General features: G+C 44.4%; 1 protein-coding gene across 1 annotated transcript; it reads right to left on the bottom strand.

Annotated features, from left to right (window-relative positions):
• Positions 1–13,417: 13,417 nt before the first annotated feature.
• Positions 13,418–70,536, bottom strand: LOC114790236 (zinc finger protein GLI2-like). The gene is made up of 14 exons (XM_028980117.1): positions 70,135–70,536; positions 59,083–59,206; positions 36,386–36,491; positions 30,654–30,847; positions 28,246–28,428; positions 24,326–24,527; positions 23,883–24,075; positions 23,010–23,120; positions 21,936–22,076; positions 20,681–20,830; positions 19,751–19,915; positions 18,718–18,999; positions 16,853–17,189; positions 13,418–16,758 (listed from the first exon to the last, which is right to left on the bottom strand). Exons 2-14 carry the CDS (start codon positions 59,189–59,191, stop codon positions 14,576–14,578), a joined length of 4,356 nt encoding a protein of 1,451 aa, XP_028835950.1. The 5' UTR covers positions 59,192–59,206; positions 70,135–70,536; the 3' UTR covers positions 13,418–14,575.
• Between the last annotated feature and the right edge of the window lie 1,553 nt (positions 70,537–72,089).

The raw sequence follows: 72,089 nt of genomic DNA, 5'->3' as shown, positions 1-72,089 counted from the left end.
GAACTGGCTTCGTCGTGTGAACGTTGTACCTGCGAGCAGTGGCAGCCATCGAGGTACCACCGAGGCTTGGTTTATAAACGCTTCAAATCTTCGTTTTTTGATTACATAACGCATGCAATGTAATTCCAATAGGTGTGATGAAGCCTACATGATAAATCTCTCCCTTTTCTTCTCTAAATCGTTTTAAGTCACATTAAGTCGCATTTGATATGTGTCTAGCTGGAAAAGAACCATTAATTATTAGTCTTTGCATATGCAAGCATTTAAATTTTTTTAGAGATTTTCATCTAAATGAAATTTAATACTTTTAATCAACGATTCTAAAACATTATTAAAATATAGATAATATTATTAGAATTATTGATTGTTATAATTGATGTCCCTAATTACGTTAACTACAATTTGAGCCTTTTTGCACTTTTATAGATTATATTGAACGCTTGCAAACATTCAAACATTAGTTACGATGTGTCTTTACCTATTTGTGGAGTGGCTTTTTCCTCATTTTGTTCTTCTAAATGACCACCTCATGAAAACTAAATTCTCACCCTGTTATTATAAATCAGGAACATTGTGTCCGTGATCACAGACTCATTAGACACCCAGATCTCTCCCTTTGGTGGCCATGTCCCGTCCCTGTCACACAACCACGCTCTGTCTCTTCATCAGTATTCACATCCTGTTGAAGATTAATTTTACTAAAGCCCCATTGGTTTCCCAACCAGCTCCCCCTCATTTTAAATATCTTTTTAGCGCGTGATTAGCACATACTTCCCCAACCTGGCCAGGAGTGGCGGCTGGGTCGCGAGGTCACCTGAATGAAAGAAAACAACTTCATTGTGGGCTGACTGGCCCATAAATCATCGCCCATTTTCTATAAATCACGGCAGATGGCAGGGAGCGAGCGAAGGCTCATGGGAGCCGGCTTGCCCCTGTGCATGATGGGAAGGGTGGAACTGCAGCAGGGGCTGGCAGACTAAGAGGTCAGTGGCGGGTGGAAGATGGTGCGGTGGGAGGCACACTGGAAAGGTAAGGGGCCGGGCAGCAGCGCCACTGGAGCTGCCTGAACCAGGATGATGAGATGCAGACCTGGGGGTCTGCAGAACACCACCTTGGCAGCCTGCTACCTATTTAACAACTCTAATCTGCCTGTTTAATATGTATGCGCTTGTTCCCTCATCGGCCCATGTGACTGCTGTCAAACTGACATTAAACGTCTTCTCTTCTGGGAGGTTGGTCCATGAATTTCTTCGTTCCCGTTCATCCATTTTGATTATGAGGATACAATTGACTTGGTTGTGCAATATGAATCCTTGATATTCCAACATTACATTTGAAATTATTACATTATACATTATACATTAATTTGATGAACATGATGAACATCAGAACAGGCCCGAGGTTTCAAAAGTAAAAATTTTTCTGTACATCACTGCAGTTTGTTCCTTCTACTCTGGCCGTTTTAAGTGGAATTTCTTATGTGTTGGACTCAAAGGCCAAGACAGAAGATCTTTTCTGATCTTCACATGGAATCTGATATTCAGCTGTATCTTTGAAGAAGGTACTGTGGTCACCTCTGGTGTTGAGTCCTGCCAGTGACCATGTCTGAATGTCTTTTGCTATTGGAGAACAGTGGTGCTTGTACAGAGATGATGACACAGAGATACCAGTTGAGCTTGATCATTCAGTGCTCTTTTCTTTTTATTTTACATAATTTGTGGTGTGGCCTTCTGTTGCTGTAACAAGAATTATTTAAGCAAACAAATAAATGTTAAAATACATATGAATTTGATGCAGTTTGTACTGATAATGCATCATTCCTTGAATTTGTCTCCTTTAATTTATTATGCCAATCCATAATTATTATTTTTGTTATTACGCTATTACTAATACAAAAAAAATGAACTATGTATTATAAATAAGGCATGGTGTTGTGGAATTTAAAAAAAAAAAAAAAAAAAAAAAAAAAAAATATATATATATATATATATACACACACACACACACACACACACACACACACACACACACACACACACACACACACACACATATATATATATATATATATATATATATATATATATATATATATATATATATATATATATATATATATATATATATATATGGTTTTTGGATGCTTAAAATTCTCTATAAAAACAGCCTGTTTATTCTGGAATGAGATTAGTGTTGGATCTGTTCAATCTACCATTCAGACACCACATCCAAAACAACAGCATGCCGGTTTTATCTGTTTATTGACCTTGTCTTTATATCGACTGGCAAAGCTTTAGTTGTGGGACATTCATATATTAAAGAAAACAGTGAGCGCACCACTTATTTATGTCTCTCAGACATAAATCCGATTTATGGCCTTTCTGGTTTATATCATTGTTTTTTTTTTTATCGTAGATGCTTTTTGGGTTCCAATCTTTAGACAATGTTTCCCTAAATAACATCACAGACTGTTTTAAGCATAGAATGTTTTCCCTCAAAATTCCCGTATATCTTGCTGAGGGTCTACCTTCTGATTCATTGTGGTAAGGATATATTTGGTAAATTCATTAATTAATCTTAGATGAAGTGAAAGTTACTCTAGTGAGGAGGGGGATTGTTCTCAAAAGCAAACTGAAGTGGTACCGATTAACCAGTTGAGCAGGAATGTTTTTTTTTTATTTCAACATGCGAGGGGCATGTTCGCAGACACCGATAGAGGGCGCTTCAGTGCTGTTTAGTTGAGCACTTCTTCCTCACACGAGGTCTGCTCAAAACCCTGGTGAAAACCTGTTGCTTGTTCATACTTCATTATTCAAAGTGGTTATCTGGTGTATGAGAGTGTAATATAACTACTAAATCATTTAGTTGTCGATATTTAAATGATAATAGAATGTTTCTTTTAACTGATGTGGCATTATAAACCATACCTAAACCTTCAGAAAGATATAGCTTTATATATTCCCCTCAAGATTATGCTTTGAAGGCAACAAATCTCACCAAAATGTGTTTTAGGTTAGAGCTCAATTGTATTTGGGCCACACATTGTCTCCAGCGCTCTGTTCTTAATTGATGTCTCTGTTTTAGAGCCCACTGTGGGTTGGGACCCGATGCTAAGCTGTGATTAGGTTTTTTTGTTTAACTGCAAAATAAAAGATGCTTTCCTCAGAGGGTAGGGATTTATGGGCCTGTCTGAGCAGTGGGCCCTTGCCTTCTCGGATCCGCTCTCACTCCACTGACCTCTGGCCTCTGGGTCATCAGAGAAATGTGAACTGTTCTGATTGGCTGCTTCTGAGCCACTCTGATTACTCCCCTCTTCATCAAGCCGAGTATTTAAAATGTGGCTTGCGTTAAAAATGGCAACTTCTAATTATTTGAGTTTTATTGTTTGTTTCCCATTTTGGCTGGAGGTGAGTGGTTTGTACAAATGTCTGGTTTATCTGCATTATGAATAAAATATGTGACAAGTTCTAACATAAATTGCAGAACTACAAATTTGACAAAAAATATTATTAGTTTTAAATAATCTTATTGAAATTTTGCCTTGGGTACTACTAGAAGCATTAAAAAATTATTAAGATTAAGAAGTTTTTCTGTGTTAACATTTAAATCACACAGAAATTCCTATTTGATTTTTTACACGGGGCAGCTGTAAAGCATTTGAAATGTGTGTATATATTTGTGTGCATATATACACAGTGGCATTTAGCTGTATTCTCCATCTGCTGTGTTCCTCTGGTAGATTACACTTAAAAGTAGAGGAGCCCCATTAGCCCTCTCTCCATCCAGCTGGCTCCGCAGCCTGGCCTTGCTTTCCCCTGAGACCTGCTCAGACATTCCACTAAAAAAAACGACAACTCAGGCAAACGTTTCACTGTTTTGGCCTGTCCAATGAACATGGTCTTCTTCGTGGTTTCAGGACTTTGCGGTGTATATGCACGCGCGGGTTTTGTGCCATGTTGAGTTATATGCGTGCGAGCAGGCATTAATGCCACAGGGTGATAACGGATCCTTGAGAGATGTGAGGTTGTCAGAATAGCCAGGCCCTTCTGTCAAAGAAACGAGGACAGTATAATCTGCAATTATTCCCTGTTTTTCATATGGCCCAGTGTAGCCCTCACCTTTGACCCTGCATGCATGCCTGTACCTGCTGAGGAATGCTAATGTTGGATAGCGATGATGGAGAAAATGGCCCAGTGGTAACATTAAAGTTGAGCAGATAGGAGAGGTTCGCTAATCTGCCCTGGTGTGGTATGCTGGTGGACTGCACGACTGCTATCTGCATTACAGTGAATAGTGACCCTTAAGCGATGGAGGCGGTGGGATGGAGATTCTCTTGAGGCCAAGGGCACTTTGCGCATTTCAAGGTTGACTCCTCCTTAGCAGACTGAGCGAAAGGGGTGCACTGTCAGTCCCCCAAAAGCTCAGCATTAATGCAAATTATAGTCTGATAATTTAATAACTTTCCCGGGCTTCATGTGTCCTTTTTATTACAATTATCATCAGGCAGGGGGTTGCGTTCCATCATCAGAAAATAAACACCATCTATCATCCGTGTAATGATTAGCTGCTGACAGGCGGGGCCCTGCTTTGCATAAATGGGGCCTAATGCAGGCCCCGGACGAGGGGTGCCTGTGAGCGGAGTCTATTTTTCATAGGCAGAGATTAGATGTTGTCTGCCGAGTGTTCTGTGGGGTTATTACTGTGCTGATAATCAGCATGAGGGAGTTTTTAAAAGCCTTTCTTCAGGCACGGAGCGGGGCCAGCATGGTCTGGAGCCAGGGAGGAGAGCCGCTGTAATGCATTGCGTCACCATGGCCTTCTCCGCACAGAAATCCTGCATCTGCAGCCAAAGCATGTGCCCAGGTCCTGTAAAGTCCTTCCAGAGAGTCTCTGGAGAGCCAAAAGCAGGCCTGGTGAATCTCGTTACAGCGCAATGGGCCTTAATTACTGTGGAAAATACTGTTAGATTTCCCACCTCTACACAAAATGGTCTTGTTAAGAAGCTGCTATAATTTATAAACCGCGCGTTGCTGTTCTATAATAAAATAAAAATGATGAGGAGGAAAAAGAAAAAAAAAATTGCGGTCCCACATAACAGAGTCCCTTTTTTTCTGGAGAAACCAAGAAAATCATTAAAGTTTGTTGCCCTTCATTAAAACTAATAGGGTGATTTCACAGCCATGTCCTTACTGTGCTTGATTCTGACCCCAATTGGGCTGATTCCTCTGAAGAGTCATTTTTTACCCTAGGATGGCATGAGAGGCATGAAGGCGAAGCACATTGTCTGGGAAAGGAGCAGACACAAAACTCTTTTGTTTTGGGGGCTCTGTACAGTTCTTGTTTTGAGATGCCGGATGGAGATGAGAACTCCTCCTGGTACACATGCTGAGGAATCTTCAAACCGGCACTCTCTGAGATGTAAGGATATATTATTTATGTTCAAACTACCGTTACGTTGTTGACCTTTGCTGCTGTAGAGATCAAAGTGTGATGGAGCCCCTGTGTTTTGAGTTTAAGCTCTGCAAGTGAGGGCTCCAGAGCATTGTGGGTGTTTGTTCAGCACCATAAGTGAGCCCGTTCGGCAAAGCTTCTCTTGACAGGCCTGTGGCTAAAACATCAACTGCATTCCACAAACCTCTTCTTCTAGCATTTGATATATTTACTTTCATGACTTAAGACATTTATGTTATGAAAAGATGATGTGGGCTGAGATGCTGAATGTGGTTTAAAAAACTATTTCACTACATTGTTCAACAGGTGCAAGAAAGTCTGCACTCAAAACTATGCAGGCATACAAAAGAAATTATGCATAATTAATTAAATTCATGCCATTAAATGCGATCTACAACACCTTTGTTTATAACACTAGACACTGCCCAGGGATTGTCCAGAAAGCACTGAAACAGAAGAATGCATGGATGGTTTTGATAACACAGGCCCTGTTAATTCCTGCTCATTGTTCAGAGTGAGAACATAGAAGCTGGCAGCATTTAGGTATTTTATGGTAGTCTTGTATCCCGATTCTAACTTATTCAGAAAGGCGTCTTAAGATAGTGTACCTTTGTCCTTGTCCACAAAAGTGCCAATGCTTTTAAAAAACAAACCAGGAAAGCAATAAAATGTGCTAATCAGCAATTCAGCTGCATTTTATTTAACCAGAGCATCCGAAATATGGTAAAAACATATACAGGGTATTTAATAAAGACTTTTGCATAATTGCATAAAATGAAACAGTCTTTCTCATTTGGATAATTGTAAGGATGGAGCTGCGGTTCCCCGACTGCTACTGGTTATAAGGAGTTGTTCGTTTTCAGTGTGGCCTGATGATCCTGTAGCCAGTTGATGGTGTTTTAATGAGTGTCTGTCTGTGCCTTGGAGAGCAGAGACCCACCGTACCACAGAGCAGCAAGGTGGCTTTCCTGACCTCCCATTGCTGCTGGTGCTAGCCTGACTTCATGACTCTTACACACACCTCTTCTTGCAGACTTCCAGTTCTCTTGATCGCTCCATATCTCCTTCATTCCCTCCTTCCCAGACCTCCAATTATTACGAGGCCATTCAGCTGCTTCACGGAACATCTGATGTCTCAGACATCTCCATTAGAAGAGCAGTGGAAATCTGAACGCTTTTTTCCCACTTACCATCCTGCTTGGAGAGGGTACAAGACGTGTTTTGCCACCTAAAATGTGTGGGCCTAACACCTTTTGAAGTGCTAAAAGCTGAGGTTGTGCTCTGAGGTTTCAATGCACTGCGCTAAATTAGACCAAATGGATGACCACTCACTTTCATCTTCTCAGTCAGGGGAGGTAACACTGGAGTGCCTAGTGTGAGTGAGATCAAGGTTAATGTCTCTGCTGGTTTGTTTGTCTGTCCGTGCTAAAGAGGGACAGGCTACTGGGACACGGAATATTGTATACAGACTGGATGTTGGTTCAGCTTTGGTACTGTATTCATTCATGGATCAAGAGCTTTGATTTCGCTGGCTGTCATTGCTTTAGAACTCTTAAAGATCCTCTCTGCAGCACCTCAAAGCCAACAAATGGCTTGCCATTGTTTCATAATTTGCATTGTATTAACCATACAATTAATCATAATATAAAGTCTTTTTCTGATTGTGTGTATTATATAAATAAGGCTACACAGCTTATGCCTTTTACTGCTCTATATGTAACAAAATCATGAATTTAATATTACACCTATAAACATGTACTTTATTAAAGGTAATAATGGCATATCACTTCTGGATTCATCTGAATCTGAGTCCCTAATAACAGATGGTGTGTTATTGAAAAACAGATGCTATTTTGCATAGAAATACACCATGAATATTTATGTTTAATTATGTCATGACACTGACAGACCTACACGCGTTAAAATGCCTCTCACAAGCTGCGAAACTACAGCAGAATCTTCTGCCTACAGTTGGCAATGACATGACAATGACAACGAGTTTCGTCGCTCCGCTTCTGTAATCACTCGTAGCAAGCGGCGCCTGAATGTTTTCGGATTTTCAGATGTTTCGCAGTGTTTGGCTGCTATAGACCTTTATTTTTTATGCTTTATCTGTAAAACAGGCGCTCTAATTCAGTGCAGAGAAGCTGGTGAAGGCGTTGTTTGTAAAGTCTCAAAAAAACCACTGGGCTCAAGCTGTTCTTCTAAAACAAGCCCCCGACACCCCCTCCTGTCCTGTTGTGACAGTGAGCACCCCGACCCAGGTGAGGCTCCCTGTTTTGCCCGTGCGGGGCCGCACATAGGACTGATGCGCTGCAGCTGATGTCTCTGCTTGTTCGGGCGCATGTGTACTTCCTGCATGGGGGTGAGCAACAGCAGTGGATAGATAGGGGCTGTCATCACCAGCAGAGCTCTGGAGGCCTCACAGCTGGGAAGGGTTTGTCCGCAGCTGGACTGCATTTCTCCTCAACCCAGACCTCGCTGGATCATTTTGATTTAACATTCCTCATAAAGGGAGAGAATTGTGAGGACGCATATCCGAAACACAAAATTACACTCTGTAATTCCGTCTCCCACTTACTCTCTAGGAGACATATACAGAAACATGCATATCATTTTGCAGTGATCATTTTTCTGCTCTTGTTTTTAGCCCATATTGGAGGCATCATTCCTCACTCTTGAACCGGTCGAGGAAACAGCCTCTACCGAGTGCCTGGCCACTCTGACAGTCAGAAATTATACAGGAAGGCACATTAATATTCACCAGCCACACACACCTGGCCTTTGACGTTCACGGCGTACGTGGTCCCATCTCCGACTGGCTGGTGTGGTGGCACAAATATAATGAGGAGGAGGGCAGGAGTCAGAGTGACATCGGCATGAGTTATCAATCCATCTTGGAAAACCCTCCCACCCCACCTAACTACGTACATCTTCATCCCCAGTTGAAATATCACCAAGCATCTGTCTGCTGGGGTTCCAGGCATATCACATTGATTACATCATAAAGGAATTCATAAATTTATGAGCACAAATATAAAGGCACATTTTCCCAAGGTATGGTGAAAAGAGATTTGCGAATCTGTTTTGTGTCAACCCTTTCATGCATAATTCGATGTAAACATCGATGTAAGATAGAAATGAAATATTTGTACTTGGACAATGATTTAAATCAGTTTTAGAAGCAGTTAAATTTCAATATCTTTAAACCTACCATAAACCACATTGTCTGGTGGAGTCAGTCATGCAAAACAACGATAGTGGTGAAATGCACTGCTGTTCGCAAAGTTTTTAATAAAGCTGATGAAGTACTGATGAATTTTGAGCCTTTGTTCAACAGCAGATTTAGAAAGTGTTCAGATTCAATTAGTAGGTCATGTTAATGTAATCATTTTAATAGGACAACAGTGTCAGCCAGATGATGAAGTTTGCTTTGTGATGGGATGGCCCAGGTTCCCAAGCACTCATGTTCTAAGTGACAGTTCACCAAAGCAGACCTGATGAAGATTCAGAGGGGCTCTTGTAGCTTTGGTTTCTTTTGTAGTCCACTGCTCCGCTCAGAGTTTGGGGGTGTGTGGAGAGGAGGTGGTGGGAGGGTTGGTGCTTTCATCCTAAATCCCCTTGGCATGTCAGTATATCATCAGTCTCACCTCCAGCACGTCCTCACCTCCCCCGTCTCCCACCCACTGGCGGACCCCCACGCATCACTCCCTGCGACTGGGCAAAGATCTGAGGGCCTCCCCTCCCAACTCCATTCCTGGGTGCGGTGAACCCGGTTTGGGGCGGCCATGCGTCGACTTCCAGTGTGAGAGTCATTAGCATAAACCCGCCCGAGGTGGAGAGCTCTCTTCAAGTGCCTTTGCGTTTTTTTTGCCCCCCCCCTCTCTCTACTCCCAATTAATGAAATATAGTACAATACCAAATTCCTACTCTCCAAAGTAGCATCAGAGCACGTTTAGAGTTGTCTGTTGTGGCACTCAAGAGAAGAGGGTGATAAGTGGTCAGACAGAGGAGTGGCTTCATCTGGAGCTGCCGTCGCTCTCCCTCAGTGGCATCATCACCCCGAGCTGCTGCCAGAGCTCACAGTGCTTTATTAGGAAATGATTCTGTTTGAAATGGAATCATGTGCGACCTCTCAGTTGGAACAGCATGGCATAAAAAAAAATTAATCTGTGGGTTTTATAATGGTGCAGTGTGATGACGAGAGAGCTTGGTGACTGACGAGCTCAAATTGATTCATAAATTAACTTTGTCAGTCAGTAGCAAGAGGCCAGTGGAATTCCAAGGAATTTACATGATATTCTTTTAATAAAAATGAATGACCTATCAAGAATTTCCGAGCATTATCCATCAACATAGACATTGCTGGCAAAAATAGGCCTGGGGGAAGATTTGGCCTTGTTAACATGTGACATATGGAATAATGCCTAGCATACAGCTGAAACTGTAAGTTGTAGTTGTGAGTTTTAAAAGCAGAACAGGGGACTACAGTAAAAGAGGACAGGGTGGCTGTACCTTAACATATTTCTTATATCTCAGATATCTCTGTAATTACATTCATACATGAACTACAGATATTGCTAATAGCATAAATGTAACAGTCAGACAGCCCTTTTGTCATACTATACAAATATTTTTTTTCAGACATTCAATATACCTTTTATTCCTGCTGTAGCAATGTGACTTTTAAAAAAACAGTTTTATAAGCAACCACACTTTTTGGTTTAATTTGTCTCTCAGCAGCAGCAAATTACTTTGAAAATTTGCTGGTAAGAATTTGCTTTTCATGGATTTTAAATATATATAGAATTTTTGGCTATCAGTCAAGATGGTCAGTGTTTCCCAGTTTGAAATTATTTGATTGAGATTTTTTTTCTTCAGGATAACACGAAGATTTGTTTTTATTTTTGCACATGATAAATAATGACACAAAATATCTACCCAAAAGTCCTATTTTTTCAAAATTTAGCAAATGATTAAAAAAATGGTTATGGAATGCCTTGATGCCAAATGCCAAAATATATTTTAGGAAATACCAAATACCAGTACAAATTTGAATGGCCAGACATGAAAACATTAGATATGTATAGAAACATTAAACACCCATCTCTAAAATAATCATTGTCTATTTGTTATAACTGTACATTACGTGCTTATAATTGAATAGACATAGAATAGACATAGAATAGACTGCATGCTATGCTGTGGGTCTGTCTTTGTGTGTGCAGTGTTACGATTTCCTAGCCCCTATGTGTTAATTAGGAGGTGACTCTGCTGCCTGTCTGCTTGCCTGGATGTGTACTTGGTTAATTGATTGGGCAGCATGGTGTACTCACATCCAATCTGACTTGCTTGCCGTCGCCAATCAGTCACCCTCTTGTTCAGGAGGACAGCAGCACTACATTAAAGCATTATTAGCACATTGCTCTCCTGGGCATCAACACACTGCTCTATTATCGTGTTCTACTGGATTTAGTCCCTGCTACACCACTTGGGCTGTCCCCTGTTATGGATACAGCTCTATTTAAAGAAAAGCTCTGCTATCGTGACAAATTGTGACAACAGTGCCGCAAGTATTGTGTACTACAAACAGAGGAAGTATACAAAGACATATACCTTTTACACAAAGTTATTCAAAGTGATGTCTGAATACTGAACACATTGCCATAAATGTACATAAAAGAAGCAGTGTATTTTGCAATGAGTGGTGAATCAATCAATCAATAAACTATCAGTATCCATGATTTTATATTGATATGAATCTATTCTAAAGTTATTCTAATGTTGTCACGACTACGGACTTACGAGGGAAGGAAGCGCAGAGGTTTGACATTCTGGGAAGGGGGTTTTATTAATACAAACAATAAAGAAATACAAATAAACAGCGGCGCGGTGGCCGAAAACAGTTTAACGTAAATAAAGAACTTAAACAAACCCGTAGGCGTGTGGCGATTGCCAGAACTGAAATTACGAAAACCTACGCGGTTACAATATCAAGTTCACGAAAATGCCAGCGACCCCGAACGGGCGAAAACTTCCGGCATTTATGGGCCGTCAGGATTGCATTCCGGTGTGGAGCCCAGCTGCAGGCAATCCTGACAAATGTGTTACAAATGTCTGCTATTCTGTTACATCCTAACCTTGCTTGTGTAATGAACATTTTCTCTGGTACAGTTTGTACATCTATAGTATAAATACAAGTAACCCCTCCAATGTGAGCATTTTAAAAAATAATTGTATGTGTGAAGGAGACATTTTTTTCATTCTTTGCTCCTGTCTTTTGTACACTATGCGGAGCGTTGGAGCTTGTCTGAGGAAAAGTACTTGCAGGACAACCAGTTGAGCGACACCACTGAAGTGCTGAGTGCCAGATTGTGGACCGGGCAGCAGCTGACTGTCCAGCTGTGTTAATGCTGATGGCCAAGGGCAGCTGTGTGTGGTGGGGTGTTGGAGTGATGAAAACCTCGTCACTCATAAACGACCCGAGTAAATCACCAGCCCTCAGGGGCGCCAGAGAATGTGGAACATGCCGTTAAACGCATACATCCAAAGCCCTCTTTAATTCTCAACAGGGACGGCTCAAAGTCTGTAGTGCCCCGTGCTTCGTAGAACCCTGATGGTAAAACAATTAGCCATAACTTTCTTTAACTAATCACATTACATGCATTCTCCAGTTCGTATGTAGACCACTAAATTATCTCCTCAATCAAGAAGATTGTAGGAAGTAGGAATGACAGGGAAGCATGGTGAAGACAAGTCATTTTCCAGTTCTGGTGCAGTTACTGTGTTTTTGCGCATTTCAAGAATGTTCTGTTACATCACCAGTCTCCAAAAAAAAAAAAATGTTCATCTGATTATTGATATATAATGTTTGTCAGAGCTTTTGGTCAGCCAGAATATGAGAGTCTGAATTCTCAGGCAGTACTTGCACGTCTCCTGAAGATCTAAAGGTGAGACTACCATCTCAAAGCAGGGTCATCAAGAATAAAGGAACCATTGATCTTGTGCTGTGAGTCTCACACTTCTGACACAGGGCCCTAAATTTTACTTTATAGCCCTTGTGTAAGCCCTTGCACTTTTATAAACAGCACATTTGATTTTCAAAAGCTCCCACCAATATATAGTTTTTGCAGATTTGGTTGTCAATTTCCCACTGTGTAATCATTGTGTAATAAAGGTATTGCAAATTTCAGAACAGCTTAACTCTCGTTTCAATCTCCAGCTCTGTTCGCAGTGATCTCCTTTTTCCCCCTTTACCCCGAGGCTATTTTCCCTTCTTAGTTTCTCTGAGAGAATAAGAAATGCCAGCAATCAAAAAGTCTAGATCAAACGTATCCTCTACAGAATTCCCTGTCAGGATAAAATCATTTGTTCCTCCTGCTTACACTGTCTGCCATTTCCCTGGACCTCTTCCTGTCCATCTGCAGTGTTTAATACACTCTCTCTAGCCTATTCCTCTGGGCCCAACTGCCACTGCTCATTTTGGAGAACACACTGGCTTTAGAAAGTGTGCATCTCACATAGTTTCCTTTTTCTGTTTTTCTTTCTTTGGAAGGAAGACATAGCGTTCTATCCATGCCAGATCTTTAAAGGACATGGAAAGACTGCATTTATGGAGCAACTGTTTAACCGATTTAAAAAGATTCTTAATAGTCCTTTATAGAAACATGAGCATGGTCATTTTACTTAGGAAAGAATATGTACTTATCAGGAAGGGATTGCACTGTTGAATTGTTTAGTTTACTTTTAGGAGCTGAATATAAAGGTAACCATTAATATTACTGCAGGGGCTGTAATAATCTCTCTGTGACAGATTAGTTGTTTGTTTTATAGTGTGAGCATGAGCAGTGCCCCATCCAGAAAACTGGCATTGGCTGTTTCTGTGAGGCATATATGGAAAAAAGTTTTCAGATCATAAATGTAATATCCAGGGCCCCATAAAATAAGTAACAAAATAACACATTAGTTTAGTAAAAAAACAACAACAATCTTGTATTTTATAAAATGTACAAAAGGTATATACATATCCTGCCCTTTTAGGGAGCATGGTAGTGTAAAAAAAGACAGATTTTAATTTATGTAATGGCATCAAATCGTTTGGACTGAGTCCATCATCCTGGAAAGAGGAAGTCCACTTTGAGCAAGTCTGTCTTTATTCCAAGATTTTGCATATTCCTTTTGAAATGAGACTTTCAGTCCCAGTTCATTGCCACTGCAGTGGGGTTGTCATTGTTCATCTCTGAAGTGTACCTCAAAGTCCCACACTGATGCCTGCAGAAGCCACTCGGGGAGAATCAAGAATGATTTTCCCTGCAGGTTTCACGTTACGAATTTGATCAAAGAGCATTTACAGAGATAGCTGCAGGTATTCTCCTGCTAACATTTAAAAGATTGAAACCACAATCATATAATTTACATAATTTACAAATATTTAACAGCAAATGTTTAATAAAGCAAGGGAAAACAACAAAAATTTCAACCCTAATCAGTAAAGATGCTTGTGGTGTAATGCTTGTTTGTCACACATGTATTCGCTCATGCATATGCTACAGCATAGCAAGGCACTTTTCAAGGCAACCTTTTTTACTCCACTGCTTAAAAAGGGCAGCATTTCAAATATTGACCTACAACTTATATATTCTTTAGGATCCTATTTGTTATATTTATATGCTTGTCTAAGGCAAAATGTGACTTTGTTACAGAAAGAAACTACTACTTCCTACAAATTCCTAGCTAACACAATACAAAAAAATATATATATTCTACACATTTAGGAAGCTGTGGACAAAGGTTTACGGAATAGTTTTTCCATGATGATCTGTTTAGGGTGCTGCTTCCTAAAGCAAAAGAATCATACATACAATAAAAAAAAGCTATAGTCACACAGCTGCAGTCACACCTGTGGTCAAGCAAATGTGATTTTGACAACTCAGTAACTACCCGTGTCACCTGACTAGTCAGAGTGTGCAGAGGTCAGAGTGCATGGGTGACGGTGACAGGCCGCACCATGTCAGTCATTCCTTCCCGCCTCCATCTCTGTGCGAATTTTGTGTCTGTTTCTGTCCGTGTGGTTCTGTTTCCAAAGCTCTTGTATAGAAGTGTGTGTGCGTGTGTGTGTTGTGCATTAAGACATCATGTTGAGGAACTTGCTCTCTTCAGCCAGGGCAGTCAACATGGAGCTCATGTCACCAATTGCCATGTTACCAATTCCTGCAGGAACTGATGGCAGAGTCACCGAGTTGCGGGGCGTGGTGAGGCGCGAGGAATTCTGAGACAGGCTCTGCAGGATGTTGGGGCTAATGGTTCCAGACATGAGGCTGGAATGATCACCGTCATCCAGCATAGTGTCAAAGTCTATTTGAGGCTGCTCTGTTTCGCTGGATAAGTCCACTGTGCTTGAAACTTGATTTGTTCCTGGAGAGGCCATGTTGTTTGTTGTGACGCTCTGAGACTGAAACATGTGAATCTGGCCCATGTAGAACATATTGTTATCTGCACTGGTTGCATTGTGGCTTGTTGTGACTGGCTTCTTAGGACTGGCTTCTGATGTATTGTACCCAGGGCTGAAGATGGACTGTGGGAATCCAGGTTGCTGCATTGCACTCGATCCTGAAACCTGTCGACTGAAGATCTTGGGTTCTCTTGGCGGCCTTGGCTGCACGATCCCTTGATTTCCACTTTGAATGGTAGTCTGGGCTGGCATATTGTAATTCTTTTGGTTGGAGTTCTCATGGGAGTAGTTTTCTTGACGATTACCAAATGCAACATGGTTTTGACTTCTTATCCTGTGGTTCTGCATGTTTGGAGCATGCTGCATGAGAATTTTACTGTCATTTCCTGCCACAGTTCCACAGGAGGCATACTGACTTCCATTTCCATTCATGTCATCGGACACAAGGTGGTAGTTGTTCTGAACACTCATTTGCTCTGCATGGTTCAAAGTCTGCTGCATTTGGACGGCACCGTTCCTTCTCTGAATGTGGCTCTGCTGGGCGCCGTGCGCAATGCCCTGACTCACTGGCCTCACTTGCTGGTTGGAGTTTTGGGTCTGGAAGGGCCCCAGGCTGTGTTTTTGCTGGATGACAGCTAGGTTGCCTCTTGTGAAAGGCTGCTTGACTTGGCTGGGAGACACATCCACTGAGCCCGAGCTGACCTCGTTCCACTGCACAGGCATACTGCTCTTGCTTGTGTTGGGTGACGATGGGAACAGCTGCTGTTGCTGAGTTCCTGAGCTAGTATGACGGACAGAGAGTGGCGCCTGTCTGGTTGTGTTCATGTTGGCGTCTACCATTCCCATTCGTCTCTGGTAGTAATACTGTTGTTGGTGAGGTGTGAGGTTTCCATGAAAAAACAGCGGTTGATGGGGAAATCCAGTACCCGATCCAACATCCTGCACTGACTCTGTGTCATCCTGCAATGTGATGTACTGCACCACATCTTCTGGCAACATCAAGTCTTCTTCACCATTGTTACCTGCTCCATCACTGGCCATAGTCTCCATGGCCACATGCTCTGAGATGCTGGGCGGTCGGGGCACATAGGGACTACGCTGCAGCGTTCTTTCCAAACGAGTGTAGTTCTGCAGGGTGAGGTGTCTGCGTTCAGCAGATGCCAGAGGTGGTTGAGGGTTCACACTGTTCATGCTGTTGAAGCGCTGAGGCTGTGCCAGTGGCTCCAGACCTGAAAGCCGCACCGGGTCGCTGGCTCGTCTCGGGATACTACCTGGTGTCTCATGCGGCATCATGCTCATTGTGTTGTAACTGGTGTCACTGCACCGCCTGGGTACAGAAGGCATGTGACTGTAAGGGTACCCTAAAGAAGGCTCATGGGAATCCCCAAGGAGGGCCATGCGGGTCTTCAGACTCATACGGTCCATGTTGGGTAATGGCGTTGGTGGGGCTCCACCAGTGGCAGCTGCGTACTTAGCCTTGAGGCGATAGTGCTGTGCTGGGGTCAGGCTGAGCATGCCGGGAAGTCCACCACCTCCGCCACCTCCACACTGACTGGCCTCACTGGATCTTCTTGACAGATCAGTGGAGATTGGGTCATATGAGTCAGCCGAGCTGACATTGTTGTGCCGGCCACCAAACTGAGAAGCCCCACTGGAGCGGCGGCTGGAGAAGCAGGGTGAGATGCCAGAGGATCGACGGCTCAAGGTGTAGACTGAGCTGACAGAGCTGGTGGTGCTGTCACGACGCTCACTCAAGTGGCTCAGAACTGTTGTCTCACCAAGGCAAAGGCTACTGAGGTGGGGACCAAGTACTGGGCCATTGGGAACACTGCTGCCAGAATTCTCCACTAGGGAACCTGAGGAATGGAGAAAATTGTGTATTTAAAAAATATTCAGTATTTTATTTAGCTGTATATACAACTCTTCTGCCTTCCAGACTACTCCACTCACCGCTGGTTGGTATGGGCGGCAACTTGGTGTTCCAGGCTTGGGGTGGCAGACTGGCCCAAGAACAGGAGTCCCTCACCACCTTCAGCTTCTCCTTCTTGAGGTGTTCCAGTTTGTGTGCGGTGTTTACAGTTTTGCACAGGTGGAGGCCAGCCGAAACAGTTCCAGTGGATACTGTAGAGTCCACAATGGGCAGTGGCTCATCCAGAGTGCTCAGGTCACCCAGGCTGCCCCCGCTGTGCAGAGCCATTTCTACTCCACTGTCATGGTTTGCGGCCCAGCCAAGTGGCGACGGCTCACTGCTGCATGATGATTGACCGCCAGGGCTGGACTGATGCATCTGCAAGGAGCATGAAGTACAGTCATTTATATGGCAGGGAATCAGACAATTAAAAACACTAGAGAGGACAGAAATCACAATCATGACCAACTGTCTGAAAACCAGATGTTAAAACAATGTAGGATTACATAAATGGCATAAATAATGCAAAGCACGGTATGTGTGTGAAAGCAGACACAAATGCATGTGGACAAAATGAGCATGAAAGAAATTGCAACAAAAAAAAGATCTTTGCATTGCTCCAGAGAACAACGTTTTTAACACAGATAGGTGTCTAGGTGTTATGTTGCATTGTGGCAATATTACACATGAGGAAATTGAGTGTTGTGTGTTTAGGGAACTACACTGCATGTTGAGCTTCCTAATTTTTCAGTGAATTTGGAATGCACTGAACTCATGCATTCTCTTTTTCCCTCACTAGGCTAATAAGCCACTGTTTTCTGTTCTTTCATTCTAGTTAAGTTCTATTGCCACAGAGATCTGGGTGTTGAAATAGCTTAGAATTCACCTAGCCTTATCTGTCATCCAGTCAACCCACCATACAAATTCTTTTTTTAGGCATCTTCCCAGTGTGATTAAGGTTAAGCGTCTGACAAATAGATGCAACATTTCTATTTAATAATTCATAAGTCTGGAAGATTAACAAAGGGAACATAAATAAGGTAAGCCACCTTTCTGTGTTAATCTTATCTCAAAGGCCTCTGTATGACACAAATAAATTCTGGCCCAAAGTGAACTTTAAAAGCCGTTCTTGATCACAGCACGATCATTGCTACTATTTGTTCGGAGCATAAAAATAATCCCAAAGTTTGAATATTAATTGGGTCTGGGCTTTTATCGTGTGGCAGAGACGACTGTTAGATCTTTCTGACACTGTGGAATTGTGTTGAAAGGCCGGGGGTGTAGTCTCGTGGGGAATGGGAGGTTTGCCACTTTCACTGTTAACACAGCAGCCAGAACAAAACATGGAAGAATTTGAGCATCATTTCAAGGTTTAAGCCATCAATATTTCTTTATGCAAGGTTCTCTGATGAAGGAGCTTGAATTCAACAGCGCAGATTTCTTCACGGAAGGAAAAAAAAACACAGCAAATAACTCAAGACCAGTTGAGATGAAGGGTCTGTGTTTGTTTGGGATGCTTTTCACATGCAGTGACATAAGTGAGGCATTAGCATCTGTGCTCACCTCAATAGTGTCTGTCCTTCAGGAAAGGTTGAAGGGAAGAAGGGAAAGATTCATGCGGCAAAATGTGTTAGAGGCATGTTTTCGTGCTTGGTTAGTAAAATTTATTGAAGAAAGCTTTCAGTTATTTTGTTTAGTGGGATTCAAACATTCATAAATTATACTAGACTCTTTACACACTTTGAATCTTCTAGGCTTTCATCTGTGGTCAGTTTATTACCTTTATTATACAGCCTATGTAGCTACAAGCTAGGCCTTTCTACCTGGGTAGCTAGGTGCATATAATTATATCTCAATGAATAGCATGTTTAACAGTTGAACATTTTGGTCTGTGTTTGGACCTCACCACAGAGTTCTCTGTCTTGATAGACTTGATCTGCAGGTACTCTTCCATGCCTCTTGGGGTGCTGTTAGCTCCCTCTTTTTCCTGTGCATCTCTGCTTGTCTGTTTGGAGCTGGCTTCATTCTCTCCATTCTCCCTTGGTGGCTGGGGTTTAGGGGGCAGGTCACTGCGCTGCTTTTTTGTGACGTGAGCTTCAGGCCCGTGGACGGTCTTGACATGCTTCCTGAGAGAGCTGGGGTCTGTGTAGCGTTTGGTACAACCAGGAATCTTACACACATATGGTTTCTGCGAAGAACAAGAGTATGTGAGTTAGCATGTCTTGCCGGTTGTGTGGCACAATTCAAACATATGACTTTGAATTACGCCTTCATTTTCCACCTCGTTACTCAGATTAGGGTTGCATTGTTATGGCTGTTTGCTGCTGTGAATATGTAGTGTAGGGCATAAATTATGCCGGTAAAAAGGTGATTCACTTATTTTACTTAGAGTAATTGCTTATGATGCATGGCATAATGCAGTACAGTTGGAGACACTGGTAGTTTTTTCGTCCGCTGATGGATAGTTGGAGGCTTGAAATGATTCCAGGTTTAATTTTGTATTCATAATCTGCAGGTGGTCTCTCTCTGTGGGAATGTGTTTGATTTTCACTAATGCATTGTGGGCTGCCGTGCTCATTAGTTCCACACCTCATTATTTACACCCTCACTTACGCACATACACACACTCAAGAAACACACAGACACACACCCACACTGTGCTTGTTAATGGGCCAGCGTTGGGCCTCTAAGAACAATCACCAGGCATAAGAGGGAGCAGCGACAAATCTAATTTCATCTTAAATTTGTAACATTATGCCGAAAATGGCAAATTTACATTGCATTGCACAGTTTGCAGTTTCTTAATGCCGCAGTGAAGTAGATTATCCCGACCTAAGTCATAAAAAAGGGAGCACACTGTAATAATGGGAGCACTTCTAATGGTCTTTACAACCTTGGCTGCATCTTGACAAATGTAGCAAAGCTGAAGGTCTCAGTACCTCATTGGAGTGTGTGCGGTTCTGGTGTTTGGCGCGGTCGGAGGCATTGGAGAAGGCCTTGTTGCAGCCTTCGTGCTCACACACATAGGGCTTCTCCCCTGTGTGGGAGCGCAGGTGGGTCTTCAGATTCTCCAGACGAGAGTAGGCTTTGGAGCATCCCTCAAACTGAAACATGCACACAATGAAGCATTTACTATGACAAACTAACTGATCGATAAACCTGCCACTTAATTATGATTAAAGCAATGTTGTTTGTCAAATTCCAAACTAGGGTTTACACCACCTATCATGTTTCACTGTCTATCACAAAAATACATGCATCCATTAATTGATGCAGATAACCCAAACAATTGTGTGTTTCTGATAAATGTTTTGGGCAGTTCTTTGGGCGGGTAAGGAACTGCCATGGTGCCACTGAGGTACCACTGAGCAAAGCACCGTCCCCACACACTGCTCCCTGGGCGTCTGTCATGGCTGCCCACTGCCCACTCAGGGGATGGATTAAATGCAGAGGACACATTTCACCGTGTGCTTTTCACTTTTCACTTTTTAAAAGCATAATGTACAATAATAAGCCATTCCAAACGTATGACTACTGTTTTCATATATAAATATGACATTTTAATTGCAATAACGATATGTAGGCTAGTCTGACATGGATGCCAATACAATACAGCCTACATTTATGCAGTGGTCATGCAAAGCTGTCCCTTATCTTTGGTCTGCCCTCTTTTCACACATTTAGCTGGGAGAAAAATAATTTCACTCCTTAATAGACTCATAATCCTGACAGATGCTAGGCTTTAATGTTGAGGAGACACACCTCTTATGCAGCCTAAAAAGGATATTACGGCAAAGCGCAGACAGGATGCGGTACATTCATATTTCATCTACGAATGTGGTATGTCTGCGTGATGATGATTTACTCACAGTGCACTTGTGTGGCTTCTCCCCGGTGTGCCGGCGCATGTGAACCACCAGCATATACTGCGCCTTGAAGGGCTTCTGCTCCCGTGAGCACTCCTCCCAGCGGCACACAAACTCCTTCTTCTCCCCATGGATGTGTTCATTATTGATGTGCTGTGCAGACGCAAACACATGCGCAAAGCACAAATCATGATGTTAATCTAGTATGGAAATTGAATTGATGTGTGTGTGTGTGTGTGTGTGTGTGTGTGTGAGTGTGTGTGTGAGAGAACTGCACTGTTGCACCAGCTTTATACCCGCTTCTGTCTTTATACACTCCTGCTGTGTTTTTGTAAAAGAGTGGGAATCCGGGTGCTACGCGGGGTCCATTTTAAAACCAAAAAAGGTTACCAATAAAACCATGAGTTTTGAGAAAGTTGTCTTAGTTTCCATTTATTTACATGTTTGTTTGCACTATTGTGTTTAAATTTGCAGTCCTTTGATGGGTCGGTCTGTGGGAAGTGTCCTTTGATGTAAAGTTAGTGTTTGAAAAGCAAAGTGCAAATCACAGGGTAGCAAAACATCTTCTTTTTCATCACACAGAATTTAATTTTACAGCTAAATGAAATATAATCTCACATTTTAGGCCAATGCCTTCTACTTAAAACACCGGCTATCTTCAAACTAACCATAATTTACTCGTTTACAATTAAGGACCAAGAACTATCATAGGCATGTAATTTTAGAGAGAAATTAAAAAAATGTTTTTTTGGTACATATAATGATATGAAAAGGGTGAGTCCACAGTCTCTCTTGTTCATGGCTTCTGATTCCCCCCTCTCTCTGAATCACCTTCTTTCCTCACTGCTTCACTGCTTGTGAGGAATGCTATAGACCTTCTGTCCCTCACACAAGACCTTGCCTGCTGTGCAGTCCTGCCCTAAAGAGCTCAGTGGGCGACTCTGCCTGCTCATCCCAGGAGAGGCTTCCCAGACCCCCAGGCAGAAAATCAGCCATCCATTAATTGTCGCTAAATGGAATTTCGGCATCTCAGAACCACATTTTTAGCATCATTGAGAACCTGGTTAATTGGTTTAATGAAACCGGTAAATAATCTGTTGGAAAGAAGTCACGGACGATATTAAATATTCCTGTGTTGGAATCTTGACTCCTCGCTCACTGAAGCAGTAACCTGTATTGTAAGATTATCCCACAACCACCCCCACCCTCAAATCTCTCCATCCCAAACTCCCAGAGGTCCCACTGGCCCCCTACTTACATGCACCAGCTGTTCCTGGGTGTCATACTCCTTGGAGCAGCCCTCCCAGTGGCAGTTTGTCTCGTACACCACCTCTGGCTCCTGCTTACATTCATCCTTGTCCAAGTCCTCCTTCAGGTCCAGCATCCCACCCAGATGGTCCTGTGAGATGTGTCATCGTCAGTGTCACCCGAGTTTCTGTCCTTATTTTATGTGCTGCTCACCTAGCACCTGTGTGTGGATGTTTTGCACCAGTCACATAATGGGGATGAAAATAATGGGGATGAACCGCTTCCAACTAGTAGTTCAGTAAAAACTAGAAATGAACCATGATTTCTTTTCTTGTCTGGATATGCAGCATGTGCGGCCCATTTGGTGGTACTGCAGAGTTGCAAGTAGCGCATGTGTATGTGTTGACGATGTTAGCGTGAGCGTCTCCCAACTCCCAGCCTCCCCACCAGCCCCCGCCTGCTGCCTCGTGTGCTGACTGCAGCATGTTTATCTCTGTGGCTAGCGCTCTCTTCATCAATTCTGCTGGCCCCAAGACGACCACGCTCGCCACCGTCCTCATGCATCAAGTCCCAGCCTGCCTCACAATCGGAGAGGAGCCACAAATTTGTCAGAAAGACAGAAGAAGATGCAAGAGAAGGAAGAGAGAAAAGGAGAGAGAGGTAGAACAGGAGCAGAAGAAAAAGAGGGAGGGAAAACAGCCCTCAGATGACAATAATGGCTGGCCAATATTTCATGAAAATGAAGTGCTGTGGCACAGTTTACAGTGGCCAGGGAGTGAGAGAGAGGGTAGGAGCGAATGGATGCAAAGCTCTTATCACGCAGAGTTTTTCTCTCTGCCGCCATCAAGAAGGGGGTCAGGGGACTCAGGGGCTACCGCGAGTCTTGTGTTGTGTCATTGATCAGCAAAGAGCAGTGTCCCAGAGAGAACAACCGAGATTTTATATTTTATGATTCCTCAGTCTGATTGGGGTTTGATTGCAAATAAACCTCCTTTCATCTGTGTATCATTTCAAATGTTACTGTTGCAGTTTCTGTATCTGGGATTATTATGGAATGAGAATTGTATCAGTTCAGAACTCTTACCGGTGAACTGGGAGACAGGGGCCGGGGACCATCCACCTCAGTCTTGACCTTTGACCTCTTGGTGACCAGAGGGTTTACGGTGCTGCTGACAGCTGAATCCCCGCTCGTATTCTAGAAAGGAAAGCGAGTAAAGAGACAGATGTAACAAGAGCAGAGGGGCGGGGGAAATAACAATTGGACCAGTGTCAATGATGGGGATCGCCAATATCAGACCCATACGTCTTGGGACTCAGATTCCAGACCGGACCCTCGGTGCAGTCTAAACGGTTTAGGTCTAGTCAAAATTAACAGACGGAGGCTCGAGAAACATATATCTGGTGCCTGGCACTGTAATCCTCAAATAACTTTAGATGAGAAGCCAAGGAGCTGAAGCAGAGGGCGAAATAAAAGTGTGGTTCTGTCTGTTACAGTGTGTGGAGCACTGGATTGTCTGATTTTAATACAGCGGCCTGTGATGGCAGCAAAACCACAGAAATGTGTTTTAGATCAATGGTGGGCCTTCATGCCTCCCCTCCGTGTCAGGCGACGTTTGCGGTGGGCTGGAGTGCAAACAGAAATGGAGTGTGTGTGTTTTTTTGGGGGAATGGGAGGTTCGTAGCCCTTAATCTGCCTGTATTTAAGCTCTGGGGGAATTTACCTTCTGGAGTAGTTACAAACTAAACCAATAGGATAATAAATGCTGTGGAGGAACAACAGAGGAACCACAACTGACGCTCTGATGGAGGTGGACGGGGGACAGCGGTTCTGGTGATAAATCTTTGTGTGGAAGGGTGGGTGAATAAAAAAAAAAAAAAAAAAAAAACCACACACATAAATCAACAATGTACATAGGCCCTAGAACATACTGGTCTGTTTTTCTATTTTTAGCCTCACCTTTGACTCTGAATCATTATTGTGGGCAGATGTAGGCAGACTGGAAATGCTGAGTGGATGTTGACGGGCAGAGAAGGTGGGCGAATGTGGGATGAGGGGTGGCGTGTGTCCAAATGCACTTAGACCCCTCTGCTGGGACAGGAGCTGCTGGTACGCCATGGGGTTGATGGGGTGAGGAAAAGTAAAGGAAGGACTGAGAGAGAGAAAAAAAATATTTCAGGTTCATTGTCCTTATTGATAATGCAGATGACATTGTGAGGTCAAAGTTCCATTAAAACAAACCTACGGTGACTACGGTCACGGCAAAAGAATAGCACTCTGTTGTTCAGTCTGCAGCAGTATCTTGAGTTCTTTCACTACCACTGTGTCACTATCAACACCAACTGTCTGAATCACAATAGCCTGTGTTATAGCCACAGACTGATTTGTTCTGCCAAAGGTACCTGATGCCCCCCACTGAGAGGTGTCCGTAGGAGCTGCTAGCTGCTGAGCTGGAGCGTGAGTTGTTAATGTAGGCTACCAGTGAGTTGGGTGAGGTACGGATCATGGTCTGCAGGTCAATGCTGGCATCGGACAGAGGGGAGATGGACAGGGCTCGTTTCCGGCTCAGCCTGGGAGTGAGGCGAGGGCTAGAGAATCGGGACACTGCGAAGAAACACACAAATATATATATCACACAGTTACTTTCCAGCAAACCCAGAGGAATGTGGCCCACAAGCCCCACTCTATATACGATCAAGAATGTTTATTGGTTTAACCATTTGTGTCCCATAACCTGCTTTTCCTCACCCCCATTCTCCCTCCACCCCCTCATACCAAACGTCATCCCACTCCCTAAGGGGGGCACCCACTTACCACTGGAGATTATTAATGTTTGCAACTTAAAACTGATTCCTTCCTTTTTTCATACAGAGGCAAAATCTATTGAGTCACTCTGAGCTGTTATCATTGTGTCATTTCCTATCCTGGCCACAATGTGCTATTTTTGGATCTGAAGGCCTGGTGGAGCTCTCTAGCTGAGAGTGTGTGATTGATGCTCAACTTGCATCTCCCTGACACTCCAACCCCCTGGAAATAGCACAACCCTATCAATAAGTGCTCAAGATTGATTCACAGCTAATACAGTAAACAATTTGTACAGTGGAATGGTGGAAACTAAACTTGGCAGAAGATATTGTGTGGTGTTAAAAAAAAGTGGCCTATCTCTTAGGTTCCTCTCTGTGAAATGAACCCTGATACCGCTGAAATGCCAATCATGGTGTCCTGAGAACCTGATGAAACTTATTGCCATAGCTCACATGGAAATAGTGTAGAGGTTTATATTTATATATGAGAAATCCAGACCAGGCCTGTGAGAATTTTGCTAATGAAGCCCTCATATCTTTTAAATCTTACTCCCAGACTGACCTCAATTTGATTTCAAGCTGAGTACAATTAATCATTCCCAATAATTTACTGTAATTACCCAGATAACAATCACTCTGGTGTAAGATGCACATCAGTTTGTTTAATGAAGGCAATTTACAGAATTGATTTCAATGAACAGGAAATGTAAGCTAGAGGCCCTTCAAGGTGGACCCCTATGTTTTTAGTTGGTAGTTTTGCTATATTTAGACTCCAGGCATTTTCCTCAGGCATCAGATATGGGTTGATCCGGACATGCATCTGGCTGAGTCAAGCACAGTGTGAAAATCAGGGATCAAAGTAAAACATTTCCACCTGGTATCTAATCTGGTGGCCCTTTTCTTAGCTGTTTTGCGCAGACGTTTTCTCAGGCCTTGTTGGCGTTGCAGCCCTGGGCCTTTGGTATGTGAGCAGAAACGGGTGAAAAACACAGAGCCAGTTGCTATTGGGCCCAACAGGTGCTAAGCATTAGTGCTGGTGTTGGAAGAGCAACTGCTGCCATGCGAATAGAAGAACAGGTCATAACCAAAGGCTCTGGCAGCCGGATGTCCATAATGACTCTATTACATATGGTGCCAACACGCGCAGGCCTTACATAAACCATCCCTCTGTGTGTTAAATGTGACGTTGCAGCCCGAGACCTATTCCCTCTAGACCATTGGCTAATAGCTAATCCTCCTGCCTTGTTGCTCACAGGGCCATTACTCTTAGAATGAACTAATGGGCTGGTATACTCCTATAACATGAATTAAAATAAATATTTATATATAAAAAAAAACATTTCTAATAATGATCAGAGAATCAACTAACGTAGTCCCACCCTCTTTAGAGGCCATGAATCGACCTCTGATGAGCTGTTAAAAGGGTTTGGGGTGGGTGGAGCCTTGTAATACAGTTAATGAGATCCCTACTCATAGAGAATCCCAGCGCAAAATGTCGGTGTGAATTTGGATCATATTTGCATGGCATTAATGGATCTTTTTCAGTGACTGGGACAAACCATTCAGAAATGGCAGTCTTATTTATCTCTGTTACTGGCGGCTCTCGGGGGAGATGTGTTTATGAATGTGCCACTTCCCCTGATAAATGAGGAAATGGAAAGCTGGGCTTGCCGCTCGCCTCACCTCCTGCTTCCCCCTCATGATTTATGTCAGCAGCGGCCGCTAAAGCCGCCATGCTGGACTCCAGCCCCCTCTCCCTAAGCACTCTTCCCCCACCCACTGCCACTCCGCTGGCCCCTGAGATTGGTAGGTGTGTCACTGCTGTGCTTATTGGCTGCTCAGGCATAGCTTCCCCTGCAGGCCCTGTGATTTTGTCTTTAGTTAGTGAATCCGTTACCAGCTCTAGCCTGGTGGTGGCAGCGTACATTCAGTACAACCAGACCTTAGTGGTATTTGACATAAGCCCCGGTGATTGGTAATTTTCTATCTAAATAGCATTTAATGTTTGTCAGCAGTATAAACCTCATAGTTTTAGCACTGCCAAGGGCCTCTTCTTCAGGAAGATGTTCATTGCAATACCAGACAACTTGCACAGACATGCTCTTGATAAATTAAAAGCACACTTTAAGTACCTGCCACCTTGATGGGCTGGTGCGTTTGCCTTCTGATTTCTTGCTGATTGTTTTTAGTGCAATAACCATGATGTCTGGGAAAATATTTGCTTAAAGAATACATCTACTGCAAGACAGCATGAGAACAGCAAAAAAAAGAGGAAAAAACTCTCTGTCTCTCCGAGCTCTGTCATGTCCTGCACTTGATTAATGGTATATGGTCAGGAGAAGCAGGGGAATTCTCAGGTTTTGTTTGGTCGCTGTAAAAAATGTTCCAGAAAAATGCTGTCATCCTGAACATGCTACCGTGTGCTATTTCATCTTGTTAGGCCCACAAAATGTCCAGAGCACATCCCATAGTAAGCCCACATGCTTAGTTCTGCAAGTTAGATTTTGTGCCAGCTTTTTCACACACATAAACATACATATATGTTTGTGTGTGTGTGAAAAAGCTGGCACAAAATCTTAACTTGTGTGTGTATTTATATAAACACACACACACACACACACACACACACACAACATTAATTAATTAATTAATTAATTAATTAATATATTTATTGTAGGTGTCTGAGAAAATGGAGCATATTTCAGCAAACAGTTGTGGCTTGTTTTCCTGCCCAGATGGCAACCGTAGTAAGAATCCAGTAACATCTTCATACTGCGCTGTAGAAGTCCACCCCCACCACCATACTCCCACCTTCCACCACATGATGAACGAGAGAGGGCACTTCTTTGTGCTGTATTAAATATTACCCTTTTCCTCTAGCATCTGGGCGTGCTGTTTTCAACCTCACATTTGTGGCGATTCCTGCTTAAATGTCACGGGTGGTGAAGGACGAGAAACTGCTAAGATGGGACAGGCTAATAGGCCTCTGCCTCCGGGCTGTTGATGGATACGTGGGAAAGAGAGACGTAGGGGTGTACAACAACTGCATGCTTGTGCCAGTGAGTGAATTGAACCTCTCCATCACTGGCGCCTCTTTGAACTGCGAGCGGCCGTTGCTTCTCGCGTAAACAGTTATTGGTGGATCTGAGAGGAGAGCCTCCTCCACTACCTGTTCCGAATCTCCTTTTGAGGTAGCGCACTGTCTTTGATGGTGACTTTCATTAAACAGCCGGTGAAAGATGACACTACATCCCTGGCATTCATCGCTATGCAATCCCCACAAAAAAAAAATTCCCTGCTGTCCTCACAACACGCTTCCCTTTTAAGGTGACTTGGGACGTTAAAGTTGAAAGTAGGCATTCATTGTACTAAGCACACTATCTTATAAATTTTATCTCTGGACATGAAATAGCTGGTGTAACATATAGTATATAGTGTATGTTTCCACAGAAAGCTTGTGTCTGATGTTAAAGTATGTACAGTGTGAGGATTAAGAAAGTTGGGGCTGAGGTACTCACCGTCTACCGGGCTGATGTAGTCGGGCAGGTGGGTGGCTGCCGCAGCCCCGGCCCCCTGCATGAGCAGCTCTCCGTAGGGGTTTCGGTGGCTGGCCATCAGGTGGTAGTACTCAGCTGGATTGGCTCCAGGAGGGGGCGGTGGCAGGCCGAAAAGGCCGCGCTCCTTCAAGTGCTCATGGGCCACTGAGGAGGGAAAACACTGGAAGAATGAGGGGAGGGAAGACAGGCGGGTGGGAGGACGAGTCTCACTGCATGCTCCCGGACACGCAGTGGGGCAGAGTGTTGGCACTGTTTTATAGAGAAAAAGGGGAGACACTGACAACCATGGGAGGAATGGGAGGGACGCTCAGTGGTGCGCAGTGGTGCATGTCAGCACTCCTCCAGACACAGAGAAAGAGAGGCCCACACATTCCTGCATTTCCTCTCTCCTATAAACAAAGCAGTCTCCTCTCTCTCTCTCTCTCTCTCTCTGTCTTATGTCCAGCGATCACTGGAGGGAGCACTGACTCCTACAGTAATGCATCTGTAACGGTGTTAACATCTGCACCCAGTAAACTGCTTTTAAAAGTGTCATGACCAATAACAGTGAGATATGAATTTGTTTCGTGTGGCCTGCCGTTGAACAACAGTCTGCATCCCATTGATTCTGTCCATCTGTTCCTGTGTGTGTGTGTGTGTGTGTGTGTGTGAGGAGGTGCATTAGAGGCCAGTATGTCCACTCATTTTAAAAGAATACAGTCCTGGTCTGGCTTTGCAATAGCCACCCGCCACTCTCTCCCCTCTGACTGCGTCAGTGTAAGCGATCTTTCAGAAACGATTAAACTGTGGGATTGAAAGATGGAACAGAGGGTGTTGACTTCATAGCAGAAGTCCTCTTGCTCCCATTCCTCATGCCTCGATCATATATCCCTTTAGAGCCAGTCGGCCTGCATTGCTCAGTAAGAACCATGTCAGGGGAGTGCCATTAAATAAATATATTTTGTTTTTAACAATTACGGATTATATCCAGGGTCAAAGGTTATTTACCACCTGGAGATCTGGAGTGGGTAATTGAGACATTTATTACCTCATGGCTGGGTTACTGTAATTCATTATACTTTGGTATAATACATTATACAAAAGTATATACTTTCAGTCCTTAACCCATGGGCTGCAACTGGTGCAAAACACAGCAGCTCATCTACTCACTTGCAACAGTCACATTTCGGGTAGAGTTTAAGATCTTGACTATCCCTAGGACAAGGCTAAAGACTCGTGGATATAGAGCCTTTAAGGTTGTAGAACAGCCTTCCCTGGCACGTTAGATCTGCTCCCACCCTGGAGGTTTCTAAAGCAAGGTTAAAAACTCACCTTTTTTCTGTGGTTTTTAATTACAACTGGGTAAGGAGTGGAGTGTATTAATAGTTTTGGTACTTTTATTGTTTTATGTCTTGTTTTTATGTTTTATTGTTTTATGTTCTAAGTGTTAATGATGACTTGCATGACGTTCTTAGCTGTCAATTGCATGCATACGGTAGCTTGTACAGCATCTTGGTCAACTGGTTGTAAAGGTGCTCTATAAATAAACTTGATCTTTGTGGATAAGCTGTCCTGTGCTGTGATGGCGCACTTACACTAAAGTACATTATACTAAATCAGACATTAAGAATCTGTCTTTATCCCTTCAAAGCTGTTGTCATCATGAATTCAGAGGCTACATAATACAAAGAGGCTGAAGAAGAGGGTTCGTGTAACTGAGGAAAGTCAAACACATAAACCTGAACTGCCTGACTACCTCAGTTGATATTCAAGGCCACCTCTACCTGTATTTGCATTCCCTTTAAACTCAAATAGCCCCAATTTCTGCACCCTCTCTCTCACGCTCCCTCTCTGTCTCCATCGACATCTCTCTTTCTCTTTTTCATTGCCTTATCACACACGGGATCTACACGGCACTGCTTATTTAACTTTAAAAGACCAGACGCATTACTGTTGACAGACTGTAAAAAGTGATTTATTTCCCATTCAGGCCCCTCGCCTTTGCCTGTTATTATAATTCAAAACTGAGGAGACTGTTGTCATTGTTGGGAGATTTTGTTTAATTCTGTTTTTTTCCATGGCTTCCAATAACCCTTTTATCCCAAATCTGTAACCTGCCTCAAAGGCCAGTAAAATCGCAATAAGCTAAATTCTGAGCATTTTCTTTGACTATATTAACCAAAACATGCAGTACAAATAATGACACCCATCCTCTGATTATGCCTACAGATCAACATATGATTCCTGTTGACGAACATATGGTGAAGTATTTCCTCTTATGACGCACTTAAAATTGATATTTGTTATGACAAATTGTTATGAATTATGACAGTTGGGGTTTGTAAGGTAAATATAAAAAAGCTGAACGGTGAACCGGGTCAGTGACTTACCATCAGCTGGGCTTAGTCCTCGAGCAGCTGAGATCATTGAGAGGGTAGGACTGCTGTGCATGGACCTCAGGTAGTGCTCCATGTGAGGATGGACATAGGGGTGTGGAGGACCGAAGGGGGTCTCTGCTGCGCCAGGGGACAACCGGATCAAGGAGATGTCTGAAATGACTGGGCTGCCTGTTAAACCAGGGGGCCTGTGGGAGAGAAGAGCAGGAGATGAGGTTTGAGACTCATGGGCAACAAGAATTACTGTTGTTTCTCCTTTCATTACGTGTGAACATAATTATGGCATCTGCACACACTGTCTCCAACACTTGGTAGAATTTACTTATGATGTAATTCCTTCCTGTTGACGATAATTCAAGCTTATATTGTCATAATTATGATCATCATTCAGTGATCCCATATATTATAGTTACAAATACCATCTTCCTGTTGAAACAAACACATTTGCCCTAACATTTCACAGTGGTTCGGTCATGAACCTGATGCTTTTGTGAGTATGCATAGCTACATCAGGTCTGTGCCTGAAGTGCTGTAATGAATCACATAAGTCTTATCTGGACCGTCTCCCTCGCCTCTGCTCCGCAGTTACGAACATGATCTCATGTCTAACGCTGTCCCTCCTCCTGTCCTATTGTGCTTTGATCTGGAGAGCAGGTTGAGACTGGGGTCACAGAGGAGATGGGGTCGTCTAGTGGCCCGCTTTGGGAGGGCAGCTACGACGTGCAGCATGCAACACTGTAAGGGGATGACACCGCCGCGGGGGGCATTACCTGACGTCTGATATTTTGTGTCTGAAAAGATATATAACAGAATCTGTCAGATCTCCCCTCCATCACAGATGGGCATAAATTCCCTTTATCCCTTGCCAGATTATCCTGCAGAAACTATATTTTCAGACTGTTTCTTGGATGCTAGACAAAGTTTGGACATGATCATATTTTTTGAAAAAAATATATTTTTGGTCAACATCACATTCCATTATTTATGTGCTGGATCAGTGTAAGTTTTGGCCTGTAGTGATTTGTGAATTATAGGTATATCTGTAGCATGTGAACATGTAGTTTTAAAAGCACAGGCTTCTGCAAACTGCAGTCTAGAGGGACCATAACAGATAACATTACATTAGCCAGGCCAGCTACAAGTCAATGCTTTGGTATTCTCTCTCTCTTTGCCAAGACGGAAATGATTGTACTGATGTAAAGGCCTCAGAGTGGCAGTTGGGTATGAAAATGTGCTTGGTTTTCTTTTTCTCCCCCTCACACGCTTTTTTCTTTAAAGGCACGGTTGATTTTACACTCCACCAGGGTTTTGATGATTCACAGGCCACACAAAGAAGCAGTGGGATATTCATTTTGTTGAAAGCAACTGCTCTGTTTAGGCCCACATGTGTTCCTGTCTGGTTTATAGGCCCGGTGCTGTGTGGAGGCCTGAGCACAGAGTGGATCCTGCCTTTTACAAAGCCCAGCCAGTGGGACACCTGAGCATTAAAGCACTCTAATTGACACCCTTTGCCAAGAAAATCCAGCCACTCTGCATGCCAGCAGGCACGCCGCTGCCAGAGCCCTGACGAAATATGCTTCCTATTGCACACCACTACTTTCTTTTAAGGCATTTTAGCTTCTGGTCAGATCAAATCTGCATCAGATCAAATAATTCCTTAGTCCTGATGAGATCGGGTTTTGAGTGGTCACCCTACCAGCGCAGCCTGGTCCCAGGCCTAAAAGTTGGCCTCAGGGGGAGCATTCTTAGGTAGAGTCCATTGTGACCTCAATCTCTCATTTATCCCCATACTCTCCCGAGGCTGGCTCTGCGTTTAACCCAAGACCACTACGCTTCCAGTAAATGACGGCAGACTACCAGCCTTGTTCCTAGGCCAACTTTCTGCCACGTGCTTCAGTGAAAAGGCAGCATCCATAAAGGACTTAGTGTTTTTGGAGCGGAGGAGAAACCTCATACAAGCTGAATTCAGTGAGGCCAACAGAGGGACTGTGAGAGAGACATGTTTAGGGATAGAGAAACAGACACAACCACCCCATTTGAAATGGCCTGTAGGATGATCTTATCTATTCAGTGAATTCTGACCTGGCAACATTTCTGGGCCGCATACTGCCCACTCAATTGACAAATTGTACCTGTCTCTGTCACTTACCCAGGATCCACTGTAGTACCAAGTTGTTGGTACTACAGTGTTTTCACCTGGTGAGAGTGACACAGCCCCTCTCACTCCATTCCATGGTTTCACCTATAGATTTTCGCACCTTTCTAATGACACTTAAAAACCCACACAGATGAATCAGACCTTGGGCAAAGGTTTTCCACGATGCTTCACAGGCCGTGCACTTTATTATGCTGGTAAGTGGCCAAGATGGAATTTGTGGTCACTACTTGTGACATGTTCCACAGTGTTTTTATTGCATGAAACTTTTAAAAAGTTTTCACTTAAAAAGTGACAGCAAAACAAAGTGTAGGCTGTGTTACATATGACCTGATTCAGTCAGAGTGCTTTGCCCATGAAGTCATTGAATAAATAAGTGGCCTCAGTTGCCTGAACATACTGAATGCATTTGTGTAATAATTTAACTGATGTGAAGTAAAAACGTAACTGCCCAAAAAACTGTTGAGTAACGAATATCAATGACAGGATTTATTCATTACTATTGGAGGGTTTAGACAGTATTGCATTGTAAAAATAAGTATAGTCTTGTTTTGTCAGCTTAGAACTGTTCTGAAATGTAATGCGATCGTACAGAGAAGTCACCCCATTTTTTGAAAGTGAGATCTGCAGACTGATGGGATTCTCACCTCTGCCATCCAGTCATGCCATGCAGCTCAGATGTGTGCCCATTCGGTGGGTGATGGGCATCTACTCCATTCACAGCTTAATGCCCTGGGTTTTTTTTACATTGGCTGTTCAAACAAAAATGCCAGTGTGCAGCCAGAATTTTAAAAAAAAAATCCATTCACTAATTGCTCCATATGGGGTTGTGAAATGTTTTTAAAACTCGGGTTTGTGGGAGACACAGTTTAACTGGCACCTTGCGGCTAAAATATAATATCTGTTGTTTTTGGCATCTGTGAGGTTTGTGTAAAAAACAACTCTAGTTATGAAGTGTAATTATAACTGTGATTATTGTGCGAAATCATTTACCTTTTTTGTTCAGCTGTGTCTTTGTTTCTGTTCTATTACTGCCCATCACGAGCAGAACATATTACACTTACAGCTTATTTTCGGCTCTGTTTTTGCCCCTGATTGTGGGGCGATGCCAGTCTATTGTTCCGGCGGGTCTGCAGACACCTGTGAGGGGTCATTGTGCTCCATGCTCATGTCACCAGCGGCTTTGTGTCCAGCAGATGGACAGATCACCTGTTCGGGCACATGCCAGCTCAGTCAGGTGCCCACTCTCCACCATTGTCCGACCGTCCGGCAAAAATGGAGACGGGTACGTTTGCGTTCTGTGTCCCCATGCTTCAACTCACCAGGGTGACAGACACTTCTCAGCCTGCGTGGATTACTGCCTGGCAGGGGCTGTGGGTCAGTCTCTTTATTTTATTTATTTATTGTCCCTTCACTGCACAGTTGAGCTGAACACAATAGATGAATTACAGCGTGACACAGACTCGTCTGTACCTCAGGGCTGGTGCACTGATTTAGATAAATCACACCCTCAGCCACAGGGAGAGCGCACCCCTCCTGTAGGTTTAGGCGCCTTCAAAAAACAGAAACGAGAGCCTTGCAATCCAAACTTTGACAGACAATGCTTCTGCATGCCGCCACTGCACAAAGACGTAGTAATGACCTAGATAGAAAACCAGAATTGAGGACGTTGTGATCCGATTGCGCGATTTTTCTTTTGTGTTTTTGCAGCCAGACCATCCATACTGTACTTGTCATCTGCTGGGATAATTTTGCAATAACATTTGATTAATAGCTGATTCCACATTTCTCACTGCACTGTGCCTGCAGCCAGCTCATGGAGACTGGAATATAATGACACCCAGTCAGTATGCGCTCCGACTTGCCTCTATAGAAATCAGAAAACTTTGAACGTGTTTTATTTATAATCAACACATTCCAGGTGCATCGTGTTGATCCTGTTGAGTTTGATGGATTATCTGGAAGCTTTTCTGGTGCAGGTATAATTTAGCTTCACAGAGATCTCATGCAAACAGTAGCATCCTCAAAAGTAGTCAATTCCAAAATACTCAGTCTCAACCGGTTAAATGTTGTTCCACTAAATAATAATAATAATAATTAATAATTATAATTATTTGCCAATTCTGTTATTTTACTAGAAATATTCAACTGTAGAAGTGGCTTTATTTGACAATCACAATAGCACGTTACTAAGAACAGAGATCTGTCATTCATAAAAGTGAACCCATTCCCTCCATTCCAGTCTGAAGACGGCCTTTGACAATGAACAGTGTGTGTAAAGGACATGGAAAAGTGTGTGTCATTGCATGAGACCAGTGGGTGGCTTATCGCTTCCCATCTCGCTCTCTCTCTCTCTCTCTCTCTCTCTCTCCAGGCAAAGAGAAATTAGCTCGGACCTGGGTTTTATTCCCAGCCTCCCCTCCGATCAGATGAAACCAGTGCTGCTGTCGTTCACTGGAAGGAAACCGGAGGGGAAAACTGCCTCTTGTCTTAGAAAGGGGGGGAAAAAAACAACAGGGAAGCTTTGCCTGGCCGCCACGCTGACAGCTTTGACAAAATAACCAGCACCCTCATTACGCTATATGCAAACAATGATAAAGGGGAATGTATGGAGATGTCATGTTAGACAATCTAGGAGGCGACCCTTGACCAGCCGCCACGAGAGTGTAATAAAGTACCGACGCGCACGACAAATGACACCACACTTAATTTGCTGTGCAATGCTCCTGTAATTAGATGAATTTGGCACAGGCAGAGGAAAAGACAGCTAGATCAAGGTCTTGATGAATTAGGGGTCCACTGTCAAGATCAAATCACATTAATCAAGGTGGCCGAGTAGTGAGACAGGTTTTTTTCCCCACTCTCCAGGACCTTGTGATGAATAGCTTGGCTTCTACCAGGCACACAGTATGTATCACCATCAAATCTGTGAATTTAAATGTAAGAGCACTACTTCCAGAATTCAATTGATTAATTCACTACCCTCTTTTTAAGATAAACCTACCTGGCAGCGGGCACAGTACGACTAAAACTCTTCCAAGTTAACTTGGAAGTTCACGTCTATGCATTTTAAAAAGCAGCAAAGTGTAAAACAGGAAACATTGAAAGCAGTAAAGCTCAAACTCACAAAACTGAGAATTAGTCCAGCGTAGAAGTCCATGGTTACAAACAAGTCTTTATTAGACGTCTGGCTCGCGGGCACTGCTTTTGACTATGACAGATTGGCGTCTCAGTGGCAGATCTGGGTGTTGTGTAGAGGGTGGTGGTAGGTGGGAGAATGTTCAGATTTTTTTTTTCTGCCTGATCGATGTGGTTCTGAAAATGGAGCTCATACTAAGAGGATGTCTGTTGGCCACTGGTTTCAGAAGAATCCGGATCGCAAAGCTGTCTCATGTAATAAAGAGGTAAGGGAAGCTGTGTATATTCCTTTCACATCATCGTAGAAAATAAATCTGCCTCTGCTTTCTACCATTTTTAGTCCAGTTTACTCTGTCACATTATTCTTAGAAGCTGTAATGTATTTATGAAAGAGTGCATTTGCACAGTAACAAAGTACATTTTTAGCACTTACCCATGCATTGCGTGCAGAGCGTGAGATTCGTAGTGGTATCTCCCTTCATGGTGACGCATGTCAATCGGGATGGGTGCGTGGAAGGTTGGGAATAGGTGGTGAGAAGCTACCGAAAGGGAGAGAGAGAGGAGAAAGAAACTTCAAAAACATAGAGCTGGACTTTCAGAAAATAAATTTCAAAGGCAAAATGCTACAATAAAGTAACATGAATTTCAGAGCAGGCTGAGCTGTTTCGTCTAAAATATTGGCACTATCAAACAGGAGAAGTGGAATAAATAAATTATCAAAGTCATACTAAGAAATCCTACATCTCAAACATAAAAGATTTCCAACTGGGCTTTTGACAAAGACCTGCAGCTAGACACTCTTTGAACTAGTGGAGCTGATGGACCATATGAAGGAAAGTGTGGCCCCAACGCAAACTGGGACTGACAGCACTGGGAAAGCCCTCCTCTGCCGTGCCTCCACACAAGACGCATCCCAGCCAAACAGCACATCTCAACACACACCAGGACCGCAGGCTTCGGCTTAGCCTCAGGAAGAGCGTTCGTGGCTCCCTTTTCCTTCAAATGCATCACATCACAGAAGGCAATAATGGCCACAAAACAACAGTTGGGGGGAAAAAAATAAAAACAGGACAGGCCCCAGTAACTGAATCACTGGGTCACTGCAGACTTAACATGGAGATACTGAATCCTATCAAAAACCTAATACAGTCCCTTTCCCCTAGAACCAATACAAAGATCAACTAAAATAAATGTAATTTGTAACCTCTAACTCTCAGTAAAAAGAGTTACATGTTAACTTTACTTTCTTTCTTATTTCCTTAATCAAAATCAACTTTTTCATGTCATAAAATGTTTTTGGCACTGGATACCCCATAAAAAAGGTATGGGGCGCCATTCTTGCTGTGATAACTGGAAACCACAGTTGGTCTTTGTTCAGGTCCAGCCCTCAGCTAAATGCCACATGATCAGGACCTTAATGTCTTTAATTTCTTTAGTGAGTGTTGTTTTTCATTAACATTTTTGTAACCGCAACTTTCTTAAATGGGCCATGTTCCATGAATCCATTAACCCCTTTCCTTTAACGCTCATTATCAAAGTGATTCTTCACAATTGGACACATTCCCATTATTACAGATTCAGACCCCTGCTCTTTAATTGTAAACTTGTGCGACAGGCTCTCTCCCCTTTGGGAGAGCAGTGGAAAGGAGAGCCAGCTGATATCTGGATCATATTAAAATTCCTCTGGCATCACGTGCACATGCAGGAGACAGAGATGACCTGGGAGTTGAGGGCGTTGGGGTCAGGGGTACAGATCATTATCTCTACCTGAGGAGCCAAGGCCCCTATGGGGGCTGCCAACTGCACTGAACATGGGTGAGTCAGCATTCAGAGTCCATTCCTCTCACTTTCACGGACTGTCAGAGATATGGACGGGCATGTCCCAGTGACTATAGGGGACCGTCCCGCTCTTGTCCTGTCCCTGTCTGTCCTATGCCAGATTTAGCCTCTGTGAGCTTATCTGGGAGAGGCATTTGCCATCAGTCCTCTTCTCCCTTAAGTGTTTGTTTTGGGATTTATTTGGCTGGATCTACCCTGGTCCCTGAGTTTTGAGACACAGATTGTGGCATCGGAGACTTGAAAGTATAAATAGTTACATGTAATCAAGCCCCTTTGCAAGCTTTCTATGTTTCTTTTAGTCCTTTTATTGTGTATGTCATGGAAAAGGCCTGGGGTCATCCTTAATTAATCTATAACACGTAGTAAAACACCGCTGCACCTGATGTGCGCAACACAACAATAACCTCATGCAGATGTTCCTGGAAAGGAAACTAGGAACCTGAACATCTTGGTGCGGCTCTTTTGACACGCAGAGGGAACATTAATATCAGAGCAGTTCCTCACTCTTTTTCTTTCCATTTCATTCACTTTCTCTCCCTCTCTCTCCATCCCCCTTCTTGTGAAGGCCCAAGCAGACATTTTTCACAGTGAAGAGCAGTAAGCAGTATAATGGGGCTCTGTGTGAGCGCACTGGCTGGATGAGTGGGTGCAGGCAAAACAGCTTTATTTAGAGCGCAGGCCGAGTTAATGCCCCATTAATAATGGCCAGGGTGAATTATTGCAGGGGATAATGGGGAAGAGAGGTCGAAGGAGGCCCTTGACAAAGAGCGGCAAGAACTAGGTCACCAAAACATGACGGCGCAGCCGGGGTGCCGAAACACCACTGGAATTCTTCTAAACTGAAGTCACAGACCACCACACTGAATGCTAATCAGGTGGACTTCTGCTCCCGTCACCACTGCCATTAATTTAGGGGTTGAAAATAGTAAACCTTAATTATGAGCTAGAAAAATCACAATCAAGTATTTATTCAGTGTTGTTTTTCTTTTTTTTTTGCTTGATGTGTGATGGGAACCTACAATTCCCATCATTAGTGGCCTATATTACACAGAGTGATTTATCTGAAGATTTTCTCAATTATCCATATTAACTATGTGATTTCAAGGCCCTCACAGACTCACTGTGCTCACATTTGTCAAGTCAGCCCATACCTAACCCCACCCGTGGAGTTTGTCATCTCAGCGTAACCCCCTCCTTCCCGTCCACTTCCCCCAAACCGAATCCTTCCACCTCCCCCAAAGGGGCCGAGTAGGCAGGAGTCTGCATGGCTGTACTGTCCTGGGCCTGTTAGTGTGGGATTGACCGAGCAGGCTTATTCTATCACCCAGACAGCTCCATTGTTCACCCGCCACAGGAAGAACAAAAGGCGAGCGCTCTGGAGAGTTCAAGAGGCGCGTTTACCTGATTCACTGGGCCCAATCCCCCCTGGGCACGCCAGCACTGGAATGTCCCCGCTTAGGCCCCCTCACATCTATTAGTCTTTGGGCGATAACATTTGTTTTCACATCTGGAGGAACACCACAGCAGGCTCCTGCACTTTTTCACCGTCAGCCCTCCACATGCAGCACACTGCCAGGGCTCCTCTCAGGCGCACTGGTGCCATGGCTGGACCAGGAGCGAAATCAGCACAGTTCCAGAACGCACTGGATAAAACGCCACACACTTCAGTGGACTTTTCACAGGATGCAGGCTTGTATACAACTTCTCCCCTCTCCGGCAGTCCCAGAGTTTTATAGAGTTTCTTCCTCAGAGGAAGTATTCAGGAACAATAACGCCATCCTGAGAAGCCAGCTTTAAGCTGCACAGTTAAAAAGCTTTCTGTCCTTCTCTGAGACGAGGGTGGGGGAAGGATAGTGGGGGGTAAACACCAACAGGAAATTCCCCCCAGACTAAACTGGCAGGCCTCCTAACCACACAGTACCATGCCAACCACTATACAGCAAGCCCCCTGCTGCACTGCATGCTGGGATATAGGAAGCGCCATGCGCCCCCTGACAGTTTAAAGTAATGAACAACTGATCCCCAGTAGTAGTAGTAAAAAACTAGTAGTACCTATGGAAGAAACAGTATTACTGTAAACCATGGTCAATGACAGTGATCATTTTCTATATAGTTTTTTGCTCAGTGACTCATTGAACTCAGAATTGCTCATTTAAACCCGCGAGGTAAATCATTTTGGTCACAGCAATGCCAATGCTGTGGAATATATAAATGATTAACCATAACCTCTCATTGTAACATCATATAACACAAATAACATTTATATTTATAATATTTATCATACATTTATATAACAGATAATGTATGAATGGAAGGGATTTTGGATAAATGCTCTGGACCAATCAAAACCAGCAATGACTATTTCATGTGCTGTGGCATAATAATGGTAAAACTGTATCTTTTATGAACTGCAACTTTAAGCAAAATCTTTTTTTTAAACTTATCTTGAACTTATTCTGGACCATTGCTTTAATTATTTTCCATTAATTCAGTTCTTAGCTAATTATTCCCTTCAGATAGCCAAGTAGGCTATACTTCAGGTAAGTAAGATCATAAATTATCCAAAATCACTTAGTTCCATGCTAATCAGACACAATGTACACATTTGTTATTAAGCGTTAAATGAACAGTCTGGCCCAGAAGCCCACTGCTGACCGATCTGGAGGGAAGCGGTGTCAGTGTATGACAGCTGGGTCTGTGCCACCTGCTAACACCATCCATGCATCACTGCGTCAAGGACAAGAGCGCAGCATCCCGCTAACCAGCAGAGCCGCGCTCAGCGAGACAGGCGGTCTCGGCGAGCCCCCGCGACAAGCCGCATGTTGTTAGCATGCTGTTTGCGTAATTTAGGTACTTAAGACTGCAAGGCATCCCAGAGACTGATTACACCTCTGAGTAATCGCCCAACCCAAATGCCAGCTGATTTATCGCCTTGCCGCTTAATAGTGCTGCTTAGCACAAAGGTTTGTCGCGATTAAGTAATTACCTTTACAAAAGTTAGAACGATAATAACGAAATTTTATTATCTTGAAGGCTGGCCCGATGATAAAAGGCAGTCTGTCAAGAGTGGCCCACAGAGAGGGAAGCCTCTCAGGTAAAATGAGAGTGATAATTAAAATACAATGAATTAAATTTGCGCTGGCGGCGCTGTCATCGTGTTCCCCTGCCTACATTCATATTACTCCCTCATGCACCCTTGTTAGGTGGCGGCGGGATTATACTAGCCAACACATTTATGAATTAAATATGTGCCTTATTTACATTAGAAAGTAGTAAAATATAACATCTGATCAAAATGCCGCAGCATTATGGAGACTGGCCCTTGTCCTTTTAGGTGTAAAGTTAGCTGCAGGGTTGGTAGGCACAGACAGAAGCCCCGCCATTGCTGAACCATGCGTCACTCCTTTCTCCCACGTCTCATTGTTTACACTCTTGTCATTGATCGATGGCTCGCGGGCAGAAATAGCCACTACGGTTTCCTGCTCCATGCCCCTCGATGCACCGCTGTCAGCCCGCTCGGCCCAGGCAGCCGAAATAGAACAGGCCAGCGGTCTCTGCATTCTGTAGGCCGCCTTCAGAGCAGATAGGAGACTGCCCAGAACCTGTCAGATGGAACAACCTGCTGGTTATGTGTGGAAACAGAGGTGTGTCTTTATTTGAGGTGACATCCCCTGACCCAGTGCAGCTACTCCTGCTCAAAGCCTTAAAGTGTTTGTGTGCAGAGGTACTTTACTGCTTACACTGATGTAAAGCAGACATGTATTTGTTTTCATTTCAGGGTTCAAAATGGCCAGTTTTTCCTTCAAACATTCTTATCACTGTGGTTTCTCACTCTGTTTAATTGCTTTTTTAAATGCAGATTCCCAAGATTTGTGTTGATTGAATAAATATGGTTGTATTGTTAACAAGCAAAAATTGTGTCATCTTATAGACACAAATGTCTTTTTCAAGGATTGTTCACACATCAAATGGCAGAAAAGAAGCTGAAGTGGGAGCATTTGACTTTAAACAAGAGCTGAAATGTCCTAATTGCATTCAACTGCAGAGCAAATGCTGAAACTTGTTAGTGGCCTAGTAACAGGCAACAGTGTAAACAGACTTCTGTGAGGCTGTCAGGATTGCCTGCAGCTGGGCTCCACACCGGAACCCAATCCTGACGCCCCATAAATGCCGGAAGTTTCCGCCCGTTCGGGGTCGCTGGCATTTTCGTGAACTCGCTGCACGAACTTGACCTAGTTTTGTTTCATGCGTTTTGAGTTCTGGCAATCGCCACACGCCTACGGGTTAGTTTGTGTTTTTTCCCTTTTATTTCCCGTTTTTGGCCACCGCGCCATTGTTTATTTGTATTTGTTTGTTTGTTTATGAATAAAACCCCCTTCCCAGTATGTCAGACCTCTGCGCTTCCTTCCCCCGTAAGTCCGTAGTCGTGACAGAATGCCAGCGACCCACCCAAAAGCGCAGAGGTGGAAAACAGAGGAGAAGAAACGCCGCGAAGGACGCAGCGCGGCGCGGCGAACGCGGACGCCAGGGGAGAGACGCGCCGCCCGTTCTGGTGGAGCGTTTTCTCCCCGAGAAGCCGTGGTACGCGGCGCCGCGTGATGACGTCACCCCCGGGAAACTCCGCGAAACCCGGAAGCGACAACGTCGGCGGGTGAGTGGGCGGAGCGAGGACGTTGGCGTCGGCAGCAGCGAGGAAGTGACGTGGGCAGCGAGCGCAGAAGATGCGACCCCCACGATCTTCGGCATGTCGAGCCAAGAACTCTGCACTCTGCTGGCAAGGCTCCCCGTGGACTGGGACGACACGGACGACGACGAGAGCACGGGAGACGAGAGTTGGGCTCCGCCCATCGCGCCAGTCTGCGATCGTCGCAAGGTCCGTGGGGACCCACGTCACTTCCAGGGGGGTGAGAAGCGGCAACAACGGCGGCGTTCCTCCAGCGAGGGGATGGACAGCCTCCAGCCCGAATGGCCAGAGTACTGTCCCTGGGAGTTGATCGCACCCTGGGTCCAGGATGTCCGCAGGGTGGACGACCCTCGGAGTCACAGGTGGGAGGACACGGATGACGAAAGCGACAATGACGTGGATTTTCGTTGGGCAGTCGGGGCCGGGATGGCTCCACCCAGCGCGCGCGTCCGAGATTGTCGCGACATCCGTGAAGATCCACGTGACTTCCGAGGGTATGAGGTCGACACGGACCAACACGAGGATGACGCCGATTGGGCAGTCGGTGCCGGGATGGCTCCGCCCATCGTGCCCGTCCGTTGCGAGGTCCGTGGAAACCCACGTCAGTCCCAGAGGTGCGACAACAGTGAGGAGGAGGACAGCGATGCGGGCGTAAGCTGGTGGAACAGGGCGACAGGAGGTCGCCAGCCAGCAACTGCACTGTCGGAACTGCCTCACAGGGAAGATGCCCTCCCAGTTCCAGTCGCCGACCCGCCTTCCCTCTGCTCGGACGTTCCCCAGCTGAACGGCAGCGCATCACCAGCGCCCCCGCATGCTGGAGAAGACGTCCACCACCCCACACGCCCACCACCATCTCCAGCGACGCTGCCTGGCAGCAGGGAGAGACCGACAGGAGTTTTCGGGACTTCCAGCAGAGACTGAGGGCGGAGTTTGATCGGCCAGAGCCTGAGCCAGGGATCGAACTCTGCCCCTCCACCACATCCAGCGCCAGTCAGGATCCGGGGCAAGAAGACCAAGCACTGGCGGGCGACGAGAAGGTCGCGCCTCCCGAGATTCTGGCTGTGCCCCCTGAGGAGGTCCCGGAGAGCTCAGAGAGGGAACCAGACGACCCTCTCTTCTGTCTGTCTCTGTCTGTGTGTGTGTGCGTGGCATATGTGTCCGTATGTCGCCCCCACTTCCTCTCTTTGTGTCCACCAGATGGCGACCCAGCCGCGGAGCCGAACCCCAGGGAGGAGGTTCCTGACCCGAATGTGCTGGTCCAAGGCGAGGTGGACAAGCCCCAAGGTACCCCGAAGTCCAGCCGGGGGGGGTGCTCCCCCAAAGAATTTTTTGGGGGGGTGCAGTTCGGGTTGGGGACTCCTCCTGAGGGGAGGGGAGGTGGGGAAGCGATGGAGCTGGGTCCTCCAGTAGCCAGTGAGGAGGGCGGGCCAGGCATGGGCCTGCGTCTGCCTCCAGAGGGGTGGAGTGCCATAGAGCCCCCGGGTAGGCATGAGGACCCAGCTGGGACAGACAGGAAGAGGGCCTGCTTGTCCCAACGGACGCAGAAGGGGCTAGCCGGATGGTCTGGCAATGCCCCCCCCTTGGCACCAGGGCCGTGCAGCGAGAGGGGCTGCATAGTCCCAGAAGGCACCAGCCTGGGGTGCCTGGAACAGTCGCCGGAGGCTCTGGGACAATCTCCCTGCGCGGTGCAGGGGGTGACACAAGACGTGTCAGAGGGGACATGTGGAGACAGGGCCCACACGTACCCAGATGGATCGGCCCTGATTATTGTGTGCAGGTACGGGAGTCCGGGGCCGCCAAGCGGGACCACGCCGGAGAGCCAGGCTGAGGGTCCGGGGCCGCCAAGCGGGACCACGCCGGGGAGCCAGCCCGAGGGACCGGGGCCGCCACGCCTGACCACGCCGGGGAGCCAGCCCGAGGGACCGGGGCCGCCACGCCTGACCACGCCGGGGAGCCAGCCCGAGGGACCGGGGCCGCCACGCCTGACCACGCCGGGGAGCCAGCCCGAGGGACCGGGTCCTCCAAGGGGAGGATACAGCAGGGCAGGAGCCCTGTGGTTGCCGCCGTCCGCCCCGCCGCCTCCACTGATGGTACTGTTGGGGCTCCGAGGACGTAGCCCTTGGAGGGGGGGCTCTGTCAGGATTGCCTGCAGCTGGGCTCCACACCGGAACCCAATCCTGACGCCCCATAAATGCCGGAAGTTTCCGCCCGTTCGGGGTCGCTGGCATTTTCGTGAACTCGCTGCACGAACTTGACCTAGTTTTGTTTCATGCGTTTTGAGTTCTGGCAATCGCCACACGCCTACGGGTTAGTTTGTGTTTTTTCCCTTTTATTTCCCGTTTTTGGCCACCGCGCCATTGTTTATTTGTATTTGTTTGTTTGTTTATGAATAAAACCCCGTTCCCAACATGTCAGACCTCTGCGCTTCCTTCCCCCGTAAGTCCGTAGTCGTGACAGAGGCTCAATCGCCGCATTACTGTCGCCACCACCAAGCCGTCCTCCGACGAGCTCTGTGGAAAGAGTCTTGGCCTGGGACTAGCTCGTAAAAACTATAAATTAGTAGCAGCTGTGGGGCGCAGACTCCTCCGGGGAACTTGTGAAGGGGGGCCTGAAAAGTATCTCTGCTCAGCTGGAGGCCCTCTCCTCGACTGTCTGCTCAGGGCCCTCAAATTCGTAATGAAATGCTGTGTATCGAGAATGCTTTACAAATCTCCACTGGTCTTCATAAAATCACGACATTTTCCCCCTCGTACCATGCGTTCCTTTTCCCATCCGAGTCCAGCTGGGTTTGGTGTGTTTCCGGACATAAATAACACTGACTGCAATATTGTAGGCTGGTCTGTTTTTTGTTAAAGGGAACGGTAAAGTGGATGTTTTAGGTCTTCCAATACTCTGTCATGACATTGAAATGTATATTAATTATGCAAAATTCTTCCACTCATGCTTGAATTTAATGACATAAGAGTTCTCTGTGTATTCAAATAAGCATTACTTTGACATTTTCAGAATGTTCATTTTCTGGCTCTGAATAGAACTGTTTATTTCCTCTTAATTTGTGATTCCACATTAATCTGTGCAATTCCTCAGGTTTTACAAAAATAAATTTGTAATAATGCAGAATTGATTTTCACGTTCACATAACTAGAGTAATTTTAGACATGCATCTGTCAAACTTATCCCACTGAACGGGAGTTTAGAATGAACTCCACAAAAGGAAAAGCCGTCCACTACGTAACTGAGGGCCAGGGTGGTGGGTTTCCCTTGCACAGCCCAGACCCCAGACAACAGACACTGTTGCAATGCTGGACACCCGAGGGAAACAGACACACAAACTGAATCCCTGGTCTGGACAGCCAGACTGTGCAGAGCATGTGTGTATTGCAGCCATTATTGCCATTAATCCTATCGTCCTTCATTTGCATGTGGGGTATACATTAACTACCCTTCATTTACATATAGTAGGTGAAGGTAATTAGTTGTATGTGACATAAATTATAGGTTCAGTGACACCAAACAATACCCAACATTAATTATGTATAATTACTTAACAACAGCTTACAACCCAGCAACCATGTGTTAAATAATGTTTTAGGTCCTGTGGGATTTGTGGATGGTTTTGTAAATAAATGGTTAAAAAATATATTAAGACAACTGAATATGCTATTGTAACCTCGGCCTCCTATGGGAAAAAGCACAGTGCTTCTATGAACTCCTCTGCAACCTACTCTCTGCTAACAATAAGCTGAAAATTATTTGAACAGAGAGTGGAAGGATGAAGGTGCTGGGGTCCAAAGAAAAACAGACCTCTTCTAATGTGCACAATTGTAAAGGGCTCCTGAGTCACCTTTGTATATACTTCTCTCTCTGAATAGTTGTGTGTATGTGTGTGTATGTGTGTGTGTGTGTGTGAGACTGGAGAGGAAAAGGAAATAAACACCAGCTTGCAGACATTTGTTCACACAATCGCTAAAGTCTGTTTAGCATTCCGGCAAACAGTGTCGGACAAACCCGCACGCGCCTGCCCCGTCCTGCCCCAGCCACTTCAGCAGAGCGTAATATTGATCTTGGGATGGCTAAAGAGGCCACAGTGGCCCTCGTAAAGACAGCTGAGACCCACAGGCCGAGTGCAGAAGGAGCTGAGGCTGCTCTCAATGCATCCCCAATGGGCCACCTCTTGACCCCCTCCATTCAGCACCTGAATACCAATGGCAGCCTCACAAAGCCGCGCACACTGCACTGCTCCCTGATAAAGTGCTTACTGTGGGGAAAGGAGCTGACGACACAATGACAGCCATGCACACAATTAAACCCCACATCAGCCACTCCAAATCAATGTGCGCTCTAATAATATTTAAATGTTTTATTGACTTTAATTTAATATTCACAATACATAAAGGGAATTCAAATATGTTTCCATTTCCAAATTATTTACATTTACATTTACAGCATTTATCAGACGCCCTTCTCCAGAGTGACTTACAATCAGTAGTTACAGGGACAGTCCCCCCAGGAGCAACTTAGGGTTAAGTGTCTTGCTCAGGGACACAATGGTAGTAAGTGGGATTTGAACCTGGGTCTTCATGTTCATAGGCAAATGTGTCTTACCAACTAGGCTACTACCACCCTATTTTATTCTACCACGCTAAATTATTCTCAACAGGTTGAATGAAATGAGAGTGATTTCTCTTTCAACAGCTTTGTGCCATGTCTACAAAAGTTAACTGTGAATTTCAGTAGTGTGGATGGATTGGTAAATTGATGCAGGTTAATATCTTCCTTGATCTGGTTTGGTTTGGTTGTGTATGTAACTAGATTTTACGCATTGAGTCTCATAGCTGAAACCTGGGCATTAAGGTCCAGTAATTACACCAAGAACCCAGACCATGGGTGAGCACTGCCTGTCCTCACCCTTTGAACAACAGCGCCACTGTTTCTCAATGGCTATCTCACACTAATTAAAGTGAGACACGATATCATGTTTAAAAACTGAGCTCTAACCTATCCATCTCTCTTTTTATAACAATAAAAAACAGGCAAAGTGTAGGTTTTCCCTCCAGGACCCCCGCTTTGGCTCCTCGGCCTCAGCTGTTTGTAATCCTAACTGCACGGGTCCGGGCAGAGGCTGGTAATTGCGCTGATGAGAGTGCAGTGATTGCGGGGATCGGTGAGTGGGATCCTCCCTCCTCCCGATTGTGAAATGAGAGCAAAGGCAGGGGGCCTGTGGGGGAGCGGCCCAGAGAGAGACCCCCACCCCACCCCACCCCCAGGAGGAGCCGAAGAGCGGGGGTAGCGTGCGGCGAACGTGGGGGCCTCATCTGTTATACTCCAGTTACCGCGACGCCGGAGCTGTTCTTTGTAATACATACTGGCCAATAATAGAGCAGGCTGGCTGTCAGCAGCGCTGGAGTTTTACTTTCAATGAGAAATGTGTAATTAAACCCACATTCCTGCCTCAAGTTAAGGCTTTGCTTTTTCTCGTTTTTTTTGTCCTAGATGTAATTTGTGCCTACTGACTTTGTGCCATGCCAATGCATCTAAATGCGTTTATTGTTATACACACATAATTTTGTAAAACATGCAATCTTTTGTTAATACTCATCAGACAGAAGACATTATTGCATTTGATTTGTGCTACATGGTTATTAGGACCTAGGTGCCATGCTGAGTTTACATCGACTTCATGCAGTGCAATTTTCCCTATGCATCACGGAAAGTCATATTTGCTTTAACCCATTAAAGTCTACGAAATCAGCACCACAGACAGCACCCATTTATTATTCAGTAAATATATTTAAATACAGTAACTACATGGAACAAAGACCTGGAATGTGTCAGTGGACACATAGACTGGGGTTAAACTCTTAGTCGTACAAATAACTTTTAACAGTGTCCATACAGCTAAAGCTCAGTTACCTATGCTGTGTGGTGCTTTTACTTTACAGATGTGTGCATAATTGGTGTCAACTGCTAATGGCATTTTTCATCACTTATGTATGAAAAAAAGAACAAAAGTTTTTGATTGAATACAAGTTTTAAAAGGGTTCAAACGCATTTCCTCATAAGGGGTCATGCCTGGGAAGGGCTGAGGCTACCTCCAGCCCAGCCAATTCACTCAAGGGCCCGTGGGTGTTTGGAGCCCGGATTTTTGCTTGCTCGGTGGCAGATCCTCTGTGACCCAGGTTCTTCCTAAACACCACTGCTGCTTATCCGGGCTTGAGTGGGCCGAAGAAGAAGGGAGGGCATGGGGGCATAAAGGGAGGGGGCTGGAGAAGGACCCTGTGTTTTAAACACAAAGAGCCTCTTTCACAAGCATGGCTTTTGTCAGCCAAGAAGGAAAAGATCTACTTGAAGCCAACTGATCAACCCCTCCTTTTCAGGCCAGGGTTTGTCAGACTCACTGGGGCAAAAGTAGGACTGTTAGAAGTTTGAGAAACATAGTGCTCAACCAACCATTCAGTCAAGTTAGGTAGTTGTAATGAAAATGTTTGCATAAATGGTCACCTTTCTGAAATTAGTAAAAAGTTTCTCTGGATTTTGCAGGCCCAAAAACGGACAAAGGGCCTTTTATACATTTTTAACATATTCGCTAATTTTCACATAGAGAACATAAAATGAGGTAATAAATATCAGTTACTCATGCTCTGTGTTTATGAGGGAAAAATCCCTGAATTGGTTTTATGTCAGCTTAGACCACAAAGCACCTGCTTGTACATTAATTGTTTTTTTGTTTTTTTTTTACAGTCAGCAAGTACCACAAGGTTTTCAGAGATCAGCTATTTTAAAAGGTTGCTGAACCCGTAATAGTGGATGGGGTTCAACAGACATTTCACATCAGTTGATAATTTATTTCACACATTGTTGATTAAGGTTGCATGTACTATACTGTACATATGAAAAGTGCAGGAAGCGTTAGAACTAGATCTTTCACCGGAACTTAATTTTAAATCTTAATGTGTTTGTGCAGGAAAAGCACAGTTGCAGTGTAAAATAACAGGCTGAAGGAAACCTTTTAACACCTTTTAACACACTCCAGCACTGGAAATGATAAATGTGCCCACAATCGTGGCCATAGCAGAGCCTAATTTTACGTAATATCAAATATCCCTGTAATAATTCATTTTCCATTATGAAGAATGCAGAATGACAAATTGGTGAAGTGAGTTCACATTTTCTTCACAGCATGGAGCCCATTCACCAAGGGGTGGGTAACTTCCAGCAAAATCATGTGTCACCATGATAGACAGCTGAAGTTGTAGGATTAAATAGATTTGGGGGGTTGGGGGTTGAGGGGGGAAGGGGGCGGGACGGGACGAGGGGGTCTTGCTCTAGATCCCTGCTCACCGCTCTCCCTGCTTCTGTATCGGTGGTTCTTTTGATCAACAGTCATTTTAGAATATAAAAGACCACTCTTACAAAACAGTCATTTAAATTCACAGATATTTACAACAGCAGCATTCTTGTCAGCAGTAACTTTATCTGTAAAAAAATATTCTGTGTGGAGGTGTTTCATGGCTGTACATTAAGAGCATAGGGAAGGCCCCACGGCCTGGATGTCACCTCTCACTTTACCTAGTTACCTAACTGGCTGTTTTATTCCCCACAACTGCAGGGCAACGTCTCATGCACACAAAAAAAAAACAGCAATACCTTCATCTTAACACGATCAGTGCTATTAACATCTCCATGCCAAGGAAAAGCCCCCCATCTACCCCAAAAAATGCTTATGTGTTTTCCTGTGATTTGTGGCTCAATGCTCTGTGCGCCGTCTCGAGTAAACTACTGTGAGTGTTTTGTTTGGTTGCCTGGAAATGTGACCAAACAGAATAGACAAACCAGGTTATAGCAGTGCAAGCCCTCCTTGGTGGGTGTTGCACGGTACATCGGCACCACGCCTGGCGAAGAGCCTGGCAACGCTAACATTCCATCTGCCCCCTCCACGATGCCCACACCGCACTGTGGCCTGCAGTGTTGCTTCAGCTGCAGTGTGGTGCTGCGCTAGCAGGGTGTGGTGTTGAGTGTGGGCGTACAGACTCAACCTGCATCGATGCAGTAGGGAAACCCAAAAAAAAAAAAAAAAACTCACATATTCTCAACTTCGGTATTAAGCTTCGAGGTATCGCTGGCCAAAACAAATCTTTCATCTCTTAAAGTACAAGACATTCAAACCACAAAGGGTGAAGGGGTTCATGCATCAAAGAAACAGCCAATGAGAATGTCTGCCACTATTGCCAAAGAGTTGGGTATCAACACTTTATGAGAACATATAACTCCAGAATGTGTCACACACTTGTTTGTTTAGCTCATCCACAAAAGCCGTATGGTTTTATTTAGTTGGTAACAGAAAACAGAAAACTTCGGCAGACTCTTTGAATTCCAGCAAAGCAGGATACAAGCCAGAAAGAAGAAGTCACTAAGACTTCATGTTTTTAATATCTGGATCACACCCGCTTCTTTTGAGGAGCGGTTGAAATCAATCCACAGACCACAGCAGCAGACTGAATTCACCAGAGCCACTCATCATGTAGAACAGTGCATGTGTTCGAGAAAGCAGATCTAAAAGCAGAGGAGGCCCATCGGTCTCACTACACCACATTACAACCTGCTGGAAAAGACTGAAATCAAAGATGGAGCTGGTCTTAAATCTACACTGGCCCATGTGACTGGGGCAAACTGTAGAAAAAAAAGACACTTTTACACTTTAAATCTGACACTTTTTTCCATTCTAAATGCATCGCAAACTGTGCATGTGTTTATACCTCTGTAATGCTGAACAAATACAACATGAAAAGTTGAGAGAACTATCATACTCGCAAATTTCTTGGAAAACTTTTCTTGCCTGGTGCTTCCCCCAGAGGCCGGTGGCCAGTTTTGCTAGCTGAGTAAGGCCAAGGCGTTTTGTTTGGCTAAGAGGCACAGATGAATGACTGTGCTCCATACTGCACGCTATAAGTAAGTGCCTTGGTTTTGTCATTTCTAAGCCTTGCAGAGCACACCCCACTGCTATTACTATGCTGCCAGAGCGCTTTAATTACAGGAGAACTACTACCTTGAGGGAGAATTGCTATGTCGCACAAAATCAATCTTCCTGCTGAGCAAACCCCAACGGTTAAGAACTCATAAGGGGAAAGTATGAACTGGCTGTGGGGGCAGGTTATAGGTTGCAGGGGTCAGTGACTTCTGGACTCCAGTCTATTTGGATGCTTTTTACTCTAGGCAAGTACTTAAGTGAATACATTTTTTGCCAGCATTGACCGGAAATTATCACATGAATTCTTAAGAAGTGTTGGAAGTGAAAGTGAATTTTAATTCTGAACTCTTATAGTCTTTTCTGAAGCCATTTTAGCAAGGATTATAGTGGCTGACATAGCACCAGACTCAGTGTACATTCAGTGAAAAACCTGGGACTGCATTTCCATCATTACTTGCATTTGTATATTGTCTTTTCTATTTTAGTTTGGTAAATGTTTCCTCTATATAGAAGCACACATGTTATCTTTGCTCAGTGAATTCTCATTTATGAGTCAGGATAATATATGTGGACTGTGTTTTCTTAACTGGTAGGACAAATGAGTTCTTCCGAGAAACTTGGTTGTCTGGCCCATGCACCAATGTCTTTACAAAAGACACTGCAGCATGGTTCACTTCCCCTGCCTTTTCCTACCTCCAGCTGTATCCATTGTGTGTTTATTATTCATTTTTTAATCCATGGGGTCTGTGGTGGTGGTGTCAGACAGAGTCCTAAAAGAAGTGGGTGGGAGGCTAAGACAAACCCACATTCATAAACCAGTGGCAGAGAATGTGGCTCAAAGGCCAGGTTTTCCCATCCGGGGACTCTAACACTGGGTGCACCTTTATGAAGAGCTCCATAGAAAAAGCTATCAGATCCCAGGGAAGCATCCTTCTCAAGAGGAGGGCAGTTATTTGCAGTTGGGCACACGAGGCAGGAGAGGATAAATGGGAACATGCTGTGAATGGCATGCTATTTCTTGAAAAAAGGCGATACAGAGGGGAGGAGTTGGGAGGGGGGGGGTTTGGCTTAATCCCCTAAAGCATCCACACATCACCCTCAACTTCTTTCCAATGCTTGTAAATCGGCAGGAATGTAACATGTTGTTTTTGGGCTGAGCGCATGCAAGCTCCTCGACTTTTTCTAAAGATTTATGCCTCCAGACGCTGTTCAGGGTTCTATGTTGCATTTGAACCAAAGGTTTTTGATGTAGATATAAAGTCCTCCAATGCACAAAATAAAAAAGAAAAAATATATATGAAGTACTTAATTATAGTGCTGGTCAAACTTTCACTCTTGTGTCTCTGTAAACACTATTCTTTATACCATGGTTTCCAGCCTGTGAGATGCAAGTATTGACAAGGCTGTAGAGGTGTTGCCCTTTAGGGCATAGGTGATATTGTTGCGGGAGTGGATTTTTGGAGTCCTCGTGGCTTATTAGTTTGTGTTTTAATGATCATAAATCCCCTGACTATGTAAAGCAAACCCTGTGATTCATTTCAATAAAAAAGACCCCCCTCTCTTCAAGTTTCCGGAGTATTGGGGTCATTAATTCTCAAAGTTGAAGAGTTCCTTTAATGACCGAAACCCCAGCACAAGAAATAACTTCCTTCCCTCTCAGAAAGACGCTCTTGTGTATTTTAGCTGATTTTATCCAGCAATCATCATGTTGCCTATAAATAGACTGAAAAAAGAGTACGCATTCCGCTTTCACTTGCTGTATCTAATCTCGCAGCCACTGCAGGTCCCTCCAGCTCTAAATTTCAGCCTGAAGCAGTGAGGGTATCTTGAAAACCCATTGAGCTAAATGTTTACAAAGAGCCGCATAAACACATGTACGCGAAAAAACCCATTACCCGGTGCGCCTTCAGTACAGAAGAGTGTTTCCATGTGGGAAAGATGGAAATAATTGGCATGTCAATTAGAGGGCAGCCACCACTGCTAGATAGCATATGGTGCTACAGATGATTGCAACAACAAGCGTTTAGACAGTATGCTTTCTTCTGGTTCGCTGGCTTCTGAGATGTGCCTTTGCACTCAACTGTATGTTTGTGTATCACAAACACGTCTTTATGAATTATGCTATTTTGGTCCTTAGGTGCTGTATTTGTTATTATGAGGATGCCACATGAAATGTGAGTTCATTACACTTATTACACTTAGTTAAACCAAGATAAAACCATAGCCCCCTTGGTTATACAATTTGCATTCGTTTATTTAGATTTTTTATTTAGTTCAATTATTTAGTTTTGAATCTGATTTTTATGTCAAAGCGGAAAAAAACACATATAATGTTGCATCCCTCTGCTAGACAAGGTCCTAAATTTGTATAATGAGTTTGTGTTGCAGAATAAACTTGTAAATAGTCTTTATGACCTGTCTGTACCCTAATAGCGCCTTGTGATAGAACCTAAAGGGAGGTACTACTATATCATGCCCTGTTATCTTCTTCAGAGTACTTGTTCCAGACAAAAGCAAACCTCTAGGCAAATACATCTTTGGATATTGTGCGCTAGACTGAACTGGATAAAACCCAGTTTCTCTGTCTTGTTGTAAGTAACCCTCAATAATGTAACGGTTTCCCTCTCATGTCTGCCGCCGAGGGCCTATAAACCTTAGAGGAGGAGAGAGAGAGATAGAGGGAGAGACATTCCTTCTCTCAGGAAGATTAGTGGCTGTCCTTTTCGAGTAGGAGGTTGGACGCAGAGCTTTTTGCGGCCACATTTTTCTCTGCCAGCGCTCTGACCCCTGGGGTGGGCTACGCTCTACTCGCATGCAGCTCTGGGGCCCTTGCGTCCGGCCACCATCAATTACTCACTGTCGCCATGACGACTTCATCCAGGTGATAAAGGAAAATGTCCTTATCACCAACACGCCTCTCCTAAAACACTATTTACAGAACGAGGCCCAGCTCCATCCATCTAGCTCCCGAGTTTGCTGCCTGCAATGCTGGGGCACTGAACACTATTTAAATGTCCTAAAGAAGCTTTTAAAGACAGAATGTGATAAAGACAGAGAGGTTTCACAATAATATTGCATCCACTGCTACTGAAGGTATGCATTGGAACATAAGTCTCATTAGCGTAGCCACTATACAGTTTTGAAAAAGTGCGGTTTCTGTTGTGGTAAAGTAAGCCTGAGTGTAGTGATCTCTTTGCTGCGTCTTTAGGCCCCATGTGTTTTGCAAGCTGCTGGTCCAGAGGCCTAGCCTGGAAGGTGCTAAGTACTCAGCGCCATCCCCAAAGGGCCACCAAGACTCAGCAGAAATGGCTTTCAGAGGAAGCAGAGGCGCTTAGCGCGGCCCATCAATCTGCCCTTCTGACAACAAACTCACTTTCAGCAAGATGTATGCCACGAACCACCAAACCCAGTTAATCAAATCATTACCAACAGCCGGCTCCGCTGGCCTACTTTATAGACGAGAGCATGTGAGAGCAGCAGGGTTCACAGCATTGATACACAGAAAACCAAAAAACAAGCAACCCCCCAATTTTCTTTGGACATTACAGTTCTGCTGTTGTGTTTAGCATTTTGTTTTCATGTCTATACAGAACCTACCATGATGAATTATTAAATATCACCAGGGTTATAACAGGCTTTTTCCCCCTTCCATTTTTTTTCCTTTTTCCATTCCTTCTCCCTCTAATCATTCTTCCAAATTGGTGAACGGATTTATGGTGGGAAAAATCCAGGAAATCAGTATAACTTGAGCTTTCTCCCATCTACCCATCCAGACAGATGCGAGCTGTCAAAAGAAATACAGGCGCTCATTTAAATTCATTAATGGAAACGAGGGGGCCCGGCGTGTTCTGTGACCGACTGGAGCTGAAGTGCCTTTAGCAGAGCCAGGCTGCAATAAAACACATGCAGGCGAGGTTCAAAAGTCATGGGCCAGGACTTTACTGGCCCATTTGCATCACCTCCACCAATAAAAAATCACACCCAAGCCCCGGAACAGAGAGCCGAAGCGTTACGGACATCCAATAAAAACTCCAAGCGATAGGCAGGACTAGACACCTGGGCTCGCCGTAATTGACTCTGGCGTTGTTTTCACTTTTCAAGCAAAGTGACTCTCACTTGAGTTCATTATGTGTGAGGAAACACACACACATACATACTCCCACCCTTTTGCCACAGACCACGGGGAAAAGGATCTGGGCTGCTAACATAAAACAAATGACCAGGCCGTGATAAATGGTTCTATTAGCAATCCAGATTGTTAAACTGTGATATAACAGATCGGAACAGGGCAGCGGCCCATTCGTTTTCCCCATTTTTCCGGCACTCTCGGAGGCAGCTGTAAATAGCTCGCCTCTTTTTTTATGTGTAAATAACATATTAAAACTCTGCATTAGCCATGTCCTTTGATAGAGAGGAAATTGCTGGAAATAAATAACGCGGGACAGGAATATAAAAAAAGGGCTGCTTTAATAGAGCCGCCGCCACATCTCCGAGGTGGGCACGACTCCGGTGACAAGAAAAGCCACGGTCCGCTGTAAACTACCCGCTGACAGTAAAGCGGCGTAACTGTGCCGTATATTAAAACTGTCTCTCCTCTCGCTGCATCCGCCGCCAGCGCAAGAATGTGATCTCGGGTTCAAGGACCCGGCCCGCGCCTCTCCTCGCTCTCATCCTGCATATTCACTTATCAGTGTCTGGGAGCAGGAATAATAATGCCTATTAGGCCCGATAAGTAATTGCTCTGTCTTGCCGCGGTGGCAGACAGCTGAGGTTTGGCCACTTAACGCTGGTCACAGCGGGCCTGCCTGGCTGAGCTAACATGCCATTGGGCAATGCTGGGACGCCGTGCTTTATGGGAGCGTGTGCTGGTGTGCCTGCTCATTTAGATTAGACCACAGTGACACACGACACTGGAGCGGAAGGGGCAGAGAGGGTCGCAGGAGGGGTTTTATACCAGAGGGATGCTCCGTCTGCCGCTTCCAGTGCCACAAGATTTCATTTATCCGCAGTAATCTTCAAATCGCTAACTAAAATTTTGGTGAAACACAATTACTTATGTTGTCTTAAAAAAATGTCATCAATTAATAGTTTTCTCATTTGCAGAGCTCAGGAAATCATGCAAATGCTGCTCTATGCAGAGGTGCCTGGGAGGTTACAGAGATTGAGAACGAACAAACGTCTCAGTTCCTTCTCATTATCCTTTCCCTCCAATTCTAGGCTGTTCTTCCCTTACCCTTAATTTCATGTCTCTCTACCACTCCCCCACCACCTATCTCACTCTCGCTGAAATGGGTTCCATATGCTTTTGCGTCAGCGTGGGTCTGCCGTTGCGTCCGGGAATGCCCCTCGCTGAGTAAACTGTTCCAGCCCTCTCACATAAATATGGAGACAGATTCACACACGATCTCAGTCGCACAGCCTGGTCAAACCTTCTCCTCTGCCCAGTCGCGAAGAGGCTTCAGAAGGATGCTGGGTGTTGGCCGTGCCCGATAATAAGCCACTCAGGACTCTGCAGGGGCCTTTCAAAGCCAAATCAAGTGGCCCATAAGTTGCCTCTGAGGTCTTTAGGAGAAGACTGTTTAAATGTTGGTAGAAATGACATCAGCTTGTGTGTTTCATTTGCTTTCTATTACCAACACAAGAGAGATTAAGTTTGTGCCCAGATGACTTCAAGAGGATTTCAGGCCTGAAATGAATGATCAGTTGTTGTTGTTTTTAATTACTGGCCCATTTCTGTTTAGTGACAAGAGATTAATTGTCACAGGGCTTTACTTAAGCAGTTGGGATAGTCCTTAGGTAAAAATGTATATTTTTGCTGAAGTTCTAAGGCTTAAAGTGTCGCTAGTGACTACCGCAAGCAGAGGTTGCTGTCAGTGTGGCCTGAAAAACTGATAGTTTTCCCTTTTATCCTTTCAGAAAATTCATATTTTTTTTCCGGTTTGATCATCTGTTATGGAATGTATGCAGCATAGTCTTTCACAAAAGAATTTCAGTTTCACATTACAAAATGTCCTATATTCACACAGTTCTTTTATAAACAATTAATGACCATTACTTCTTCATGGCAGGCCACCAAGCCCTTCATTAAACCGTAAAAATGTCACAAAAAGCACAAGTGGCATTACCATTTCAAAGGTAGCCTTCAATCAGCATCTTTGTCAATCTCTGAAGGATGGTGTCGTCCACTGCTCTAGCAGCCATTTTAGTAATTTATTATTTTTTATACTCTGGAGGTAAGAACAAGGTCTTTCAACCTCATTATGCAGAGCTTTCATCACACACACATACTGACATCTTTAAAACATGCTCCCTCTCTCTATTCCTCTCTCCCTTATTTCATGCAGTGCCCTGGACACACTTCAGTGTGATTCAAAAGACAAATTGTGCCATTCCTCATTAATATCAACAAAAACATATATTTAATGCATCAGCTTGTCCTGTCTCTCTTTTGTATCATCAGCGTTTTGTTTGAAGTCACAAAAGATTTGTTCCCAACACTTCTGTATTTGGTACAAGGTAAATCTAATGTGCTTAGACAAATATAATTTAAAAATCCTGGACGTTTCAATGTGAAACTGAAGGCTGAGTTCAGAAATGTAAAGAAACTACGCAATGCAGAAGAGAGATATAAAGTATAATTTTCTTCATATGTGTCATTTTATTTTATATCAGCACCATTCCCAAAAAACTTCAGTACCTTGTCCTCCTGTAAAAGCATCTCATTCATTTAATTAATTTCAATGATCCAGATGAAGTCACACCGTGAACGCAGCCAAGAAAACTTTTTAAACGTTCTACTGTTTTATAGGTTTGGCTATTGGGTGTGTTTGAACTCTTTAACAATTAATGCATTTCTCTTCTTCTAGATTATGGCAGGCCACCAAGCCCTTCATTAATCCATAAAACTGTCACAAAAATCACAAGTGGCATTACCATTTCAAAGGTACCCTTCAATCAGCATCTTTGTCAATCTCTGAAGGATGGTGTCGTCCACTGCTCTAGCAGCCATTTTAGTAATTTATTATTTTTTATACTCTGGAGGTAAGAACAAGGTCTTTCAACCTCATTATGCAGGGCTTTCATCACACACACACACATACTGACATCTTTAAAACATGCTCCCTCTCCCTATCTCTCTCTCTCGCTGTCTGCATGTACGTACAGAAAAAAAGAAGAGAGAATGCAGTTACTTTTTATTAATTTCAACACAAACAGTCCTTTGAAAGCACCAATGTGCATCATATTAACCTCTGACATATTAATTACACACAACAAGCCGGCATTGTGCCAGGAACAAGGGTCCTGTGCGGTACCTGTGGTGAGAGGCCTGATCTGTATTAATGACGCTCCTTCAGAGGGACCTCCATTACAATTCCTATCAGAGCTTTACTGTAAGTCACCTCTGACTCCAGCACGAGCTTATCAGGGACAATTATGACCAGGAGCATCTTTCCTCCAGACGCTATTATACCTTTGAAATGTATTTTATGTGCATTCTTTAGCACCAGGGCTCTGTGCCTAGGCTAGAATTATGAACTGTAGTAAGAGGCAAAAGAGCTGTTGCACCACTCAAATGGAATGCCGTTCCTAAACCTGATTAAACCTGAGTTTTGATGTGAGAGGGGGGGTGCAGTTATACCTCTTGTTGAAGGCAGGGGTTTTTTGGGGAGGTCACTGAAGCTGTGTCCATCCACGCTGGAGGTTTTGCAGTCTTTCTTCTCTGTGCCGGTTGATGTTGTGGTCTCCATATTGGGAGATTGAGGCTGAAAATGAACAGAAATGTCAGTGAACGATTGGCTGCACATATAGTTCATAGTGTGTGTGTGTGTGTGTGTGTGTGTGTGTGAGTGTATATATATATATATATTTATTTTTTTTTATCACAAATGATCTTCAGCTGAGTTCGTTGGTGCTTTCATAGAATATTGGACAGGTAGGCACACTTGACAAGAGAACAGTTCTGTTCACCCCTCTGCCCAATAGAGGGAGCTCTGCCACATTTCATGTAAAAGAGAGAGAGAGAGACTATCGCTGACATTATATGATAATTTGCTAATTATAAAACTTTTCCCGATCTATCAAAGCAGTGCAGGGTGACCTCTTCTGGACCACAGATGGAAATGCCTTCCTTCCTGTTACAGACATGACAATTGATGGAAAAGGGCGTAATGCCAAACAATTTTCATTTTGATTCTTGCTGCATTGATTGATGCATTAATTAAAAGTACCCCATACTTTACTTCAGTCAGAAGCATATTGAAAATGTTAAAAGAGAATACTGTTCAAACATGTTGGTTCCACTCGCCACACGAAGCCGTTAAAATTCTCTTTGAGAAATCATGTAAAGTTCTTTAGTTGTCCCTCTCCCTGTCTTATAGTACATACATGCTTTCTCTACACAAGCGACAGATACAGTTGTCTGATCATTTTTCCTGTAAACATTCTACCTGTGCCTGGAACGATAGCCAGTCAATATGTTGAGTCAACTGCCAGCCTTCCATTTCCATAATAACACACACACACACACACACACACACACACACACTTGTGCATCCTGAACATTTGCCAAAGAATAATTTGGCAAGGACGCTTGTTTATCTTTGTGCAGAACACAACACTATCTTTTGTGCAGCGCAGAAATGTGGCCAAATGGTTTGTATCTAAAAGAGTCTCAGACTCAATTTACTTTGTCCAAGAGCCGAATGTCTGCAAAAGAGAAAAACACACAAGTATTTGGGCAATTGTGCTGTACATTGTACTGTACAAGGTAATTGTACTGTACATTTCAGACAAATGCACATAGCAGTGTGAATTGAATATATAATTTTTGGTGAAGTTGCTTTTATTTGTCAACAGATAAGGGACCAGGGAGATATATGGCTATAACCTTGTGCCGTGCCTCAGAAGAGGACAGCGAGGAGGCGAGCAGCAGTCCTGATGGCTCGCTCATGAAGCCAGTCACCCGTTCTCCTGGCCAAGGTAAGCCGATTAGAGGTGGCTTTCTTACGGGGCAAGGTGGCATCTGTTTCACTTTTCTCCAGCCAAGAGCGAGGTTCCTCGTGATCCCACCGCAAACACTTCATTTTACAACTTTTCCTTGCTCCAGACAAGCTTCAAAGGAAAAATTTGCACAGCTGCTTGCCACTCTGATGCATGGTTCTGAGCCAACCGCTAACACTACGTGTTAGGCCATGGCAAGTGCTTCAAATGCTGATGCTGTAATATGAGAGCACTCAGTAAAACCTTTATTACTGATTGGGATCCTTTATTTACTCTGAAACCTCTTTTGATTTAACACAGCACGCTCGGAGCCCTGGGACCTGATGTGAGTTTAATAATTCCTCATGTTGGCAGCTGCTGAGGAGGACAACACCCCTGGGTTCTTTTGTTACATGGTTTAGGTCATCATGAAATTAAAAAGACTCTGCTCTGAAAAAACTCAGCGTGAAGAAAACAATCCTGTCCTGTCCGAATTAATCAGTGGTATCGGGCCTAACCAGATTCCTGATCCTTTTCAACTGCTGTTCAGGAAACATGCATTTTAATCCTCTGATAAGGTGCAAAAGACAACAGCCCTTAAAAGGACATTTTTCACCCCCATTGGCCACCCCCTCCAAATTTGGCAACTGTCCTGACAGGACAGTACAGCTGTCACAAACCAAACAGGCAAATGGCTGCAAAAACCTAGCAGGACGACACAAACAAGAGCCACTTCTTACCCCTTCCTCTATACAGCAGGGCTGCCAAGTGGCAGGTGAAGGGGAAGCGGTCCTGGCCCACAGGATCAGAGGCAGGGCCCATAAGGAGGGCAAAACGGGGGTAATCCCCCAAAACCAGTGTGCTACTCCCAGAGACTCAGCTCACATGTGTTACACAGCAAGAGCCCAGCAAAACTGCGCTGGGTGTAGGAGTCAGTCAAGGATAACCATGTCGAGTGTCAAGGAGACACAGTTGATGGAACACAAAGGCTTGGGATGATAATTTGGAGGAAAAATGTACACGACGCAGCTCATCTATACTCAATTATATAGGAACATATATTCACTGCAGGCCTGAATTTTCTCATTTTTATTTCAACGTTTTCTACATTTTATATTCTGTAGTGACACATTATTTAGCTACAATGGTTCAAACTATTGGTTGTTGAACAAGACCTTATCAGGTGTGTGTTTGGTGCAGACATTTACATAGCTCGAAGTGGTGTGAGGGTTTGGTCACAAATTATTTCTAAGGATTCATGGGGAAGGTAGTTCTAATGTTTCGCTGTAATGTTTTTATGGGTCAATCTTCTACAGGAGTGTGAAATGCTGCCATCACAGCAAAAGCTCCCTGCTTTGGAGAACCTCCAATATTGAACTTTTTGTCTTGGTTTCTGTTTTTTTTTAACCTCACGTGTGGTGTTGAAAAGTCATGTGTAGAAGCAAAACCTAAAAATGAAATGAGGTGCATCCAAACTTTTGTCTGGTAGTGTAAGCATATATAAATATGCACGTATAAAATACATGCATATCTCTCACGTAGACAGAGAGCAAGTGTTTTCTCATGGTAAAATATCCCACCTTCATACTAAAATGGCAGACACATTCATGAAAGTGGAACTGCATACAGGTCAGTCTCATTTCAGTGATAAAAATCTGATCTGTGCTCTGACATGACTGAGCCCAGAAAGGCCCGCATTTCCTGCACTCTCTCCCCATGGTCCATAACAACAGCCTGGCAATTATGCCTGATGAAATTGGAGTCAGATGTCTGTTCTACCATTGGAAATATATGTAAAAGTCCAACAAATTCGTCACATGGAAAAAAAAAAAAAACATTGGACCCATTTTATTCAACGTACAGAACAGCCTTTGTGACAAATACCATTCTGTCTCTAGTTGGGTCTCTAATCAGCCCCATAAATGATTGAGGAATGCAAGCTTGTAAATGGTCTGGCTCCGCACTGTGGCCGCAGGGCTGCCTTGGACTGGGTATAGAGGTGAACAGCATGACGGACAGGCTTGTGTGTTCCTCTCTTTACGCCGGCACTTTGAACAAGCGTGACAGGTGCAGGACACCCCCTCCGCCTGGCCTCCGTCCCCCCTTTCCCCCGTCCACATTGCGCATTCTCGTGGGTTGTGGTGTTGGTGAGTGCCACAATCATTCACACCTCGGCTGGGTCTGTGGTGCAGTTGTGAGCTCATTATGGGAGATCAGTCAGGGCTAAAGAGTTTGGCTCCTCAGCCTCCTTTTTGTTAATTACGCCTTTGGAATAACGGTCATCATTCAGATTTTTTTTCTTTATTGTCACCCTCTTTCTCTCTATCACCACAGCTCTCTTTATCACATGTTCGAGCAAGAATTCAGTGCAAAGAAAGCTCCTTATTCTGAAGATCTTGAGAGATGGCACTTACTGTTCAAGTGTTTTTTCGAAAGGCCAATTAATTTATAAAAGCCATCTTATTAATAGTAATTGCCTGTACCTGAGTTTATCTGTGAAATTGCATACTTCAAAACCTTGACCAGAGATATAACTGTAAGCCCATTATTATATTATAACTGCTCTGAGAGAAAAGGAATTAGCAGTGGGGAAATGAGCTACTTAACACTTGCATGGCCAGGGGCTTGTTAACATATGAACAACCTGCAGGATAATGAGCCCTTAGCTCTAATCTCCTTTTGTCAACGGCCTTTGTCTTTCGGCAGGTACACGGGGATTCGTTTAGGCAAGGCAACCAACAATGTGAGCTTTGGGAAAGGGTTTAGGACTGTGCTACCAGTGCTGGCCCAACTCTCCTCCATTCAGACACCCCATTGTGTGGCAATCAGTGTGTGTTTGTTTTAGCACCTTGTTCTTTTCCTGCAGCTCCATCATGACTGCACAAAGGCTTTCTCTTTCCACATCTTCTCCATCTCTAAGACAAGTACAAACAGATATCCAAGAGCCCCTCTCATTTAAAGATCTCTGTCCCCCTCCCTCTGGCCCATTATGTTTAGTGATTTAATACAGGTATGACTCTTCCCTTCAGACACCAAACTAGTCTATTGAAATAACAGCTCTGATGAAGTTATTACACCAAAACACATTATGTCATATATTATCATCACAAGTGACCATTAATGTGTCTCCAAAAAATGGCACTTAAAAAATCTTACTCTTCCATCTACCATATATATGATTTAATTGTTTCACATACAACAAAAACACTATGCATAATACACCATAATCATATGAATATTTTAAAATTCACACACACACAAACATTTGAACATAGCTGTGACCTCTGAATTGATGCTTAACCACCGTCTAACGCCCATGTTCATGTGTTAAAGCGGTTCAATTGCCCAGTATAAAGTCTATAAGCAAACCAGATCACCAAAAAGCAAATAGGTCACTGTGTCGGGCAGCTTCACAAACACAGAGCACGCATAACAGGGCAGTTAGTCAGCTTCCACATGAGAGCACAGCAGGGGCCTACGCCGCTTCATTTACAGGTGGACAGCTGCCGTGGCCGACACCCCCCCATCCCTCAGAGAGAGTTCAGAGAGAGAGAGAGAGAGAGAGAGAGAGAGAGAGAGCGCAGTTTGTCAGCCAGCCCAAAGGACAACCCGTTTCCTGTGTGTGAAAGAGCTGACCATTAATTCAGAAGGAATGCAGCTGTTTGCCGTCCGACCGAGGCCCACATGTAACTGCTGCTGTTAGCACTGAACAAACTCCGACCTTCCCTCCAGGCCTTTTTATAAAAAATATATTCATAGGCTCCTCTTTTTCTGAACTTTGTTGAGTGTTCATGAGAATCACAATTAATTTAGACGGAGTAAAAAGTAATTGGCTCAGCACAATTGTGCACCTTGTGAATGATACTGCATGTGTGATGTATGCATGACCACATAGTTAATGCAGGATGAAAATAACTTCATGTGTTTCGAAATTTGCATTTTGCTACAGACACTCAAACTCCTAGAATTCCCTGTACAAAAAAGAAGAAGGCATTCCATGTTTCTTTACAGGAAAAAAAAAAAGTTTCCATATTCCAGGTGCAGGGAGCTTTATGGAGTGCAGTTTGGCTCATCACTGGGTATTACTTCCAGCATTGCACGACCCATCATCCTGAGTAATTGCAGCGCTACCTGTCAGTGAAACAAATGACTCTGACAGAGCTCTGAAAGGTCACGGAGCGAAAGCACAGCTCTCCACTTCTCTTTCACCAAGCCTCTGAGAGCTCAACACCTTCTTGCGTGTTTTTACGTATACACTTATCTTCTCTGGGTTAAAAATAGCATTGGTGCAAGAAAAAAAAACTTGGGCCTTATATTGCAAGAATTCCCAAAGTTTGAATTAGTTGTGTGACTAAAACTTTTCCTAGTGTGATACTTTGGGGGCAGCAGCGGTAGAAAAATGCTACGTTTTTTACAGGAGGCTCCTGATGCAGATCCTGATGCTCTAACCAAATATCATATAATGAAGTGCAGCTTGCTTCAATGGGAGCAAGCTTGCAGATTCGTCCGTCCTGGCTGGACTGATCACCGGCATCAGTAATGGCTCCTAACGAGATATTTCAGCCCTCTTGTGCTGCGTCTCAGAAGAGCCGTTTTAATTGATAGGCATCGTTCAGCTAACGTGATAACCACAGGGAGGAAGCCGCTGACGGTTTTCTGGCAAATCTTAACAGCAAGACTGGATTGGTTATTGGTCTGGCAAGGGTGGGCCTACGCCTCAGCATGAACGACCCATCAGCCTGTCCGGCGTTACCTTCATAAAGTGCTGTGGGCGTGGAGGCGAATGTGTGACCCAGGGGCCTCCGGTCAGTGAGAGAGCCCGGTCTGAAGGCTTTCTGTGGGCCACTGTGGGGGGACGAAGAGCGCGGGAGGCGCCCCTGTGGTTAAGATCACACCCCCTGCTTTTACATGCAATATCCTGTGGGTGATCTCCTCCCAGGCTTTGCCAATGTCAAACAGATGTGGAGCTTATGGCACCCTAACCAAGTTCAGAGGAGGAATCTCTCACGGGATTTAGCGCGCCGTCCTGAATAAACTAGCAAAATGATTGCCTCTTGTGCATGGAAAAAAATGAAAGAGAAACAGTTTACTGAGAACACAGACGTGACCCAGGCCCTTGGGCGCACACGTAAAAAACAAAGGTCTGGGAAAATGAACGCGGCCGCAACTGCGTTCCTCTCCAGTCGGGACTCTTTTTCTAAGAGCCCCTCTTGCTTTGATCTCAGGGCCAAATGGCGCTGTTAAAAGACACCAGCGGGTTTAACAGCCGCAGTGTGTGCTCTTGACTTCCTCTCGTCTCTGTTATGGCAGATTCATAAAGGCCATCTGAGGCCTTACCTAATGCCAGCATAAACTGAACGCAAACCTGCCCTGGACACTAATCTTAGGAATCACAATTTTTTTGGAGCTTCTTACTGTACCATATCTCACATTTGTATTATTTGCATCATTATAATTAAAAGTCACAATGTGAATGTACATAAATCCAGTTTCTGCGGTTGCTTTTAGGTTGGCTTGGCTCGTAACCGTCTCCTCGTGTTGAATTAGCCAAGTCCCTGACAGCTCGCCGCTGACAAAATGGATAGCCTGTCGCGTGTCGCAAACCAGTGGAGCCCCATGATAAAAGCCATAGGACCCCCCCACCCCCCCAGTTTAACACCTACATTAACCTCTTAAATGAGTCTGCAGCTTGCGAAGGGGCTGCGGCGGCTGCAGGCGGGTGAAACGGCGCTTCGCTGCGGCCACTGGATGATTTATTCAGGCACCTGTGGGCCCTCGTCCCTGACCCCCCCCCCCCTCTGTGTTTTACCAGCGCGGCCTGTCAAACATCAACCCCGCTGCCCTCACCTGAAAGGCAGCACTAATGCGCTCAGACAGGACGGAAGCCTCCCTTACGGGATTTTTTCTTTTTCTTTTGCGGGGCCATGGAGGATAAAGCCTGCAGCAACCCTGACAGTCGTGCCGCTTCCGCGCCCGTCTCTCTGCCGTGATTTGGAGGGGGCTGCGCCTCGTCCAGGCCCTGACCCCGACTGATTGTGGGAGCATTTGTGATTGCTAAAGGATAACACATGGAGCCGCCCCCCCCCCTCCCCTCTGTTTTTTCTTCTTTCTTTTGGCGAAACCACATGTTATGCTCATCTTCCAGTCTGTTAGCTAGGAGCCTGCGGTTTGGCAGCATTTCAGAGCCTTTCAATTTAATCTCTTGACGTATGGATCTAATGAGGGCCATACCACCAGAGAATGAGGGGTGGGGGGGCTGGGCTCGGCGCAGACAAATAAGTAATCACAGGCCGAGATACTCTGGAAAAGGCTTCGCCGTAACAATAACGGAATCTCACGTCATGTAAACAGTCACATCTCCCCAGGTGACTCACGGCCCTGTGCCTCGCCAGAAAAAAAAGAAAAAGAGCAGCCATCTTCGTCTCTTTTTGGCATTGCTCCGGCATCCAGCAGCCAACCATGTGGATCACGGAGGGGGGAATTGAACTTGACACGAAGCATTCATCAACAATGTGTACAATTCCATTCACGGGCCGAGCAATGATGGCTTTCTGCTGCTGGTGGTGCTGTTCTGCCGCGAGTTACCGGAGGGGATGATCCGCTCGCGCCGTCCCTCCAGGAATTAATTAAGTAATGAATCAAAGAAGGTCCACAGAAGGCGAGGCTACACATCACGTCTTCTTCTAATGCCGTCTCCCGTGCCCCAAGTGGCCCGTGGACTTTTGATTTGAGCCGTCTTGCGATGCCTTGTGATGTGCTTACACCAGGCAGAGCCCCCGTTTTCATTAAGTGTAATTAGATGTGGTTGATGGCTGATTGTCTCTGGTCGCCGGACGTGGCTAACAGCTTTATGACTTGCTAATGTGCCGCGCGGCTCAACAGGCAATCGCCTGGCCTGACTGATTGAGCACAGAGCTGGCTGGGATGAGCAGTGTGTGTGTGTGTGTGTGTGTGTGCGCGCGTGCCTGCGTGTTAGCCGGATACATGGTCGGAAACTTTTATCAAGAGCTGACAGGAGTTACTATTCATTTATCCGTCTAGATTATCTTCAGTGATTATTTGTCTTCTGCTGCCATCACGGGCACACCGACAGGAGGAAGGGAGTCTGAGACGAGTGATTTTGGGGACAGTTCAAAGCACTTGTCACAAGCATGTCTTGAGACCGGAGAGCCAACAGCATGGAAGCTGCAACATAACTTGCATGAAATACAGCGTTTATACGGGAGTTTTATAGCTCTTCCTCGTGCCTTACGCGTTTCCAAATGTTTCTTTTGGACCAGTTTTAGGGCTTTTCAGTTTTGCTGACAAACGCTTTACAGATACGCTTCTGTTGGCACCTTTTTTTTTTCAAACATTTACTGTAGCTGCAGGACGAGCGACTGGCAGAGCTCAGAGTGTTTAAGGATGTTATCGGCGCTGCTCTGACGTGACCTGTGTTTGTTGTGATTTGTTCGGTGGGGAGCTGTGTACCCTGCAGCACAGGCCGTCTGGTGTGGGAAACCTCGCCACAAACCATTGCCTGAGGAAATGACCTCAAGTGCGGTTCAGGGGCTCTCGTGGCGGAATACAAGAAAACAAAAATATTGGTCTTATTAGTGTTCTGTTGGTTTGGGTACGGCGGTGGGTTACTGATGTTCATCTAGTGGATGGAGAGCGAACAGCAGACAGGGGAAATAATGTGTGGTGATTATGGCAATTAGTTGTAAGAAATACTAGATGTTCCAAAATATGCTTTCCGTGTTGCACGTTTTTTTTTTAAAAAGAGTACAGTTTTGTGTAAATTGTGGGGAGATGCACACTCTCTGTGTCTTGTAATAATGTAATAATAACAATATGTTATGTAATCTAATATGTAATAATAGCAATACTAATCTAATAGTCTGCATAAAAAAGAGCATTTCTAGGTTATTTTCTAGGTTCACTAAATTCTAGGTTCACATAAAGCTTATAGATAAAGTAAGATGTCTATTTATATATTCATGCCTGTTTATAAAATGCAATGTGGTTTGCATTTTCTTCAGGGTTGAAGGTTAAAGGGGAAAAAGTAGGCTTAAAAAGTGAATTCAATGAAAAAAATAATAATATCACAGCCTCTGGGGTGTTTGACTGCATGATTTTGCGTTGGATCTCAGTACATCAGTGCCCACGGTCTCTGACTACGTCTCATATTTGGTCAAAGAAAGAATTTCTTTTATCATGGAAACGCCTCTTGAGCGAGACTTGGTGCCAAAAGGCTTAATTGGTATGGTGTTCTAGTATAGTGTGTGGAGGAGAGCGGGCAAGGTGGGGAGAGAGAGTGTGTTCGTCTCTTGTTTTAACTTTTGAATCGTCTCAACGGGGAGTTTTACTCAGTTCCCATTCACGTGGTTCCAGCACTTCTCCTCTCTAAACACAATGCTTTCCTGCCATTACCGGCTTTATCATTATTATTTCAACTCCTAAAGGTCCCCCTTTTACAGCATCTGGTTCATTAAATTTGCCGGCGGTGTCTGGAGAAGAATAAGGGTGGTCAGTAAAAGCCTGGCCAGAGCGGGACGTGTGAAAATGGCGGGGGGAAAGGCCCTTGGAGAGATGAAAGTGACAGGCCCATCACGGGTCTCGGCGGCCGATGACCGCAGGCCCCCGGCTGGGCTGAATAATCTGAAAGGCCCCATCATTCCTTTACATCTTTTCACTCGCCTCTCTGCCTGACTGCTGGAACTCTTCATTCGGCACAATGGCAAATGCACTAAAACTTTTTTCTTATGCTAATGGCCACGACCGGGCACTCACACAGTATTAAAAAAACACACCGACTCACACACACACACACACACACATGCTTTGCACCACCCTCTTTTCTTGAATGATTTAAACCAGCCAATTAGAGCTTTTTCTCACTTCTTCCGTATTCTCATCTTCTATATTCCTAAGCATTTCACTGCCCCGGGAAGCACCCTGGCTTTTCACTTCTCTTCTCACAAGAATGCGTACCATAACAAACAAAGATGTGTAGCCTCCTGGTAAGATCTGGACCTTAGTCAGTTTTTGGAAGAAGTCACACTTCTTTCTTTTTTTCTTTCTCCTTATCCAGGTTGCAGAAACTCCATTTTGCATCATGCTTGTTCTAAAGAATTTCATATATTACTATTTGGCAAGCTTGTGGTAAACCACATAGTAGCTTCTCTAAAATTTAAAGCATGTAAGCAAACGTTATAGATGTAAAACAACCAAATTATTACATGTAATAATATGTGTTGCATGGAAGAAAATTACATGATTATAACTCCAAAATCCTTTTAAGGATTAAGGATTTTAAGATGCTAAATAGTATTTATTTGTTTTTTTTTTATGATTCAGTTTGTTTGCATATATCTGCATGCAACGCACATTTATATTATTTTTTTTAATTGAGAACTCATAAGAGATAAATGACGAAACCTTAAGCTTAACTTAAAAATAAAAAAAAACTTTGTCTCTTTAATCGCGCATTCTCACATGTGGGTCAAGTTACTGACGATTTGTTTTTTTGTTTTTTTCCAATCTCAAGCCAGTTCAAAATGTCCATGGCGCAATGGATTAATGCATCGGAAACGTTTCGTTTTTAATCAAATCGGCTACATAATTAGTGTTTTCACTGCCAAATTGTACTTTTTAAATTCTGAACAACAATGCCGTGTAATCGCGGTGTAAAGGAGGAGTTTTTCCTGCTGGCCGGGTGGAGTTGACCTACCTTCAGCTCCGAGGTGACCTGCGCTGGGCGCCGCGGCTCTTCAGCAAGTCGCCGCACGCCGCCGCCCTTCGGGAGAAACTTTGGCCGAAACTCTTCTACTGACCGACGCTCCGGGACGCGCCGGGAACGGATCCATCTAAAGCGCCTACAAACCGCGGCCGCTAGCAGCGCGCAAAGTTGGGCGCGCCTCGCCAACTTTCCGCAGCCATGACGCGGAGATGAAGTTGGTCTGGCGCTCCGTCCTCAGACGCGGTGTCGGGGTGTCGGGCTGATCTGTTTTCAACCCCCCATCCTGGTCTCTCTCTCTCTCTCTCTCTCTCTCTCTCTCTCCCTCCCTCTCTCTCTCTCTCTCCCCCCGGTGGGTTCAGCCATTTGCTGCAGCAGATGGGCCGCACTGGCGAGGCGGAGGGAGAACTTCCACAAAGTTTCCTCTGCGACGTTTTTTTTTTTTTTTTTTTTTTTTTTTTTAGCGACGTCGCTCGTGTCCCGAAGTGGACGCTGAAGTCGGGATGAAGCGTGAAAACGTGCACTCGTTCCCTTTTTATTCTTTCCGCACGCGTTCGGTTTGTGTTTTTAATAATCCAGTGCACAATTTTGTAATTATCATCATGAATCATTCATTCTCATCATTGCATCAATAAAATGTTTGTTTTTAATGCGCAAATAATTGTAGATAATAATTCCGGATATTAATAAATAAGATTTAGGACCGAATCAACTATCATGTCGCCTTATTAAATGTAATTCAAGCTGTCTGCATATTAATCAGATTCATGTTTTCACTGACGCGTCTAAACCATAGTTTTAATTCACTCGTTTATATGTTTCGAAAGACTTTGTAATAGGTATGAATATTACTTGCTCTTTTCATTTGAGGTTGAGATTAATAATCTACATTTTCTATATTCTTCTAATTGTCTGCTTATATCTCAGTAATTGATATTCTTCGACTCTTAGGTCTGATTAATAACCCTCGCGGGCACCGCATTAATAAATAATAATCCGCGGCGCCGGTCCGAGGATCTCCGACCTTCAGCACATGTGCGCGGAGCCCGATGCAGATGTTCGGACTCTGTCGAGGAACGGCCACCCGGGGCCCGAGAGCGACACCTGGCGGCGCGGATTCGGGATGGAGCTGCTTCTGTGCCCATGCTTGTTTTAAGGGGTTAGCACCGGGGTGTTGGGAAACCATCCGTGTTCGTGTGCCGACAGGCCTTGAAAGCAAGAATTTTAATGTTAGTAAAAGAATGTAATGTCTCCTCGGCGATAGAATTGGGGCTGAGATTCTGGGTCGGAGCAGGAGAGTGAAAGGATGTTTTTCATCAGATTCAATGGATGGATCTGATGCTGTGCATGAAAAAAATATCGAAACCAGTTTTTCGATATTTTCTTCATATGACAACTGACACACTCTGTAAATCTGACTAAGCACGGTCTTGAGCTGCTTCTGCGTTGTTGAATAAGTACTATTTAGCCTGTGAGATATATGTTTTTATACTAAACAAAGCTTGTCCTGATACTGCAGGCATGGGTATTATTGTATTAGTATTATTAGTATTATAATAGTATAGTATTATTCTACCTTGCTAGAAGCTTGATGTGATGGGTCAGGGTGTTCTTCTTGCTGGGACAGTTTATTTGTCCGGAGCAGGCGGTTTGCAAGGACAAGAAGTGTATAAGTGAGCGAATCAAAAAGTAAAATAAATGAATGAATTCGGCTCCATGTTTCAAATTCCTATGGATTAAGCCTGATCTGGATAGTGAGTAAGTGAGCCACTTGGTGTGAATAATTTGGCCAATTGCTCCATCTAGTGTTGAATAAAAAAGAAAGACAACAACTGAGAGCTCCAGTCTTCTTAAGATGCATAGCCATAACAAAACTAAGAACTAAATATGCAATAATAAGCATAATATGCCATATGCACAGCCTTTTTTGAGCAGAGGCACAAATCAAC

The sequence above is a fragment of the Denticeps clupeoides genome, chromosome 5 (assembly GCF_900700375.1).
Source record: "Denticeps clupeoides chromosome 5, fDenClu1.1, whole genome shotgun sequence".
In the NCBI taxonomy this organism is placed as follows: Eukaryota; Metazoa; Chordata; class Actinopteri; order Clupeiformes; family Denticipitidae; genus Denticeps; species Denticeps clupeoides.
This window is presented reverse-complemented; position numbering and strand designations above follow the sequence as displayed.

What these genes read in the sequence shown, in the direction of transcription:
- LOC114790236 (XM_028980117.1), bottom strand. Translation starts at nt 59,191, where the DNA reads ATGGAGACCACAACATCAACCGGCACAGAGAAGAAAGACTGCAAAACC. An exon ending in GCTCTGCACGCAATGCATGG is followed by an intron (nt 30,848 to 36,385) that starts GTAAGTGCTAAA and finishes TCTCTCCCACAG; the next exon opens with GCCCCCTGGTTTAACAGGCA. An exon ending in CTACATCAGCCCGGTAGACG is followed by an intron (nt 24,528 to 28,245) that starts GTGAGTACCTCA and finishes GTTTCTTCGCAG; the next exon opens with TGTCCCGATTCTCTAGCCCT.